Genomic DNA, 70,698 nt, shown 5'->3' on the forward strand with positions numbered 1-70,698 from the left:
AAGTTCGATACAGACAGGCAGACGAAAAGAGAAATAAAAAACAGTCAAAAAAAAACTGAGCTGAAGCAGAAGGTGAGATTTGGGGAGAGTGATGGACACTCAAACATTCACGTAATTAATAAACTGTTTAGGCAGATTCAGAAATTTAAATAAAAAGTTAGGTAATATTTAGTGGGCTCAAATCAAGCTTTATTAACAACCTGTGAATACCGAAATGTTCAAATTAAAAATAAAACACAACCTTTTTTTCTCTCCAGAGGTGAGCCATGTCCCTCTCAAGCTGCCAGATGACTCGTCGGCGGCTGCTTCCTGTTGGTGTGTTTCCTGGTCGTTTTTTTTACATACTACAAGCCAGAAATCCAGTTCCCGGATTTTCGTGATTATCTGAAGTAAGGCAATCTTTCTTGTGAGTGCCCTGTGGAAGCACAGATCCAGGGCTCAAACCCAAACTCTTCCTCGGAGCAGCACGTGGAAGCACCTACTGATGGTCCCAAGCAGATCCAGGACGTGGAGGTGGACGCTGAACCTGATACTCTTCTCTTGATTTGGACGTGGCCATTTGGCTACAAATTCGATCTCACCTGCGATATGTTCAAATATAAAGGATGCCGCTTGACCGATGACAAGTCTCTTTACCACCAAGCCCACGGGGTTTTCATCCACCACAGGGACATTCATGGAAATCTGGGAAACTTGCCGAGTGAGCCACGTCCCTGGTTTCAGAAATGGGTTTGGATGGACATGGAGTCACCTTCAAACTGTGGAAAATTACCCGGACTTGATAACTTGTTCAACTTGACATCCTGTTATCGCTCAGATTCACATATCCCAGTGCCTTATGGGCATTTGGTGCCACAAACATCTGAGGTGGAGAGTTTCCAGCTGCCAACCAAGGACAAGTTGGTCTGTTGGATCGTGAGGAACTGGCGTTGGGGGCTCAAAAGAGTTCAGTTCTACAACGAGCTGAAAAAATACATCTGGATAGACACCTATGGGGTGCTTTTGGCAAAAATGTAGATGCTCAAAACTATGAAAATGTTCTATCTAGTTGTAAATTCTACCTCTCCTTTGAAAACTCTCAGCACAAAGATTATATCACAGAGAAGTTATTCAATCCCATGAGACTGGGAACTGTACCCGTAGTTCTGGGAACTTCAAGAGAAAACTACGAAGACCATATCCCACGAGACTTTTTCATTCATGTCAATGACTTTTCCACTCCAAAGGAGCTGGCAGAGAGGCTCCGTCACCTAGGCCAGAATATGACTGAATACATGAGATTCTTTGACTGGAAAAAAAGGTATAAAGTTGTAGACTCACAGTTTGGCTTGGACCATGCCTGCAAAGCTTGTTGTTACTTACAAGAAAACAGAGGATACCAGGCTAGTCATTCTCTTACCAAGTGGTTCTGGGATCAATATAACTAAATATAAGAGCATTGATTAAATTATCATTTAGTTTGGTTCAAGGACACTTTTTTGGTTAAGGAATCATAATATGAACTGGATTTCAACCATGACCCAGTATTTTTAGGAGGGTTTTGAATGTTTGTGTGTAAGTTTGATTTAAAAAATAACTGCTGGATGGATTTACACTTAAATAAAATGAGATTAAGTTTTTCGTTGCCTTTGCATGGTTATGCAAGAACTACTGTACAATGTGCTTTGTGTTGGACGTGTCTGTATTTTTTTGATCACAGGGAGATAAAATTGAAACTTCCTTCATGACAGTTAGATTTATGTTGTACCTAGTATTGGGCGGCTATTTATGTGTGTTTTCTTTTCAGTGAGGTTGCACCTTAACTTCCTTCATGACAAATAGTTCTGTGTTGGACCTGTTTAACTGTTTGATCATAGAAAACACTGCCCCTCCCTCATGACAATTCCACCCAGCAGTTCCTAAAATCTATTGGGGTTGCAGGCTCCAGGCTTAGGGCGGCCTGGGCCCTGTACTACGAAGCCAGATTGCCAAATGCGCACAATCAAGATTTGTGTGCCTCTGGTCAAGGACCATATGGAGGGGGGGTGGGGGGAGTTGAACTGCCAGGAGGCTGCTCGCACGAGAATTGCACATCATTAATGTTTATTTTTGTCAACATGAATAGATAGAAGATTTCAGTATATATTTATATATTTTATTATTATATGTTTTTGTATAACCTACATTTTTGTCTGCCTGTGACTGCATCTGTACAGAGTCCAATTTGACCGGCTATTGGAGAGAATGTGAAATAAATAATGTAAGGCAATTTCTTCACGTCTTACACCTTGTTCATGTTGCATTGAAAAGCCGACACCCAATGAATTTTGAGGTGCATTTTCTACACATGCAGTATTTCATTTTTAAAATATTTGTTTGGGTAACTTGTTTTTATTAACTAATGAATGTAACCTCTGGCGTGAAAGAAGGAATTTGCATTTGTGTTTTTCAGTGTGTGTGCGTGTGCGAGTGTGTGTGTATGAGTGTGTGTGTGTTTGTGTGTACAATGTTTCCTCAGTGTCTGTGCAAACAGTGTGTGTGTCAAACTAAAGCTCATTAAAAAGGCCACGTCATGTGATTAAATGAAATCTTCCATCTCTCATCCAAGAGGCTCGTTCACTTCAGTTCCACACGTGTTGTTAGTAAACACACACACACACACACACACACACACACACGCACACACACAAACACACACTCAAACATACACGTAATGATGTCACATCCGTAAACAAACTCGTCCCACATGAAGCAGAGCCGGGTCGTACCATGTAAATTGAGCGTGGTTCCGTTTGCTGTAAACAGGCCAATGTCGCCTTAAATAAACGGAAACTGCACGTACAGATTCAGATGTGTCGTTTTAGAATATTCGGTCTAAATGAAACGGCATCCGTCCGTGTGCTTTTGCAGAGGAACACCCCCCTCCCCCCATTAGCGTGGAATGGTCTCGCCTGTTTGTCCACCGACCCAGCTGGGACTCGACGGATCTTTAAAGCGCAGAACGGAAAAGCTCGAATCCTACCGTCGGACCTCAGTCAATTCTAGCCTCGGTCTTCTTTTTTCGGACATTTCGAATGAGGTAAAGACGCGTTTCCTTCCTTCCGCACGCTTGATTCCTCTTACGACCACGAGCCAATCGGCCGTGGCTAGGTCGACAACTTTTTCCACGTTAAGGGGCTCATTCGTCGAATAACGTCAAAGAGCAGCGCGAGCACGGAGCCTAACGTCAAAAGTTAGCACGAAAGTAGCCGAACTCGTGATTCGTGTTCCAGTGGGGACGTTTCAGACGCCTCCTCTGTCCAAACAGCAGGGTTGAGTTTGACATTCAGCCACAACCAAAAGCTGCAAAACACGTATTCACTGCGCTGTCAGCCCCGTTTTATATCGTCAGCACTGCGATACAACGCTCTATTTTAAAATGTATGCGGAGTTGTTGTTGTTGTTGTTGTTGTTGTTGTTGTGGTCTGCATCAGGGGGATCACGTGTACCCACCTCACGCGTGTGTGGATATTTTTCTTTTATACGTGTGGCTTGTAAACCAAAGATTGTCCATGTAGGGGTGAGTGACTGGGAGCCGCGGCCAATGAGGAGAGTGCCCTCCGTCGTTAGCCCCTCCCCCGCTGCTTTGTTGACATTGTGCTGTAGCAGAGTCTGGATCGCAGGAGATGGCTGTCTTTGTCTCTGCGGGAGTTGATGTAACAGCCCGTCACCTGTAGCAGGGCAATAGAAACCTCCAATAAAGTCACGTGCTAATACTAGCGCGTGTGTCATTCAGTTGTATTTGGCCACGGTACGATAAGGTTAATCCTGCGGATTTTGATGATGTTGTCGAGACCATCCCAACACAATGATGTATCTTGCAGTCAACAGTTCATTGTGTTTTTAAGATAACTGAGTCAATATGACAACTAGAAAGGCATATCTCCGCCAAGGGCCAGTAATCTCCTTTTGAAACCCAATTTAAATTCACTAGATACATATTTTATATGGGATCTGCACCAAATGGCACACACACGCACACACACACACTTATATATCAGTGCCCTAAATATGCTTGGTTTTTGTCCTGGGACATTGGAGAAAAGGACAGAACATTTTTTTTTGCCTCAGGTGAGAGCAACACACTGCTGTTGTAGAACAAACCACAATAGAGAAATGTGCCTGAACCATGAATTTTGAAATGTTAAAGAAAGAGAGATTCCTGGATCTGCCTCTTAATCCGTATCAAGATTTAATGGTGACCTGTCTAGTATATTTTTTTGCGTAATTCCGCTAACTATCAAACAAACCTGACCAAAAATAAGGGAACAAATATTTATAAATACGACCATTAAGTATTATCCCATCCTTCAAACATTAAGATTTTACCTCGGTGTGCTTGTCTGTGTTGTACTACTTACTTTAAGTGGATGAAGACAGAGTCCAAATAATCTGTAATAACTTTTCTGGACTGCCCTGCTCCCTTCACTCTGGATAATCTCTGAAAATTGGCCAGCTGCGTTGCTGTGACCTAGCTGTCAAGTCTAGCAGATGATGTAATGAATGGGCTTTCGGCCACGGCAGGGGGTACACGGAAGTTGCACATGACCCGCACCCGCCCCCCTACCCCCCTCGAGCTATCTTTAAACCAAAGAAGCAGCAAGGGAGTGGGCCTTCAATTTTGGCTGCAGATGACTGAGGCCAGAGACAGGAGCAGGATTACCCAAGGGTCATTAGAAAGGCAGACGCCTGCTTAATTGTAGACGTTATAGTAATCAACAAACAAGTGGGCTGATTAGCTTATGTGTTTTTTAATGATGAAGACATGGACAAAACTTCCATGGTAATTTATAGTTGGTCTGAATTGATCTCAGCTTGTTTACAAACGGTGCACTAAGGTGATTGGTTCTTTGTGTGGACGACAGACAGCACCGGTGTAACGGGAGCCGTTGAGAAGCCCATTGTTGTCTCATGTTGTCCCGGAGACACAAGAGACAGAGGGCTTTGCTAACCTGAAGGAAAACAGGCTTTTGTGGAAATAAGGTGCGTTGCTACCCTGACTTTGCAGATTGTCATCCCCTGTTGCAGAAAAACAAACGGTCAGAACACGTCGAGGTGTTTTTCTAATAAACTACTTGCGTTAAATAATGTGTTGAATCTCAGAAGGTTGCTATCTCTGTTTCCATAGGACGGGCTTGCCAGCTCTTTTATTGTGTGGTGTTTTAGCTTTTCTGTTTATAGCCTTGGCAACAGCATCTATTTAGAAAGTCAAAAATGAATGTGACCCTATTCACCAACAGTTACACTGTTAAATACTTGAAAAACCACAGGTTGAACTGAGGTAGAATGGAATTTTCTTTGTCTCTCAATACGTCCTAATCTCCCTACTTTGTCCGTGCATTCTATCAGCCTTTAGCAACACAGAAAATACTTCTTTGTTGAATAAAGTCATGGTTGTTTTTAATCCTTTAATTGGATTTTCTTGGTTACAAAAAAAAGATATATATAGACTGTCACTAGTTGTGAAAGAAAGAAACACCTACCGACATGGGACATTTTGAACTGGCAGAGTTAGCAAACGTGTTGGGAAATCCAGTGGCTCTTCGTTCACAAACTTGTCATGTTGCAGCTATAACCCAAGATGCCTCTAAATGATGAGCGACCCACCTCCACATCCAGCGGTGAGGACCAAGGCAGTGATGTGGAGTCATCGTCAGAACGCTGCGACAGCATGACGTCTACCGGCTACCTGGACTGCTCCCGTGAAAGCTTCACCAGCGACAGCTCCAGCAAGCATAGCACGCCGTCCTGTGAGTTTGTCTCCGGCGCCTCTTTCTCTGGGCTCTTGTCCGTACTGCCCACACCGCCGCCTTCATGCAACTCCACCGGTTGCAAACTAATTTCTTTGTTTTCCGCAGCGAGTCCACCCAAAACCTTAACCATGGATGAAGTCATGGAGTCTGTCAGTGACCTCTCCAAACTCAGCCTCGCCCATGAGATCACCGTGAACCGGGACTTCCATCTAGAGCCAGTCAGCCTACCTCAGGACAGGTAAACCAACTGACTAAGATCTGATGTCTCTATTTCCTCTATATTTGATGATGTTGAGTATATTTCTTATATTGAATATACATATCAGATTGTCCTGTGGCTGAAATTTTTCTCTCAATGCCTTATTAGATATAATGTTTATTCTGATTGTTCTAAATGTATTTCTCACAGGTCTTTGGGTATTTCTGTAACTCAAAGTAATAATACTATTTGTTTGTACTATCTGCTTGTATATTTCTGAATGAATAAAAACTTAAATTACAAAAGCAAAGACAAGCTGGTAAAGGGGTCTGGCACATGACACGTTTTTTTAGCAAAGATTAGGTAGCGGAAACACAGAGGCTCCATTATTTGGGACCAAAGTGCAAGATAAACAGTCGAAACAATGCTGCAACAACACAGTAAAATAAGAAGTTTACCACTGTACACACTGTTTGTATATTATAAAGGTGTTTATCTTTTGAATTCAGTTAATTCTTTTAAGAAAAGCTTAAAAAAAATTTTAACCCTGAAACAGCCTAAATTGGGTAAGAAGGTAAGGGCCTCTGTCCCGAATTGTCGTCACTCTGTAAGTTCTAGGCACAAAATTGACCTCACAATGTCTTTACATGTACACACACACACACACACACACACACACACACACACATGTCCTTTTCTCCTGTATTCTGTGATTTGTTTGCAGGGATTTTTTTTTCTTGTGGAATCAAAGAATACACGTCACAGTTCTTAGTGCACCCTCCTTGCCAGTGATAACATCAACGACTCACGGTCATGGCAGCTTCTGACCGATGATATACGACGCTCAACCCTTCACTTCTTTTTGTGTTTTTCAGTTTATGGAAAATGGTTTCAGACAATGTCCACAAAGCTTTCTGGGACATCCTGGCGGCAGAGCTGAACGATGATCCGCCTGAGTATGGCCAAGCTATCAAACTGTTGGAGGAGATCCGAGAGGTCAGCATACACACCAGTTGTTCCAGACATTTTCCGGGGTTTTTTCAGCGTTTGCCAGCTCTCTAGTAAATTGTCAGGAGAATGTCCAAGTGAGCCCACGAGGATACAGCAGGAAAAAAATCCAGAGACTTTACAGTACAGACGACTGTGCGTGTTGATGGCATTACAAACACGGGACGGAAAGCTCGGGTGTCCCAGACAATCTTGTATCTGAAAGACAAAAACTCTGGAGAATTTCAAGACTAAATTTTCTGGAGTTCGTGTCTGCAAATGTCTACAGTCTGTTCTTTCCAGCTACACGCAGTTGAAATGAATTTTGCTCTGATTGAAATGTTCCTAATGTTTAGTAATAACCATCCTGTTATGTTTTTTTTGTTAAATTTCCTCCATCACCTCTTTTGTGACTAAAACACAAAGACACAAACCAAGCAAAGACCCAGATGAGTGAACAGATAAATCATTTTCCTCTCTTGACAGATCTTACTGTCTTTCCTCAACCCGGGTGCCAATCGAATGAAGACTCAGATCATGGAGGTGCTGGACATAGACATGATTCGTAAGCAGGCTGACAACAATGCTGTGGACATCCAGGGACTTGCCTCTTACATTATGACCACCATGGGCAAGATGTGTGCACCGGTCAGGGATGAGGAGATTAAGAATCTGCGTGAAAGCACAGATAACGTTGTAACATTGTTCAGGTAGACACAAAGTTTGTTTTAAAAGCATTTAAAAACTTTCAAGTGCTAAAATCATACATTGACTGGACTGTTTATTTTCTTCAGGCAAATTTTCCGTGTACTGGACTTGATGAAGGCGGATATGGTCAACTTTAGAATTGATAATCTGCGACCTGTGCTGCAGAGACAGAGCGTTGAATATGAGAGGGCGATGTTCCAGAGCATCCTAGAAAAAACACCCAGTAAGTGAACAAGATTTTTTTTTTCACTTTCATACTTTGTTATAATGTTTGTTAAATAGTTTTATAGTATTATAAGCTGCTTTAAGACTTGCACTAAACTCTGGGGAACCTCCGGAAACTTTCTGAAGGGACTGTATGCGAGCACGCAAATGTCCAAGTGAGAGCCTCCAAACTTTCTTCAGCCAGGCCCCCTAGTAACATTTTAGCAGAATGTCAGAAGAAGCTAATGTGAGAACACAGCAGGATAATCTCGCTTGATAACAGCTTTACTGAGTTAGTATGATAACTTTATTCAGATGCTCTGGACCACACCACCTCCTGGATTAAGTCCGTAGTGGAGGAGCTGCAGTCTGCCACAGAGCAGAGTCGGGGGAAAGAGCGAGCTGTGCCGGGGCCTTTCCATATCCTCAATGCTGCCTTCCTCCATATCCTCATATGGGACTACAGTAAGAGTCCACTGCCTGAGGTAAGATTGTGTTGAATTAAAGACAGAAAGTTTTAGTTTGGTCTTTTGTTGGCTTTTATTCATGTAGCTAAATATTATTATTCGTGAAATGTATAGGTTGAAATGCTTTCGTGTAATGAAACATAAAACTGTTATCTTAAGGCCTTAATTAATGTCTCCTACGATTCAAAATCATCATCGAAAGAACAACGGAAATGTCTGTTTTCAGAGTGTAACATGTTCTTAATACGTCTCTGTGGAAATAGACTTGTTGCTGGGAGGTTGGGAAACAATCAAAAACATTGAGCTTTAAAGGAGCTTGAAGTTAGATTTTTGAACTTTGGACAGGCAGAAGCAGGCTTCGGAATCTGGGGGCTCGTTAAAAGAGCTTATGTTTAACTTTTACTGTCAGAATCTGTTTCTAAAGACAGTGAACGACGGAAAGAGACAATAACAGAGGTGAGAACCCACTGTAGTTCAGGCATCAGTTGAGACAGAGATCCCAATGGGCCCCACAGCTTCAGCGTTGAGTGAGGGAGAACAGAGCCTGGTGTGTCCCCAACTGCTCCATACTATTTATTTCAGTCTCTTTTCTTGTTTCCCCTTCAGACGTGGATTACAGATGAGGTACGTTTGCGAGAGATTCAATGGAAGCTCCAGCAGTGTCAGGCGGTGAACGAGGTGCTGCTCATTGTGTACAGCACAATCGGGGGACCTATCCAGAGTTTACCCTCCCTCTCCGACCGCCTGAAGAGGATGACCAGCGTGCTGCTGGATGGCATGCACAGGCCGTCAGTTCACGTTTTTTTCATCTCTTAACTTACCTGCTGACTACCTCACATCAAACTGGAACAGAAACCTTACCTCCTTTCTTTCTCATCTTTAGGGGCTTTAACCTAAAAGAGGCACTAGAGAGCGTCAGTGCTCAGATCTGCTGTGAGCTCAACAAGTCTCTTTCCGAGAGGAACTACCCTGCGCTGACCCCGGCGTTGCAGGCCACTCTCGCCGGCCAGATCTGCAGCATCACGCAGAAGGACAATCCCATCCGAACTCTAGTTGGTGAGGCGGAGAGAACGTTGTATTGTTTTTAAAACTCAAAATGAAGATGATAACCAGCCAGAAATAGTAACTGGGATTTTCTAAACTTGTGTCATTCTTTTACGTTCTGTGCAGAGGATCGTGTGCAGCAGTACTTCATGATGCTCATCTGCAATCCTAAACCACAAGCAAAACTTGAACAGGTGCCAGCTGGCTTGACTTCCATAAAGCCTGAACTCGCATTGATGGGAGCGAAGTTCATCACCCTGGTCAACTATAACAAGAGTGTTTATGGACCTTTCTACGCGGATATCATCAGGAAGGTGATGTTCAGGAGCAGCCCACCAGCAGCCGACTCTCCTCAGAGCACGGCTCAGGCCGCCATCGCCTCCGATTAAAACAAACATTGGCTCAAGGAGTTTTGTAGCTACTTGATATAGCTGAAGCTAAGGAGGTGCCACAGCTGCACAATACTACTGCTTTGCTCAGCCGGTGTTCTCCAATAGTTGGAGTTACCTTCAGTGTATTACAAATGTAGTATTTATCGCTACATTGAGCAGTGAAGGCACTGCAGTGTAGGCTCCATTAGGTCAACATTTAATGTGGACCTACACCCTTTGTGATCAATGTTCTAAAATAGGCTTTCCTATGAGCATCCACAGCTTATACCAGACAATGATTCATATCTGAGCCAGAGAGACTCTGCATTGTTAGTTTGTCAGTAGACCATAAACTGTATATAAAGATGGACGAAATGGCAGCCCCAGACAAAGTAACTACAGTATAAGTCATGAACCCTCCCTCCTCCATGTTAGCAGATGTGACATTGACCAAATTAAAAAGTCTACATACACGACAAGTTTCTTAGGATACATTTTTCTCTATTTGGTTCTGGGAAAACAGGCTGAAATTTAAGGATTTGCGGCTATGACTGAAGCAGGATTTTTCGAGCACGTGCAGCAGCGGACTCAAAATAATGTCATTGGTGCAAACTGGCAGCGTTCGTATCTGCAGTATTTTGGTTTCATATCTGGTTGGTGGAAGGATTTGGAGACGTGTCTTCCATCTTTATTTACAGTCTATGCCATCGTCGATTTCCTGATTTGTCAGAGGGAGATAAGGGCAAAACCTTTGTATGTCTGAGACATACAATAAGCTTTATGCAGCAAAGATGAATAAAATTCAAGCATATATATGTATATGTATATATCTTAAAAATTAGCAGAGTAGCGTTTACCTATAGTAAACTATGACCGCCATTGAACATACCAATGCAAATCCTGAGTTTGCCCTTTTTCCATTGAATTAGATTTTGATCGTTCTCCCTTTTTCTTTTTTAGCCAGCCACAGAACTAAATATTTCTCTGTTTGTAATCCGCTGATATTATGCTACACAAATAATTTAGATCTAGAAATGGATATTTGACTTCTCAAATAAGCAGTTATCTGCATGAGTAACTTTATTTGGATTTTGTCATTTGAGTTTTTGCTTGCGAGTGTTTGTCATATGCTTTATTGCTCTTTTACTTGCATTCGGATGGTGGAATACATGTTATATTGATGTAGTTGCAATTATTGTTATATTCTGAGGTACCGTCGTCTTTACAGTATTGTTCTGTTGGCTGTTGAGGCTGATTTTATTTTTTGAAAGGTGCTGAGCTCAAAGTGATTTTGTGTCCAAAATTTCCTGCAGACCCAAATATGCACAAAGAAAACAGCAATTATGTGCTTGGTAAGTTGTTGTATTTTACCTCTGTATTACAGTTAATATAATAAAAAAGAGACATTTGAAGTTAGTTGTTACGTATTTTACTTGTGTGTGTATGCCTGTGCACATGTCTTAGGGGCGTGTGTGTGTGTGTGTTAGGGTTAAGATATGAATTGTAGTTGGGTGTAGTTGTTTAGAAATGTAACATTAAATAATAATGTATTATATTGACACTCTTTACAGTGAATGTCTTAGATATTCAAAATGATAGAAATCCTGGTTTTTGTTAAGAAATTAAATAGGGAAAAACCCAATTCTATTATTTTCTCTCAATGTAAATACATTTTAAATTTAATTAATAATAATAATCTCCCCGTCATTAAAAGTTATATTATTCAGTGATGACTTTTGAAACAAGCTTTATGAAGTTCATCTGTTCACGGCCCCTGTTGAGTAAACGTGCTGTCACCATGCAGCACAGGACCCTTCACGGTCCTTCACGAAATCTTACAAAACTGCGGAGATTTGATAAGAAATCAACGCGTTTGGCACGAATAAATCTGTCTAATCTCAGGTCATATGCGTACGACACGAAAGAATCTTTCTGCGAGCTCGTTCTCTGTTTCTTCGCGACGACCGACTCGTCTAAATTAGTTGAAACAGATTTTAACAAGCAAAATCTCCGACCCGTGAAGGCAGCATCAGTTTTGCCCCAGTTACAGAATCTCGAAATGAGCTCATTCGGTCACGTGGTTTAAGTCCTGCCGCGACATTGGCTGCCACGAACCTACGGCAGTTGTTGTTGTTGTGAATCCGGAAGCAAACCCTTCTCCCGGCACTGGGCGTGTATTCTAACGTAAAAACCGATGGTAAACACACAGAAGTAACGAGCCTGTATCCGCGTTGGATCCTTTGACAGCTCCTGTCACCTCCCGGATATCTTCACTGTCTACACACACTTTGCTCGTTCCAGAGAAGCAGTGCCAGTAAGTCTCCTCAAGTGGTTTCCCTCTTTGTTTGATTGCAGTGAACTTGTCCAGACAAATATGGAGGAGGAAGCAGGATGCAGGTGTGCTCTGTTCAAACATGTAGCCTGACTCGTAGTTATCCTGCGTTCCGCTTCCCCGTTGTGGAGACGTGACCTGTCAAAGTCCGAGTCCCTCGTTAAAGTTCAAACTTTTCTCAGAAAATCTTGAATGTATAGATTTATCCCCCCAAAAAGATTGAAAGGTATATTTTCTTTTGCAGCAATGCCTGGCAGACCTTTGTGGCCTTTAGGGGAAATGGAACACTTGCTTGTGAACCAGGACTTATCACCCAGTGTCCCCACTAATGTGTCTGTGACTCAATGAGAGCAAACCACAATCAGGGTGTGTGAAAAGCATTCATAGAAAAGTGGAGCAGCAGCACGTTATTATCTGTGGTTTTGCAAGGCATCATCAACACACAGGTATAATTAACCTTTAACCACATAGTGTATTTAACTTTCATTACAACCACTTCATCGTTTTCCCTTGTGTTGATTCTTAATATCCAGTTCAACGGCATCCTGAATGGTCGGTGAGTTACGCAGAGATGCTGCTGGAGGAAGCGGCGCGGAGCTGTCTGCTGCGCTTTCGCCACAGACTGGAAGAAGACATCAAGCCCTCATACCTGATGGACCACATGATCAGTGATGGTGTGATCAATGGAGATGAGGAGGAGAGGATCAGGACTCAGGTGAGCTCTGGAGTCAAGTCTCAACAAGTGACTGTTTGAGAAGTGAACTGTCAACTTCACTGATATCTGCGTTTCAGATGCTTTACTTTTTAGATTGCTGTATCTTAGTCATGGCAAATCATGATACTGAAATAAATATATAGTATATCGTCCACATCTCATCTCTATTGTCTCTCTCCATCTAGCCCACCAGAAAGGATCAGGCTGCGGCTCTGCTGGAGCTGCTGCTGAGGAAGGACAACTGGGCCTACATCTCCTTCTACAATGCCCTGGTTAAAGAGGCATATGATGATTTGGCGAACATGCTTCACGATGACCTTCCGCAGATCTCACAAAAGGCACACAAGAGCTCCTCTGATGGTTGCCCATCTAATGGTGAGGAAGGTTGGACATTGTGGTTGGAGAGACAGGAGGTTTGTTTTGTGGGTGTGTAGGTGTCCTCGAGTGTTTGTTATTAAACCCACAGGTGTTATTTGACACATGTTGGAAAGTTACACCTTTTAATAGCGATCCCCTTCCTGTTTGTATAGCAGTCCAGGCGGTGCTGAGTGAAGGTGGTGTGCCACAGAGGCCTGTGGTGTTTGTCAGCCGACCGGAGCTTTTGAACCGGGTCAGAGAGAAACTCTACCGGCTGAAGAATGAGCCTGGCTGGGTCACCATCTTCGGGATGGCTGGGTCAGGCAAATCTGTACTGGCCGCAGAGGCTGTGAGACACCAAGGTGTCATTGAAGGTGATCCATCTTTAACTGATTCACTGAAAGCCCAACACTAAAAGCTAATCTAAAAAAATCTCAAGTAATCTTGGAGCGATTCTCATTGTCACTGATGCTACAGTTTCAACATGGTTGTCATCATCTTCAAGTAGCTTCTCACCTCTTTCCCTGTTTGACCTCTGTCTTTTCACTCCCTTCCCTCGTCCTCCCTCTGCAGAGTGCTTCCCTGGAGGCGTCCACTGGTTGTCTGTTGGCCAGCTGGACAAACCGGACCTGCTGGTGAAGATCCAGTCGCTGTGTTTCCGCCTGGAGCAGCACATGGACACCCAGACTCTTCAGCGCACCCTCAACTCGCTGGATGAAGCCAAGGAGCGCCTGCGCTTCCTCATGCTGCGCCGATACCCCAGGTTGTCATGCTCAGATCATCGTGATGTACCTTTTCAGTTAAGCTAAATATCGCTGTTTAACTTTAGCTGCTGTGCAAATTTTCCATGAAAAAGAATCCCACAGTAATGATTTAATAACACGACAGAAAGGAAAACAACATATAAAGTAGGCATGTATATCTATGTGACAAATACCTATTATGTTTTCAATTATTGTTCTTTTTTCTGCAGAATTAGGCGTAAGTAACAAGACAAAATGAAAAAGGGCAGACATAATCAGAAATATATAAATATATATATATATTTTTTTATATATTAAGATAAAAAATTAAGCAAAACCCAAAATTATAAAGAAAATACGATACATTTACAGCCAGAATAGATAAGAATAAGATATTAGTTTTTTCATTAATTTACTGAGACATGTGATTTTCCAGGTTGTCAGTAAATAGATTACTTGATAGCTGCAAGAAGGTAAAATGATATATGTCATTATTTACTTTTAAGTACTTTCATTTCTGTTTCCAGTTTATTCCATCTGATCACTTGAAGGTGTCTATTCTGGATTTCTTTTAGATCTCTGTTGATTCTCGATGATATCTGGGACAGCTCGGTGCTGAAGGTGTTTGATATCCACTGTCGGATTCTTCTGACCACCAGAAACAGAAGCCTCACTAATTCAGTTAGCGGTATGCACCCTATTGTTTACTCTGGTCACTACACATTTACAAACTCTAATAAATGAAACTGTAGAAATTGTGTACAACGTAATTGTGCTTTTATTTCTTAGGTGCCAAATATGAGGTGGAAGTGGAGAGCGGACTGGATGAAAACAAAGGACTGGAGATACTCGCTCTCTACACTCAAACCAACGCCCTACGACTGCCCGAGGAGGCTCGCAGCATCGTCCGAGAATGTAAAGGTCTGTGAACTGAAACACAGGGAACATGCAATCTTTGAAAATTGCTGATATTCTTACATATCTAATTTTACCTTGCAGATCAAATATACACATTTCTTAAGGGGTTATAGAAGGGAACAAAATCCTCTTAATTATGCACCTACAAAAATCTGACGTAAATGATCCTTTAACGACACCAAAAAAAAAAAAAGCAGTTCAAATGTAGTCCTCCTCAGCTTCTGCCGACAGATTTTGCCATAACACCCAGTGGTTGTCCTCTGTTCCACCGCCATAGGCTCCCCACTGGTGGTGTCCTTGATCGGGGCCCTGCTCAAGGAGAAACCCGACCGCTGGCGTTACTACCTCTGCCAGCTGCAGCAGAAGCAGTTCAAGCGTATACGGAAGTCCTCATCTTATGACTACGACGCCCTGGACCAGGCCATGGCTGCGAGCATCGAGGTCCTGCCTGATGAACATCGAGAGCTCTACAAGGACCTCGCTGTGATCGAGAAGGACGTGAAGATCCCAGCGAAGGTGTGGCTTAAACTTAAGATGTCTTCTGTGGTTCTAGCATTAAAAAAATGAAACTTGGTTCATTCTGCTACTTGTTGTTCCTTCTCCAAGGTGTTGTCTGTTCTGTGGAACCTGGAGCCCGAGGAGGTGGAGGACATTCTCGAGGAGTTTGTCAACAAGTCCCTGCTTTTTGTGGACGCTAACAATAAACCCTGCCTGTATTACCTCCACGATCTTCAGCTGGACTTCCTGGTGGAGCAGAACCGTACCCAGCTCGAGGTGACATCTCAAACTCTTTGATTCTTTCTGTTAAGTGTCAAGTGGTGTCAATTCAACAACTTAAACTTAAGAGCTGATTTACAGACGTGTTTTTACAGTAGAGGTGTTGGTAAGCATAATGCCATTTAACAGTCAACAAGACATCAATTCATATTTGTAACATTTGATTTCAGAGTCTTCACGCTAAAATGGTGCGTCAGTATCAGCAGCACTACAGAGACGGTCCTCCCATCTTCAGAGACGAGGAGTGTCTTTATTGGATCAGATTTCTGACCTACCACATGGCTAAAGCCAACCTTATCCAGGTAACACACACACACACACACAAACACACACACACACACACGTTAACAGTTATATACAAAACAAAGGAACATAGATGTGTCTCGTATACTAAAACAGTTTTTCTCTTTGTCTCACCATGACTGTCCCCATGTCTTTTTTCATGGTGTCTTTCTGTCCAGGAGCTCTACTCCCTCATGTTTTCTCTGGACTGGGTCAGCATCAAGGCCCAGATAATGGGTCCAGCTCATCTCATCAATGACTATGTGGAGTATGGACCAATTCTGGACAAAGAGGTCAGCAGATTATCCAACTTTACTTTGCGTGAAGCAACGTGTGTGTGTGTGTAATTGTGTGTGTGTGACTGAGTGTGTGTGTGTGTGTGTGTGTGAGGTTTTTACTGTTACAAGACAAGATTTCAAGGGTCAGAAGGTAATGGTGTCGATCACAGCCCTTCATTAAAATGTGAGCTGTATAATATATAAATAAATATACACGAGTCCCTACCCCTCAGGGAAAACACAAGTTTAGAAGTCCATCTGTCCCTCTTGCCCTCTCCATGAAACTTTGTGAATTAAATAAAAAGTGTGACCATCTGTTATTCCCCCCCCCCCCAAAGTTGTTCGTGATTATCTCCTTTACAAAGATAAGTGTTTTTGCCCTTCTACATTTTGGCTGTCCCCTGGTCCCTTTCCAATTTCCATCACTACAGGAGAGAGGGCAGATTTGATAAAGGTTTATTCGACACAAGTGAGGACGCGTGGGGCTACGCAACTGGTTAACCAGGACATGAATCGTAAAAGGACGTGGTTCTTCTTTGAGACAAGTCATTTAATCTCACTGTGAGTGCATAATGTTTTCATGAGTCATTTTCAACCTCCTCCACACCTCTAGAGATAAGTGGGTTTATGGTTTTTCCTAAAAGCACAATTAAAGAGTAACAAAGTGCTTCATTACGAACTACAAAGTGCTAAATTTGGATTCTCTTGAGGTGTTAAACATTATTTAAAGACAACAAACAAATAGGAAACAGAAAATTCTCTTTTTAATATAGAAGCAGTCCTGAAACAGCATCACAACACCAATAACTTACATTCAGAATTTGAATTTATATCATGTTCAACAATGACAAAGTTTACAATTGGCTAAGCAAACAACTTAGATAAGAAACAACGTGAGTGATAGGTCTTAAATGAAGAACAGTCGTCCAAAGATATTTGTCGTTTCCATTTAACGGATGCCAGTGGACCTTTTCTTTTCTGTCCTTCCAGAACAGCGAGGTGCGCAGTCAGTTCCAGGAGTTCCTGTCTCTGAACGGCCACCACCTGGAGCAGCGTCCTTTCCCCGACGTGGTGCAGCTCGCTCTGTCTCAGCCTCACAACTCCGAGGTCTACAAACAGGCCCTGCTGCAGGCACAGGAGCGGACCAGCACAGGGAAACTCTACTTCGACTGGCTGTATGCAAACAGTTTAACACAGTGTTTGATGTGTGCTCAAATTATACCTGCAGATCAGATGTATTATAATTTCCTTCTTAGGTGATAACGGTTACACAGAAGAGTTCTGCAGATGTACATAGTAAAAAAAACCGCTAATTGTCACATCACTCATTTAAAGTGACATGGTGAGATAAATGTAATCGAGTCAGTCTTATACTTCAATAAAATGTATTTAATAAGTTTATTGCAATTTACATTTGGAACCGGAACATGCAGAACATTTTATTCTAACTCGCATCTCTGTCTGCCTTCAAATTGTTACTGGTGATCATGGGTTGTCTATCCTAGTTTTGACCATTCTTTGTATATTTATGTTTGTGTTTTTGTGTGTGTGTGTGTTTGTGTGTTCATCCAGGAATAAGAGCAGTGTGGAGAGTCTCTCCCGTCTGGTGATCCACCCCCACCAGGGCTCCATCTACTCTGCCTGCTTCTCCCATGACGGAGCCAAGATCGCCACCTGTGGAGCCAGCAAGACACTGAAGGTATCAAAGCAGACTTGTTTCTTTATGAATATATAAACATATATATATATATATATATATATATATATATATATATAAAATTGTGTGTGTTTGAGTGAGTGTGTGAGATTGCAGGAGAGCGATAGAAAGAAAGAAATTGTGAAGGGCAAACTGTTTCCATGGAGATGAATTACTGGAAAATATGAAGAGTGATCCACTCTTAAGGGCAGAAGTCTGTTTAATAATAATTAATAAAACATTTTTAGTAGAATGGGATTTGTAAAGATACAGGGATTTGAGGTGTTGATCTTGTCCTTGGCAACAAATAAGATTAGGGTCTGATTGTTAAATCTTAAGATGGTAATGAAGGGTCTTTCACCTCGGACCTTTGAAACCAGAAGTGAATCTGTTGTAAAGTTGTGCTAATGACTTCAGTCAGTACTTTTACTGCGAATATATGTGTTGTAATTGAACTGCTGTGATCGTACCCGCCCGCTCAGGTGTTTAAAAGCACCACAGGCGAGAAGCTCACAGAGATCCTGGCCCACGATGATGAGGTGCTCTGCTGCGCCTTCTCCCCGGACGACCGTCTTCTAGCAACCTGCTCTAGTGACAGGAAGGTTAAGGTGAGGAGGATTGTCCATCATCACCAGCAGCAATCAGGCGAATAAAATAAAAAACCTGTTTATCCTTTGAAACAAGGTTTGGAATGTGGAGCGAGCCATGCTGCTGCGGGTCTTTGAGGAGGAGCACCAGGAGCAGGTCAACCACTGTCAGTTCACTAACACCAAGCGACAGGTCCTACTGGCCACCTGCTCCGACGACAAGTTCTTGAATGTCAAGGTGAGTGAGTGTGTGAGTTATTTTTAGACACACGTAACCTCTCCTCCTTTGTGTTGGCCGTCCCCTTCTTTCAATATTAGTTTTGGTATAAATTGCACTAAAATCGTAAAATTTGAATATATATGCGAAAATAAGTTATTGTTATAACTTATTATTGTGGTTCGTGATGGTGGAGGCAGCTGATCATGGACTGTGATAACAACGAGACTGTTTTACTTTGTGAATAAAAGGTGTATATTCTGTCTCTGCTCTTATCTCTTTTTGTTCTTTATTCAAATTTCTCCCCTTTTCCTGTGTTTGTCCTGTTACTGTAGGTGTGGAACCTCAACAGACCGTCCTCTCAGAACACCATGTTTGGTCACTTGGACTCCGTCAACCACTGTTGCTTCTCTCCTAATGACACCTATCTGTCCACGTCTTCTAACGACGGCACTGTGAAGGTGAGTGCTGTGAAACTGGATCCATGTGAGGCTCTCAGGCAAAACTGTACTTTTCTCAACTGCAGGATTTCTGAGTTGAAGAGTATGCCGTATTATTTATAACATCGGCTCAAAACAATGTTCAGTTAATTCATTGATTTGACTCCTGGTGGGATATGTATCAGATACTAAAAAACAGAAAGCATATGTTCCTATGTGATAAGTTTATAAGTTCTGTTCGACTGACACTTTGTAGAGCTCAATACCTCTGTCAAGGCCCAAGAGTCCCTTGAAGAAATCTATCAATCAAATTTTATTTGTGCAGTCCATATTCACAAATCATAATTTGTCCCAAAATCTCGTAATGTTAAAGAAAGAGAAAGATGGTTACTGGATCTGCGCCTTTGTCCGGATCTTGGACAATATCTTGTGGAGTCTTTCTCAGCCCATGTCTGGTCTGTCTGCTGAATTTTTGCATAATCCTTCTGACAAATAAACAAACAAATGGGCCTCCTTGGCAGAGGTAATAAAAGATGCATGGTCATTATCTTTATCCTACATCTGACCAATGAAATAAGAGTTTGTAACTTGTTTAACTTGCACAGCATTGTAAAAGCATCTATTTTTACATTTAAAAAAAATATAGGATCACTTCCAAATCTTAGCTTTCTCTAAACGCAGTTGGAAAATATACATGTTCTATATGATGGATCATTTCGAAGTGTATAATGCATGTGCAGGTCTTATTTAGGTGCTGACACGCGCCAACGCCTGTGTGTTCTGTGTGTGAATGCAGCTGTTTCAGATGTCCTCCGCCAACGAGTGGAAGACGATCGACGTGAGCAGCATGTTCACAGAGAGCGACGAAGCCGTCCTGGTGAAGTGCAGCACCTGGACTGCAGACGGCAAGCGTATCATATGTGCTGCCAGGAACGGCGTTTTGGTGAGCGATTTGAAACGGGAGTATTATTCCGAAAAGTGAATTTATGCTTTCTCAGTGCAGAGATGCATGACATTGTTTGCTGTGTTGTGTTGTGGGCGTGGTGCTTGTCTCAGCCGTACAGATAAATATCAATCACCTCGAGGTTCGTCGTCATTTCGGTGAATGAGACAGGAATGAGAGGCTGTTTGTCAGGTTGTCTTTTAGAGAGTCTGAAGAGCGCGCGTGTGTCCTGGTTGTGAATGTGTGCGGCCCCTCCTCTCCAGCGCTCTCTCTCCGAAATCAGTCAGTCTTGTCCTGTCATCGGTCTGTCTGCATCCCCCATGTCTTCATTCATTAGTATTCTGGGAAACAACGCAAACACTGCGGCGCCTGTGTCTCCGAGGAAGAGGAGACTCGTGATGAAGTTTGCCTTAGGTCTAAATGTTCAGGCTCAAGATGATACTTCTGCTTTTTATAATCAAATCTTTAGTTTTTGCAGTGAGTTTTCTTATTGCAAACAACTTTGATTTGCAATTAAATTCAGGGCAGCTTTTAAAAAATGGATTCATCAAGTGCAAGGAAGTGATCTGTGTGTGTGTGTGTGTGCGTGTGTTTGTCAGGTGTTCGATGTGGAGACGTCAGGCATGTTGTTGGAGATCAAAACGAATCGTATGAGCACCGTGCAGTACTGTCACGCCTGTCCGACCAGCAACCTGCTCGCCATTGCGTTCTCAAACTACGCTGTGGAGGTAAAACACGCAAACTCTCTCATATACACAATTACACATTTACATTTAGTGTCTGTTTTTTGTTTTTTATATGTTAAAAACTTGGAACATTACACACTAGGTCATAATTGATTGCAGATTCTCGAATTTTATCGTATTCTATTATTTTAAGAAATACATGCAGTTTTTCAAAAAGTGGCAAACTATATGTTTCTGCAAATGATCTGATATAAATCCTAAACACAACATTTGTGAAAATATGGTTTCAAAAAACCTCAAATGCCACGGAGCCATTGGTGATATTTCTTAATCCTCCAATTGTTTGTGTAAATGCATATGTTTTTGTGTGTGTGTGTGTGTGTGACTTTCAGCTGTGGGATCTGGAGTCCAATAAAAAGATGGCTGACTGCAGTGGGCACCTGAGTTGGGTCCAGCGTGTCCAGTTCTCTCACGACGGATCTCAGCTGCTCTCGTGCTCCGATGACCAGACTGTCCGGGTGAGACTCAGCTCCATTCGAGTGTGAACGTCCCCCGATACTGTCACTCATGTTATAACTTTCTCCTGTGTTTTCAATCCCTAAGGAGGAAATTCTCAGGAATAAAAACACAATAAAATTAGCTTTATGTTATTGTTCTTGCACTCAGGTACCTCTACAGAGTTTGATACCATATGAGTAGTGTAAATATATAGTTTTGCCCCATTAGGCCTGAATATGCTATAAATAAGGCGTTTAGAGCTGCTGTATGATTAAAGAAACTGGATATTAAAGAAACTTGCTTCAGGCTCTTTCCATTATAAAATGAGGTCATAAAATAAACCACCTGAAAACAGTTTAATTCACAAAAGCAAGTGCATGAGTCTGTGGATCTGAGCCTGTTGTTTATTTGGAAGGTAACAACACTGACCTGAATAATGCAAAAGAAGAGCGGCAACAGAATTTGTTTTGGAGCTGTTAGAAATTTAACAATAACTGAAATTTAGCTTTTTTTGAGGCACATTCACAAACAAACTGCTACTCAAGCTCCACGTGTGTTTGTTGTGTTGAAGCTATGGGAGACGAAGAAGGTGCACACCACCTCCGCCGTCTGCCTGAAGAGAGACTCCGACGTTCTCTTCTGTGAGGAGGAAATCACCGTGTCGGCTGCCGACAACTGCAACAGGCTGCAGGTGAGAAAACAAAGGAGAGGGTTTGAGTCATTTCTAAATAGAGCAGTTTACTTGTTGAAGCAGGGTTTGTTTCTCTGAGTATGCGATCAAGTGCAGACATGTATGATTGGTAATAAAATCAAAAATATTGGGTTGTCTTGAGCTGAGAATCTGCAGACATTCTCTGGAGTTCAGTACAGGTCTGAAAGCAGCTCATGTCGATATGCTGTAAGTAAGAACATGACCTCTGTAGCAGAATGGATACGTCATGTCCTGCCTCTGCCTGCAGCACCACCCCAGACCTGAACGCTTGTGTTGTTGTGAACGTATCTGAGAAGAGAACCTCCTTCTGCGTTGTCCGGACCCAATGTCATGTCTGAAAACAACATCATAAAATCAATGTGTGTCACAGGTACGAGACGGCAAGACGGGATCAGTGCTGTTCCAGTCCGAGGAGCAGTCGTCCAGGATCAGGTGCACCTGTATGTGCAAGCAGCCCTCTGCTGTGGCTCTGGGACAAGAGGATGGAACCGTACAGGTAGAAAACAAGTCTGCTGCCAAACTTAATTTACTGTCAAACCAGTGCTGAAAGGATGGTACAAGTAATCCATTAGACTTAATCCAATAGAAAAGACATTGCCAAACATTTGCTCTTTAAATGTCACTGTCATTATCCTGTCATTGTTGAACAAGTGGGAGCATTTTTCATGACCAGGCGTGTCTGTTTGCATGTGTGTGTTACAGTATGTTTGTGTGAATAGCTGAGTAAAGCTCGCGTCCATTTTGCTTTTGGACATGTTTCCTTTTTTTTTTCTCAGGGCACATTGAGTCATGAGATCTTTTTTTTTAATCTGTCCTGTCAGCTGCTCACCAGGTCAGCCTCTTTCTTTCACCTCTCTTTCTCTACACTCCTCCTTTTCACCTGTGATTTGTGTTCTCCCACTTCAACCTGCTCTCAAGTCTCTGTCACACACTGCTCCTTCTTTTCATCCCCTTCTTTTGTTTCCTTTATCTTTCCTGCCCCCTGCTCTCCGTGCTCCTCCGCTCCTTGTGTTTGTGGTAAATTGTTGTTTGCAGGCGGAGGAAGGAGTCTTAGTCTGCTTGGTGGTAAAGGTTTATTGCACGCTACAGCTCATAGAAGCACAGGAGAATGGGGATTTGGGTTTCTAAAACTAGAAGAAAAAAGAGAAGTTATAGTTTTTGTGCAATGAAGTGATGCTCACAAAATACGCAACAAAACCTTTATTTCGTTGGTTAGAAATCCATTTCCCTGTGAAGCAAAGTTCCTCCTTTTCTTTTCCTTTGAGTGTATCAGTTTGTTTTTCTCTCACTGTTGCACCAGTGGTGTTAGAGAGTAAGAGAAGATGACGCGTCGCTTTTATTAAATGTATCTGTCTGAAAGCGGCTGCACCGACATGCTGCAGCCTTGTTGTATATCTAGATTACTTAAGAAATCCTATAGGTCAAATTACAAATTGAATATAACATTAATAATTTATACTTAATAACATGCCTCCAACAACAGTTATAGATTAATTCTTAGTGTTCTAAATCCTGAGGGAGTCTGTACTGCGTTTGCGGTTGTAGTTCCCTGAGTCAACACCAGAGGGGGCTGTGGTGCTACATGGAAGTGGTACTGACTGCTGCAGTGGGAGGTTTCCAGTTCCTCTTCCCTCTTCTGGTATTATTCACCATCAGTTTACTGGATAGACAAATGGCTTGATAATAATTCATGAACTTTATTCCCAGCTGCTGGTGTCTGGCATACCAGCTTTGTTCTCTTAATAGAAACGTTGAAGTCTTCATGACACACAGGAGGAGACAGAAAGTCATTGTTTGTTTCTGTTTGAAAGTATGCAATCGTGACTGTGAGTGTGTGTCTGTGTGTGTCTGTGTGTGTTCTGTACCAGGCAGCTGGGCTGACAGCTAGTCAGGCACTGTGGACGGTTGGCAGTTATGTGTTCAAATATCACTAATCCTCGTTTGTGTGTTTGTTAATCTGTTAAATTACTTTTCAAAAGGGTAACAGCAGAATAGGCAGATTGTTGTTGTTATTGTATGTGTCATCAATCAGCGAAGCCTCAACACTGACCACCAGACGTGTTTACTCCCTTGGCAGTGGTACTTAAAGCCGGTCTTTCCTCCGCTTTTATTCAAATATATATTTACATATTTTTTTCCGAACACCCTTTGGAATATTTGCTCACTTCACCATCCTGGAAAATCTTTGAGCTGCATGTGTGAAACCTGCCCAAGCGTTTCCTCTCGGGGTCTTTGAATCTCACGTCTCAGTGCTGAGAGCTTTACCCCCGGGCTTGTTCTGCTCAGACAGTTTAACCTTGTCCACTGAGATGTAAATATTTCACACATCACGGATCTGTACTTTTTACTGTCAGGAATACAGTTGCTCTGCTGCAGTGAAGAAAATGTTGTGCTGTACTTAATAAGTTTTAATTCCATTTGCAGGCGACTCCTCTGGTCATTTTCTAAAGAAGTCTATGAGAATGGATAAAAACTACAAAGAGGCTCTAGAGGATGTTTTCCTCTGCTTCCATGTTGCTAGTGTTGCGCGTGTGTGTGTGTGTGTGTGTGTGTGTGTGTGTGTGTTTCTGAACTGACAGAAAAATGAAAAATATTTATTTAACTTTTTAGTGTGATTCAGGTCCCATCTGCTAACATGGAGAAGGCAGGGTTTATGACCTCTACCGCAGCCAGCCACTAGGTGGTGACTACAACTCTTTGGCTTCACCTTTGGGTAGCAGTCTTCCTGGACCTTCCCTGGGTCATAGTGTTTGCATCCCATCTTTCTGAGGAAGTCGCAAAATCTTCCTTCTATCTCCAAACCAGCATCAAATTGCCTGGGACAGAATCTCGAGTGCTTATTATCATAAGAGGGTTTATTGCAGAAGTTTTGTTCTCTAACGGCTGCAGGGCTGTCAGACCCTCAGCAGCTGCTCCCTGCTGTCCCGACTGGACTGGACACACTTGAAGGTCCCACCCCCCCCCCCCCCCCCCCCTTTCTCCACTTTAGTTTTTTGATGTGCTTATCACCATCAAGCCAGCAGCCGCACCTCACCCCTCCCCTCGAACTACCAGGAGTTCTTAAAAGGAAACTCCGGGACAGTTTTCCTCCCCGAGTATAAATCAGCCATCACTCAAGGCTTGTGCAGAAGTTCTGGACGCCGGGGTCGAAACCTTACGTTACCTAAGAGTGGAGCAGCTGACACACAGTTTTTTGCTGTTTACTTATATTGTGGTCCTTTCTTGCAGGTGTTGGCGGTGCCCTCCGGGAAGCTTCTGGCCACTCTGCTGGGACATACGAAGACGGTGCTGCACTGCCAGTTCACCCAGAACGGCCGAACCCTGATCACATCCTCCGAGGACACCACCATCAGGGTGTGCGGCTCTTCCTGTCCTCCTTTTATGCTGTTTTTTGTTTCTCTCTGTCCTCGCCTCTTTTGTGATTCTTCCATTCATCACTCTCTCCCTCGCCCCACCGTCCTTTTCTTGCCTTATTCAAGCCGTGTTCTTTTACCTCCCTCCCCCAACCTGCCTCCCAGTTCTCCTCCCTGCTATTGATGATTCTTCTCTCTCATCCCCATTCCTCACCTTGAGTAAAACCGTCTGCTCTGCTGATCGCTCATCCTCACAGTGCTTCACTTCTCTGTGGTTTTCTCACCTTCCCCTACCAGTTACCCCCTGCCACCTCTTTTTTCCCGGGCCTCTTCACCTCTCCCTTCTTCATCCCCGTCTTTCTTTTCCTTTGCCTTCGGCTGCGTCGCTCTCGATAACTCTTTATCTTCCTCCCGCTCTCGTTTTGACCGGAACTGTCCATGTTTGTGTGCGTGGGTATGTGTGTGTATTTCGGCCCATTACCTGCTCTCACCCCCCACCCTTCATGCTCTGTTGCTCGTTTCCCCTTTCCTCTTCCCCCCCTCTCATCTCCTCCTCTTCATCTTTTCTTTTCTGCCGACAGACCTGTCCACTGCAGCACTTCCTCCTCTCTCTCTCCGACAGCGCAGGGCCTCGTTCCGTATTCATGCTGCAGCTTCCTGCAACATTCCTTTTCTCGGGCCGTCCGCTGCTCATTCATAAGCTTCTCAAATTTATGCTGTTTGACGTGCGCTCGCTCGGAAATGGAAGTGTGTATTTAGATGTTAATGCGGACGCAGAGTGAATGTAGAGCGATCTAATGACACTGATGTTAGCTGGTGATGGATTATAACCTTACGACACATGACAGAAACTATTCAGAGGAAGAAAAGGGGCGACATAGCATACGGGCATGATACAATTATCTGGATGATGCTGTTTGCCCTGGCCTCGTTGAGCTCAGCTGAACTCTGATCTCGACTCATTCACCTGCCTGCACGCTGGCATAAAACCAGCACCATCTAGACCAGGGTGAGGTTGCATTGGCATTAATTCTGCACCTGAGACTCAAAGAGCGAAACTTTTATAGGACAAAGTGAAATACTGTGATCTGCTGTACCACAAGCAGAATTGTACAGTTTCTCCTGCACTTGAAGCACACTGATATATTACCTCCCTGTGTATGTGAGGCCGCACTGCAGCATCTGTAGCTCCCTGTCGTATGATTGGTGGATGCTACATGGCTACGACCCTCTTTGTCTGTGCTTCTTTCTTTGCCATTACTTTTATGTCCTTTTCTATCCACGTCGTTATTCTGTCCTTTCGTCTGCCAAGGCTCAATAGTCTTTTTTAAATGCAACCAAGTTGCACCAAATAACACACACTCAAAGATCAGCTCCCTAAATGTGGCTGATCATTGAATTATTCCCTTTGAAAATGGTGAAAAACACCCGATCTATACTTTGACTTTTTTAGGTTAGCCCATGACCCATCCACTAACACGGAGGAAGCAGTGTTTACGACTTATACTGCAGCCTGCCACCAGGCAATGATCGAGATGCTTTCACTTCATTTTTTCGGGATAAGATAAGATAAGATACATTTATTGTCCCACACACATGCACACACACACGACATGCAAGGGGGGAAATTAGTTTTCTGCCTGGTGTACACAGGAGGACACACAGAGCAGTGGGCAGCCATGCACGGCGCCCCGGGGAGCAGGTGTTAGGGGAGTAAGGTGGGAGCTGTCTATGTGCTGAAGTGAAGTGGCTAAAATGTCTCTGCTGCCCCCTGTAGGTGTGGAGGTGGCAGTCTGGCGAGGGCAGAGTACTCCAGGGTCACAAAGAGCAGGTCAGGTGCTTCTCTCGGCTCAGCAGCTCAGCGGCCGACACAAGGCTCCTCTCCTGGTCCTACGACGGTACTGTCAAGGTGACGCTCACACACACACACTCACAAAGTCAAACTCAAAACAAACAGCAAGTTCAAATATTGAATCATCTCTGTCTTCCTCGAGGTGTGGGACATAGAGAGTGGAGAGAAGCTGCAGGACATCGACACTCAACAGGGAGCCATTCTGTCCTGCCATGTCTCACCAGACGGTTGCTTGTTCGCCACCACCTCTGCTGACAAGACGGCAAAGGTTCATCACACTCTCACACACACTCATAGTCATTTTTATAGGATGAGCCATATCTGTTTATGCTGCGAGTAACGAGACGACCTATTACACATCAACATCTTCCCTCTAGTATACTTCCAAACTTGTTACTTACAGCACATTGCACATAGACGCGTAGCTGCGGGTGATGTCTGAGGCAAAAGGCTTCACCAGCAGGGAGGCGAGGGACCTTAGAGACTAAAGCGTGCAGCGGCGAGAGCGCTAGGTCTGGTGAGTTAGCTGCTGCTCAGCCGGTCCTTCAACTGGTCCTTCAACGCCCACGTTCTGTGATTATTTAGTCCGACTAAATGGCAGAGCCCTTGGACCTGCTGAACCACCAGCCTGGCAGATGGGCTGACGTGCAAACTGACCCACTTCGCTGTCTGGATGGAGTTATTGCCAGGATTCTGTTCACTAACACTGCTGTGCTCGACTTTGGTCTGACTTTGACCAACTCTGTAGGCTGGATATTGCCTTCTTCCCTGAAACTGCTCTTAAATCCTGTCTTTTCTGACTCAACGCTGAACTCCACTGCGACAGTACGCTATTTGAAACTGGCTTCTTCTCAGTGTCGCGGGTTCAGTGTTAGATTTGCGTCTATCCGTCTAATATTCAGAACACGGGTGACAACTTCTGTTTCTGAGTGTCCAGCATAAAAGATCCAATAAAAAAGCTGAAAGCAGTTCATCTCGAGCCATCGCCACCGAGTTTCACACGGGAATTTGGGTTCGGTTCGGGAGAGAGAATGTGTGTTTTATGGATTTGGCAAAGATGATAACTGAGCTTCGTGTGTGTTTGTGTGTGTGTGGCTGGTTAGCAGCCAGCTACATAGTCCATGCTTTACAGACCGAGGGGCTTTGGTAGCTCAAAACAAACACGCCCCCGGTCTCAGTCTATCTCGAGGTCAAACCAGAGCGCTTAGCCTTGAGTGTCTTTGTTGAGCACCACAAAAAGAGAGACAGTATGCTCTTCCGATTATCCCTCTTCCTCCGTCTCTTTCTCTCCGTCCCTCCTTTTATCTGTCTTTCTTTTTCTGCTGACCTTCAGATGAATGGGACTCTGTGTGCAGACATAGTTAGCCGGCTGCCAAATGAAGGGTCTAATTATGAGCTGTGTTGTTTTCTGTGCAGAACAGGATGCAACCGGGTCAGGATGAAAAACGGTGAAAGCAGACTAGGATGGAGAGAGAAAAGAAGGCAGGGGTAGAAGAAACAGAAAGTCAAAAAGGAATGGGAGAGTGCTCATTAACAGTTGCATCGCTCTTATGCAGTGCTCTAACAACATTAACTCTGCATTTGGCACAATTATATGTTCTGTTATTTCCCGGTAAACACTTCTGTGTTGTTTTTTTCTAATTATACTTCATCTACAGTGCAGTATCGCACTCCATCCAAGACAAATTCAGCTTATTCTAAATGGGTTACGATAGGATCAGTCGCTCCCTTAAGTTCTAGTGTCGTGTAAAAATGAACTAAGTCCATATTTCTGTTAATCTGTTTTTTTTCTTCATTATTTTTTGCTCTTAGTTGTGGCGCTGTGAGTCCTGGCAGTGCCTCCACACGCTGAGCGGTCACCAGGAATGTGTCCGAAGCTGCAGATTCTCCTGGGACAGCCGATGCCTCGCGACTGGGGACGACAACGGAGAGATTCGGGTGTGTGTTCAAATCAACTCCGCCATTCACTTCACCTCATTGAGCCCTTAAATGCAAAAAAAAGGGTTAGGAAACTGAGGGAGCAAAGAGAAAAGTGGAGGGACTGATGGAGGGGATATGAAAGACATGATAGCGGGTGCAGGAAAGAACTCCCACCTCAAGAGACGAGGGAAAGGACTCAGGCTGCCAAATTGGATCCCGAAGGTTTGGACATTGGCACCGTTCGTCTACTAACAGAAAATAAATGAGAAGTTAAACTGTGTTCCAAGATGAAGACGAGGAGAAGTCGTCGAGCTCCGGTTGGCCTTCGTAGCCTGCGTCAGTCAACGAGGGGTTAATGCCCTTGAGTGGCCTCCGGGCTGAACCATTATCCATAGATGGCCCGATCCCTCAGATCCAATTACATAAACCACACCGAAATCTCACCTCTGTTTCTATGGCAGCAAATCTGAGTCATTCGGCACAAAAAGCAAGCCAAGAGTTAAATATAGCCGTAGATGTGATGTGTCATTGTCAAAGGCGCCTGGCATCTGAACACTTGCATAACAGCTGCAATATACATGATTTTATGCACCAGGGATCACCGACCATCCTTTCATTATGTATACATGTGGTGCTTTATGGGTAATTTCTCATTTGGGTTAACACACGGTTCACTCTCGACTCATTCGGTGTCTTTCTGGAGCTCTCAGCCACATCGGGTGAAGTTCATGAACATGCTCAGTGGCCATGTAGATGGTTTGGTAATCATCACTTGACCTTAGGATGACACGTTGGTCATATCTGATTCAGTTGCGGTCTACGTGGCCCCGGAAAGGAGGACATTTTCATGGATGAGAATGCTTACCAGCGCCTTTACATGTCCCTCTTTGAAAAAGTGTTGGTCACCAAAGCGCAGTGAATCCTGGGATAGGTTGGGCCGGGAGGGATCCACCAGTTGGAGCCCTCGTTTCTCAGAGAGGAAAGGACGCGTGAGAAGCAGCCTCTCAAGGATGCTGCCCCTGAACGTGCCTACACTGTCCTCTCATATCATGACCACCTGTAGCACGTGAGCAAAACGGTTGAGTCAAATGAAAACAACTGAACCATCTCACTGGCAACTGAGCAAAATGCGTCCACCTCAACATGTGGCTGAAGGAAGGAACACATTTTTATAAAACCTTTCTTTTTCTGACCAATCTTTAAATTCCATCACAGCTGAGAGCTTTGTCATTTGTTTTTTCTCTATTTTAATTTTCTCTATGGATGGTTTTATAATGTTTGGATTTTCACAGCTGTGGAGCGTCAAAGACGGCTCCTTGCTGAAGATTTGTTCGCGGGACGGTAAAGACGGCATGGACTCTCTCCATGGCGGCTGGGTGACCTGCCTGCACTTCTCCCCAGACAACTCGCTCCTGGTCTCGACTGGCGGCTACATAAAGGTAAGATAACGCATCAATCCTATTGTTAAGATCCACGATGTTTTCACTGTGAGGAGTTGAAGAGAACTAGAGTCAAGTCACGATGGGGAAACAGGCCAATTATAATCTTGGGAAATGGGAGGAACCTGAGCGTCATAGCAAAAGATTTGAATACTTAAGACATCATAAAAATATTCTGCATTAACTGTCAAATGTTTAATATTATAAAAAATTCAAAGATCAGGGTATTAAGTGATGAGGAAGTAAATGCTTTTATTTGCGTATAAAGCTGCAACATAACAACATGTGAATACAGGGAAGGTATCTGAATTCAGGCAGTAGATACATGTAAGTGTGTGAGAGGGAGAATCAAGGTTGAGTGACTGAGTTGATTTCGAGGTGTTCAATGTGTCACAGTATCAACAACACAACTACTGTATGTCCCAACATGCACCTGTGATATATTACCTCGAGGACTGAACTGCATCGGCTCAGGTTTATATAAAAACGCTCGATACCTTGGAGAATGATATCAATGCCTCTTTGTGACGAGACCAGAATTGTGTGTGTGTGTGTGTGTGTGTGTGTGTGTGTGTGTGTGTGTGTGTGTGTGTGTGTGTGTGTGTGTTTGTGTGTTTGTGTGTGTGTGTGTGTGTGTGTGTGTGTGTGTGTGTGTGTGTGTGTGTGTGTGTGTGTGTGTGTGTGTGTGTGTGTGTGTGTGTGTGCGTGCACGCCTCTTATTGCTTTTACTTTTACAGGAGATGGGGTCACAGAGCGGACAGTCTCAGCTGGGCTCTGATTGGCTATTTGCTGGGCAATGATGTAATCCTCAACAGAGAGCAGCTCTGATCGATGAGGCTTTATATCTCAGATTACTGTGTGGGGGGTTGTGTGTGTGTGTGTGTGCGTGTGTGCATGCATGTGCATCTTTGTTTATACCTGTGTGTGTGGGTCGACAGAGATGTTACTGTGAAAGTCAGTGATGCTGTTCTTCAGGCTCTATGTGGACAGACACACACATTAAATCAGGGTTAGGGTTACTACAACGTTTTTATTGGTTCCTTTTTGGAAACTGTAAACATTTGTATTGACTCAATAGAATCAATAGAAACTTGAGACACTGGCCCGCTCTGATTCAAGCACTCGTCCGTCACTCATCGGCTTTGACCTCCGTTACATTACCACGACAGCCATGACTATTCTGTTAATCAGCTTCTAGATCACTCCATTCCTCCATTGCGCGGACATTGCGTGGATGTGGGAAGCAGTGAGGGATTATTACGCCTGTCTTAAAGGATGAACCCCTGAGTCGGGAGCTTTGATTGATTAATTGGGCTGCGTGTCGGCTGGACAGCTACGAGGGGCCACGCTGTCCGTCACAGTAATTACCGTGACAGGGTGTGTACCTCGCGTACCGCCCGCTGGGTGAAGCAGCACGATGATAATCTAACTGTCTCTCTGTTTTAATAAACGTTGCCGGGCGTGTCTCCGCGCTCGCCTATTTTACAATTAGCAAATGTCCCGGAAAGACAACTTATTAGTTCTCCCATGTTTCTGAGCTGCAGATATATGGATAAAAAAAAGGGAGGAAGAATACCAGCGTTGTCAAAAAGAAAATCATGGACGTCAGTCTTGGAAACAGGCTTGGCAGTCGTCTGAACATCCCCATAAGGGTCTTTGGTTTGTGTTTATCCTCAGCTGGAGAAAGGGAGATATTTGGTTACTGAGGATCAGTGGGATTGTGTTAAATTTGCCTTTGAATCATAGTTGTCGACTGATTGATATTGAAGTTTGGCTGTGATACAATACAGCCCAAGAAAGCTCTGGAAAAATGACTTTACTGAGAGTTGAAAACTTCTTAGGTTTTTAATCCTTTGAAACTAGAGGCTAGAAATCATTTTTTACCACATATCTTGATATTAAGGAAAATGGGAAATATTGCTGTTTTTACAACGTGTGGTGTTTCTTTGTGTACTATAGTCCCAGAGTTACTGTGCTCAATATTGTTTTTGGAGATGAGAAATAAAGAGATTCAAGCTCAACTTTATCAGACGCTACAAATAAACAGTAATCCACAGCTCTAAGCTCCAGCAAATTATTATGCACCCACACAAAGGAATTCCAAGGCAGTCACAAATCCGTTTTATGGCTTTCTCGTAAATACTGTTGAGATAAGAATATTATGGATTACGTGTTACCATAAACACAGCCTCTCAAAGCATTGTTTGTTTAATTGCTATGATGATAATTATATTTATCATAATATAGATCAATTAAAAATGTGTTCTGCAGCAGATCCATACACAAATAAAAAACAAGCAATGATGGTTTATATTAACTGTCCTCGCAGTGACAGCGTTCCTGGAAGAGAATAACAACAGGAACCAGCAGAGAAGACATGTTTTTCTTATCATGATACGACTCAGTGGAGGGTTTTCAGCTCTGAACATCAGAAGCCCTTGCTCACAATGACTCAGTGTGTTGCTGTTGCCGTTTAAATGGGATGATGTTGTCATTGGTCGGATAAGAGCAGGAGAAGTGACAGCAGGCGCTGTCTCCCCTGGTCCTCGCTGAGTCAATCAGTTGAAATGATGTAACACGAGGCTCGTAGCAACTCATCTTGCCTCTTTCTACTTTTGTCTTTGGCTCCACACATCGAACAACGCTTCTCTTGTTTGTTCAAGTCTTTTTTCTATCAGTACTTCTGCCTTAATCAGCTCTCAAGCTACTTTTTTCAGCCTCTCCTCTTCTCCCTGTGTTTCACTCCCTCTGCCTGCATGGTCGGCTGAATGGTGTGAATGTAATTAAAAGCAGCAGGCTGTTGTGCGGGGTTGTGTGCTTGCCCAGTCCCCTGTTGTGCGTAGTTACCTGTGCAGAGTGTTTAATTAAACATTTCTCGTGCTCCTCATCACCAGCGTTTCACTTTACATAATAAAAACACAACGTCCGTGCTTGTGTCGGTGCATTAGGTAAGCATGCATGCTTGTGAACAGATAATTGTGTGTTTTTTTTGTGCGTGTGCGTCAGGAGGTGATGAAGCGGTGCTTACTGATAGAGGCCGTTATGTCCGACACCGATTCCCATCAGTCCTCTGTCCTTTCTGCTCCACATCCCGCTAGGAAATACCTGTCTCACACCTGGCCTTGATGTAGACGCACACTACAAAGGACACACAAACTGTAAATGCTGATGAGTCGATCTGTCACAGAGGGATCCAAGAGGGAGGCAGCAGGTGTGAAAGGGCTCATCCTAACTGCGAGAACACACAGGCCCAGCAGCCCAGAATAATTCACACCAAACTGTAACAAAGACACAAAAGCACAGAAAAAAAAGTATCACTTTCCACTAAAACTGATCATAGACTGCTTTAAGACATGCACTGATACCCCCCCCCGTCTTCCCCCGTAAAGTCCCAGAGTAAAAAGTCATTAGAATATCTATGAAAGTCTATGATAATGACACGTATTTCTAATCGTACCTGTTTTTATGCTGTGAACAGTTTCTCAGATTCTAACGGGTCTTTAATTAATCTTAATGGATATCTCTTGGGTGTATACTTCATTAAGCCAGCTGTCTGAAGTGCTGTCTCGTCAGCCCCGGGATGTCGGACCCGGTCTGACGTGTTAATCCCCCTGTTTCATTTGGTTCTGACTCACCGATACGTCCATCATTCTCCTGTTCACCTCGTGGGGAAATCTGCACGAGGGAAAAAAATAGTAAGAGTCTGCTCAATTCAGACCGCTGATTTGTTTGGTTCACTTTGAGCAAGGCACTGCTGCTTCAGTCGCCAACAGGCTCGTGAAGGGCAGCATCCATCTTGTAGTTTTATTAAACACGTGGATACTTCGGCAAAAGTGGAGTGCACTACGTACTGGGAATTTGCTGTGCTGTTTGCTGTGCTGTTTACTTGAGCGCTGTAGTGAAACCTCCCAAGTGTCATATGCTAGTAATAAAATATATATTCACTGTTGTGGAAATTTGTGCCAACTGATTTCCACATCAGTACTTTGTGATCACATGACATCCGGAGGGAGCCTCACTGTGTCAGATGTGTCGGCGGCTCTTCTTTATTCATGCCAGTCAGTCGGGACCGGTGCGACCCGACAGCGGAAGAGCTTGTCAGCAACAGAGTGCACAGAGAGTCCCCCCCCCCGTTCATAAAGCATATATCACCTGGACGTACCTGCAGATCTCTGAGGATGTAGAGGAGGTTGTGCTGTGAAGTAAATGTAAAATAGAGGGTGAACAGCACACATCATTTTTTAATTTTTACTTTTTATCTAGTTTTTAATCTTGCTTTATATCAGAACATCTCCTGCAATGCTATGTTTCTAGAACTGTTATTGCCAGCGACTGTTGATCAGTGTAAAAGCTTGATCACAACAGTATTTCCCACATATTTAAATATTTGTGTTTTCATGTTGGATGTCATGGGCGTAGAAAACATTTGCATCAGTGTCGTCTGCAGTCATGACGGCTGCATGTTTGTGCACGTGCACATGCGCTTCCTCAAGACACAGAAAAACAACCTGCCCCTCAAAATATTGCTCCACAGAAAGACTAAAGGCCAAAAAAAATAGATACAATTTCTCTTCTTTTGTCTCCAAGTCTCTCGTGCACACTCTCATGCACACCCACACACACTAACTTTAACCCCCCCCCACGTTTGCATACTGACATCTGTAATACACACTCGCACTTCCGAACAGTGTATCCCCAGATGGATGGGAGTGTTTGAGATGACAGTTCTCCCCTGCCACCACTGTTGTCAGACATCACTTATCAGCCGAGCCTGTGATAGAAGAGAAAGAAACAATTTCACCTTATCTCACCTTCCTACCCCCCCCCCCCCCCCCCTCGCTTTCACTCCCTATTCCTCTGCCTCTGTGTTCCCACCAGACCTCCACCTTCCGCCGTCTCCTTCATTGCCATCTCTCGGTTTTCGCGCCGTACTTTTGTTTTTCTCTCTCTCTCTGCTGTCGTTTTCTTCATCCGTCCATTTTGGTGACCTCACATTTGAAGTCTTCCTCCCTCGCTAGAAGTTGGGACATTTTCTGATATCACACTCAAATCCCTTTTCCCCGCGATGCTGTTATTATGCCTCCTGGCCTTGAGGGAATTTCTTCAAATTAGGTATGAACATTCACGTGGACTTATAAGATGAGATGTTGGAGGTCAAAGGTCAAGGTCAATGATATATTTGAAGCACCCATCAGGCACAAGTACTCAGTGGAGGATGTCAAAGTTCAACGACCACACAAAACCATATCTGTCCTTGTGAATGCATTATCTTGAGAAGGCCTCGAGAGAATCCTATCAAAATTTGGCCCAAATGTTCACTCACAAATGAACTGATCAGATTTTAGTGGTCAAAGGTCATCAGGATATCTCAAATCTCCACTTTCCTCAAATCTTGAGCATCTGTCACCTCGGACTCAAAGATCCACTAATTTGATTTCAGTGGTTAAAGGTCGAGATAACCAAAAAAAAGAGAAGCTTGTACTTGCTGGTGGAGGCAGCAGGGCAGTAATTCTATTTCCTAGCGTATCTGACTAAAGCTCCTTCAGATCAGTTGAGATTGCTTTCACCCAATAGGTGTTAAGTCAGCCTCCCTCCTGCCTTCTCAGCCTGAGCCGTCATCGCTTAGCGCGTCCTAATGAGGCCTCGGCGGGGCAATGAACTATTACCGTCAGTCATCACACCAAGCCAGATTCCAAACGAAGCGGGGGGGGGGGGGGGGGGAGGAGGAGGCTGGGGATGAACGTGATGAAATGAGGGAGAGAAGGTTGATCTGACCTTCCCTCAGGAGATGTTTGATGGACGGCCGATCTGTCTAAGATCGAGAAGCGCTCGGATAGCGAGGAGCAGCTGAAGGGAAAGGATGGAGCGGAGAGAAAGAGCAGTCACCTCTCTGAGGGATTGATCGGGCTATCAAGCTGTCAAGATTTTTGTATAATGACATTGGCTCAGCCGTGAGTAAATGTGTCTCCATTTCCTTTAATGGCAGAGCAGATGTTAGGGTTTTGATCAAGGCTGAACATCAGTCAGTCCAAGTAGCGACTCTTATTGCTCAGGCTGAAGTGATGTTGCCTGCAGGTGCCGCTGCCTGAGCTCTGTTTTCATTTACGAAGCCATAAATATACATTTTTTGCAAATGCAGTCTCTAATGGTGGAAAATAACACAGCAGGTTATTTGTTGTTTATTTAAAAATAAAAATGGTATTTTTGATACCAGGGGGTTTGTTTACCAGTGTCTGAGCAGAGAGTGTAGAAGAATCCGGAAAATAAGTTTACATAATTGATGGATTTCTATACAAAAGTCACAGCAATGTTTTAAGACGCTTGAAAATAAATAAAACACAAATGGAACTGATCTTTGAGAAAATGCCATGTGATCAATTTAAAGGAGACTTATGATTCCAGTTTTATTTCAGTTTGTAATTCCTCTAGTGTATTTTATGTTACTTGTGTATGTCTGTGGTGAAGGGAGCTCCTCTCCCTGACAGAAAACACTGAAACTCCTGAAACACCTCGTCAGTAGTTAAGAAGTTAGAGTGGTTGATCAATTACAACTGAGTGGAAAGAGAAGCTGCATCAATGGCCAGTAGAGGACAGGGATGTGTCTCCCTTACATTAGAGCAGTTCAGCCTTTACACCTGATGACACAAACTCAAACTATGAACCTGAATATGAGCTTTATATGTCTCTTTTAAAATACTCATTTTGTTATTATTATTATGTAGGACTCCATTCCTCTCCTGGCTACAAATCAGTAGCCAAGTCAGGTACATTTTATTTATATATATTTATAAGTTTCCCTTAAAGAGTGGTGTATTGCATGTGACAGCCTCTGTGATTAGTTTTAATTTGACAATGGGGGAAAAAATTTAATTGGGAATAAATGAGAAAACTCTGGAAGAACAAATGAGGAAGGAAAAGGAATTCTGTTTCAGGACAAAAACTGTGAATGCAATACAACAAAATTCAACTTTGGTTTGATCTCCTGCAGCACTTCTCAGAATATTGACCCCTTTGCATTTCTCTATGAAAATGATTGGAACCGCACAGACTAACCTCAGCCCCTCGGCTTCTACTTTCATCCCTGCACCGCCCTCCCACTTCCTTCAAAGTTGTAAATACCATCCTGACAACTGCTGTCTGCTGGGAGGACACGTATGTCTACGACCCAGTGGAACGAGGCCACCGTGTTGGTTCGAGCAGCACAGCACCCGAATGATTCCATTCAGCACGTGTTTATGTCTTCCTGCCGTTTCAGAAGCAAGCACCCCGCAGTGCTGTGGCGGCGTAGCAGCAGACCTACCTCTAAAAATAACTACACACACTCGCAAGATGCAAAACAGCCCCTGAAAGTGCATTCATCTTTTTATTCCCATAGTCCATTGTTCTATTTTTTCCACCATCTCTTTTTCCAGAGGCATCAGAGGTTATTAAAACAAATGTAAACCTCGTGATTCACACCTTAATTCCTCATGTGGTCAAACTGGATTCAGAGTAGATGTAGTTTACATACGTCCTTGACATCCTGCTTCGGCATCTGCGTTTCTCTCCCCCGCGCACGAGACAAAGCAGGAGCGGAGAACTTTGAGCGAGTTGAGCTCAGAACGAACTTGGCCTGAATTCTGTGCTCTTCTTCTCGGGCTCGGGGTACAAACACAGGCTGGTGAAATATTTATCTGTCTCTGGGAGGCAGTTGTTTCCCCCGCGCTGCTCATTAAGCCGGGTTTAATTGTGTCTCTCACTGAAGAAGAGGGGCCTGTGTGTTTGTGTTTGTGTACGTGTGTGTGTGTGTGTGTGTATTTGTGTTGTGCACCATTTAGACAGAGATGAGCTGAGGCAGAGTGGAGATGTTAGAACAGTGATGGAGGAGAGGATGGAAGGAGATGTTGATGGTGTATTCTTTGTAAAATGTATGGCCTGACACACGGACATAAAAACAAATTTACAAATCTGGTCAATTTCATTGCCATTATTAAATCATTATAGTATTACTGACAGCATATTACAATGCAGCTAATGAACGTCCTTGTCATTCAAACTTTATTATCAGAGGTGAAGAATGCAAACAAATGAGATCAGTCCGGTTTGAGGAAACTCATTTTCTTCAAATGAGTATTTAACCTAATTAATTATAAACTGAAGGAAGGAAAAGTAAGTCAGTAAAATATTATCAAATAACTTCCCACATTTTTATGAAGACAACATTTTCATACCACCTACAAAGTTCTAGCACATCTTTGCCGTTCTGTGGTTTTAAGGACTGAGTTCTGAGAGCGAATGAAAGGACTTGACTGAAAACACCAGAGCTTTGTTCATCTTCAGATCTCCATCTATCCAATCCATCAATCCAGATTTCATATTAATCTCCTTCTCTGTACTTCAACCTCCTCTCTCTCTTCATTATTTCCCTCTGTTTCTCGCTCACATCATCGATTTATTCCCTCTTTTATGTTCCTTCGTCGCTTTTTCTTACTCCCCAGCTCCTCTTCCCCCCCCCCCCCCCCACCCCACCAGCTAATATTTTCTCTCTGACTTTCTTCTTTGTTCTCTCTCTCTCTCCGTTTTCTAATTCTCTCTGACAAATCTCGGATCTGCCACTTTCGTGCAAGCTGAAGGATTGACATAAAAGAGAGAGGTGTGTGGGAGAGAAAGAAAAATGAACGGAAAGAGGAAAGAATGAAGGAAAGAAAGAAGGTGTGGGGGGAGAAAAGTGTGGTGGATTGTCTGAGCATCAATATTTCAGTGGACGGAACCTTGGATTAATAATTCAAACCCGATGTCACACTGTTTCCCTCCCAGCAGGACTTTTGGCGCGGTCTCAGACGCACAAACACACACACACACACACACACACACACACACACACACACACACACACACACAATAATTTTCTGAAACGAAAGGTGGCCTTACAGAATCGCCTGAATCTCCTCCAGCTGGTCCCCCCCCCCCTCCCTTCTCTTTAATCCCCCTCCCCTCCTGCCTGCTGGGCGTCGCTCGAGTCTTTATGATTTTTTATAGAGCGTCGAAACTCTACCTATTCCCCCTGGACCCTGTCGGTGAGCTATTTATGTTAGAGGGAAGATTAATTACTTCCCTCCATCCCGTCTGAAAGATGCCACCATACGCTCCCTCACACACACACACACAAACACACACGGGCAGGTATTTCCGTTATGTAAGCGCTGCAGACTTTCCATCAGGTGGTCTCAATAAGCAAACCCATTTAGCCTCACCTGAGCTAACGCTGAGGGACAGTCGGAGTAGATTCGGTGCCCCTCTGCTGGGAGCTGGATTGAATCGGGGTCACACACACACACACACACACACAGACACACACACACACACACACACACACACACACACACACACACACACACACACACACACACACACACACACACGTAGCCCTTGCGGCTTCCCCAGATGTGATTGTGACCCCTGTGTTTGTGAGCTTGATGCTGAGAGGGAGCTTATCTGAGCAGGCAGAGTGTTGTGGCTTTACAGATAAGGGGTCGGTCGGCCTTGTTGTTCTGTGCCATTAGGTTTGTGGTCTCTTTTATCCTGTGACATCATTCTTACAACACAACGAACAAGGGTCCGAATATTCTTGCTTTAACGTTAACTATGCTCAGCAAGACGGCTGCTTTGCTTATCCTGACAGAGACGAGATGCAGAACCACTAGCGCATCCATGACAGGATCAGGTGCATGTTAATGGACCCTTTATATTTAAATACTTTATATTAACATCGGGAGCCGGTTCCCCTCTACGGAGGGCCGCCATGTTTTTTTATAGTAGTCCAAACTGGCCAAACTAAATATTTTGAGTTGTTTATGCAACTGCAGGCTAACAAGGTGAGGTGAGGGGTATTCAGCTGCAGCATGCAACTTCACCACTAGATGTCACTATATTCTACACGCTGAACCTTTAAATAGCAACTTTGTGTTAATCTGAAAGACACTAAACAGGAACATGATACGAACTCTTACCCTTTCGTGTCTAACTGGGATTAATTAATAAGGGAAAACTATTAGCTGTTGTACGGAATAATTTTCATAATATTTTTGACCTTCGTTTGCCGTATGAATTCTAGATTGTGATCTACACACTAAATATAAGTGTGTGTCATTTAAATGCTAATTCATTCATGTCCCCTCTATGTACATATTTCCTCTTGGCCCCACTGTGTCTGTGCCTTACATTAGTATTCATGTAATGTGCAGCTAACGTTGTAGCAGCCTCATTTCCCTGCCATTCTTCAAGTTAATTTCAGCAGCCTCAGCACAGACTGAAGCCAGGATGCTGCGCTGGATGTTTGGCAACACAAAAAAAAAACGAGATGGTCACACATAGACACGGTAAACACACCCGGGGGTATTGTCCTCTCGCCAGCAGCGTGCACTGTACAGTCATTTAGCGTCTACGTGCTCCACTGGCTCTCCCATAAATCAATGGTCCCGTAGTGATGCTGTTGATATCAGCACATCAGCCATCTGCTCCGAGGACATGTGCTCCGTGTCACATACATAACACTGCCGCGTGTTCCCCTATGAGACACAGGCCCTTATGGAACCTGTCTCGCTGTTGTTATGATGACTGTGTTTCCTTTTTTTACCATTTACAGCATCTCTAGTCTTCATTTGTGTCTTTGCTTGGTGCTCATGTGCCCTCGCTCTTTTCATTCTCTCTCCTATCCCTCGCCTTAAATCAAAGAATTCTGACTTCTTCCTCACTTCCCCTGTCCTCCCCCTCTCGAGCAGGTCCATTAATATGCATTCCACCCAGTCTGGTCTCGTCACCGTCCTCTGGTGTAAATGATTCAACACACAGTGGATTTCTGGACGTTTTTTTTCTTCTTCTGCTTCTTCTTCATCGTAAATCCAGTCTCACTTGGAAGCTAACACGTTTGTCCTCACGTTTCTCTCCGTTCCGCCATCAGTTGACTCTTTCAAACATTTGCTCTGCACCAGCTCTTGTCTCCATACATCACATCTCCCTGTTAATCCTTTTGTCTGTCAGCAGCTTCAGTCTTGTTGTTCCTCGACTTTCTCTCATCTGTGCCTTTTTTAAATTCTGTATTTTCTGTATTTATTCACTAATGTGTGTGTGTGTGTACGTGGAGGCATCTGAGTGTTATTTCTTTGTTTGAGCTGTCAGAGCTTTGGCAGCCAGCAGCCAGTTTCCCTTCCATTCAAATGCAATTACAATTTGGAGTCTCATTCCCTCGTCTCATTTCTGCACATCCTGGTTTCATCCCTCCACCTGTCTATTGATCCCTCCCTCATCACGTCTGCGTTTCTTCATCCAGCCACGTGTCGTACTCTCTCCATCCCTGGATATTTAATACAGATTTCATTTATAATGAAAGATCCGTACAAAAAGAATATATGTTGCTCTTGATTAGTTTTTCTGTCAGCAGGATTATGCAAAAAACTACCGAACGGATTTCCATGAAACTTGGTGGAGACATGAGTCAAGAGAGAACTCATTAAATATTAAGCGGATCCAGACAAAGGGGTGGATTCAGGATTGATTTTTTTTTATCACTTGCTATTTATTCTAGGAATAAGTCACAGATCTTGACAGCTGGGCCTTTAACTAGGAGCAAGTCTAGTTCGGTCATTAAACTGGGGCTGATATCTTGCCCTAGGTATCATAGTGTGACCTTTAAAAATCCTTTTCAGGTATGAAAAAAAAAACAATTTTTCCTCTTTTAAAATCATCCATCTTAATTTGGCCACTCTTTACTTTACAAGGCCCCACATTTTCCAGCTTATTCCCTTGAAGCTTTCCACACAATTTGCTAAAAGTGAATTTATATTCGGCTGAATTACAAGGATCTTTTCAAAATAGGCAATTTGATGAAAGTGAGAGATCTCTGACGCCTCATCCCCTGGAAGCTGGAGACTAATACAGATCGATCCTGTGCTATCCTGTTTGTTTTGCAATAATTATTCAGAGCAAAAGGAGGAAACAATGATATGGTAAATACATTCATATGCATGTATTCATGTATATATTTGTGTGTGTGTGTGTGTGGTGAAAGAATACGAGCTGGGTGAACGGTTGCTGCAGCCCTTGTGAATATTAATCTCACAATGCAGATGTTTTGCAGCTGCTTCTCATCGTGTGTGAATCAGAGTCCAGTAATCTTCAGGACCACCAAACACTGATTTGTGTTTATTTTACGTTCAGTCTCTTTATGTGGATATTCACAGACGACAAAATACACAAAAATAATTTGTGTTGAAATGTCAGGTCCGCTGTCTGGACACATTTGGCCTCGAGGGCAGCAGAGATTTAAATAGCATCTCAGATTCATCACGGTGCTGTGCCACCAACAGAACTAAACTAACAGACATTATGTAAAGAAGCTTTTTACATTAGTAGCAGTCAATTGAATGTTTCCTGGTAGTGGGTCCAGTATTTCTAGCAGCGCCTGGTGTAAAGTATTTTTCCTCTGTGATTCCTGGGTGATTCCAGGTGAGGAAGCCACATGATGAGAGAATTGATTTCTCTTTACCACAGTGAATTATTAATAATGGGTTAGCCGGCCTCCGACTCTGACAGTTACTTACGAGCTAGGTTTTTAAACGGAAGATTAAAAAAAGGTTTATTGTCGGATCTGAGATGTGTCAAAGTTGAAAGTGACGACCCCCCCCCCCCTCCCTCCCCCCACCCAGGTTATAAATGATTGACTTGATGTGTCTCTGATGATTCATCCCAGTGAATTGCAGCTTCAATGGAAAGACTTTAAACTGAGATTAAACAGAATCACTCAGGAAAACTGCTCTGGGGGTGGTGAGTGTGTGTGTGTGTGTGGGGGGGGGGGGGGGGGGGGGGGGGGGCGGTATACGTCTGTGTGAGAGTGAGCCTGTGGATGGGTGAGAGTTCGAGTCTGATATTATATTATAATGTTAAATCCATCATGGTCTTCTTAGCAACCAATTTGTCTCAGGATCTGACTCAGATCAAACACTACTTGACTTCTGCCATTATCCTCTCATTTCCCAAAATGTCCCCATGAATTGGAGAGTGTTTCATTATCTCATGTTGTCACTGTGTTTGCCTGTGCCCAACTTGGACATTATAAACATTGTTGGCTTCAGTCAGGTGTTGTTTACGCTGCCCAGACACTGTGTAATGTCCGTGCCGAGCTTTAAAACCCTCTCGTTCTTCTCTCCAGTGGTGGGATGTGGAGCGAGGCGAGGCCCTGCAGACCTTCTATCCAGCCGGAAGTGCTTTGAAGAGGATCCACGTGTCGTCCGACTTCTCCACCTTCGTCACCATCGACAGCATCGGCATCCTCTACATCCTCCAGAGGGTTGTGTGACGACGACAACGCTGACGACAAAAGACCAACAAACCAAAAAAAGAGACACAAACCAACCAAACAGAACACGTTGAACAACAGTAGTTCTTATCACACAGACGTGAAGTGTTCATTCTTCTGGTTTCATTCAGGAAGTGGAGAGGCGTTGTGCACCTTTACTTTATAAACAGTCTGTGTCGTGTAGACGCACAATGAAAGGTTCGACGATTCCTGCTCCAGCCTTTCTGTTTTTACACATTCAGACAAGAGATGCACAGTTAAAGCTTTGGTGCCTAAAAAAAAAAGACAAATCTCTTCTACAGCGAAGAGAAGGTGCTTAAAAAAAAGGGCGACATGTTTATATCAACCAAAACCAGCAAACCTGTAAATCACGTCTTAGATCTTTGAATTATTCATAGCGAATGAAGAGATAAATATCAACCGAGTCAAGATCAACTCAAATGTGAATTAATGTTAATCCATATCAGCAGCAGGGCTGAACGTCGCTGCATGTGATGAGTGTTGTCCTGCTCCACTGTTGTAATTGAAACGAGCTATTGTCTGCCGAGTCGTGCCGACCCCACAAGTGGTGAAGTGCATTTGACTCGTCTCTGCTGTTATGTTCTATTGACTCTTAATTTATATATCTGTGTGTGTTTCTGCATCGTTAGTGGAAAAAAATATCTACTGAGCCTTCTATTTCCACTACAGCCTCGGCCTGCAGCAGAATTCTGCAGCTACAACAGGATGTGTATGTTTTTTATTTCCACGTCCACCAGCAGGGATTGAACGTCTGCTGTTCTTTGATGAGCATTAAAGTTTGATGAGCGCGGTTAAGTTTTAATGAGCTCTCATTTAAAAATTTAGTCCCCAATCTTTTGAAAGGACTGTGAGTATTTGTACATCCTGAATTTATACTTTAATTAAAGGTAAATGTTTTCTATAGAAGAATCGCACAGGGTGATTTATAATTTATCATCAAGTTTCTACTCGCTAAAGTTAAAAGGCAGTTTTTGTGCTTTGCTACTATTGTTTGAACCAGTTCTTTTTTTTTGTGTCTAAAAACCACTTTTTACACATTTTTATCTGCACGTTTTCTGAGCCTCTTCATGTTCCGAGCACTTTGACGCAGGAGCAACAATCTTTCTCTTGAGTATTTGTAAATTATGGCTTTGTTCAGACAATTGAAAATAAGGGTCCTGTTCCCTTTGCTGCAATCTGTGAATCTCAGAGGACAAGAACAAGGTACAAAGTAAGGATGTGTTTCTACTTGTGTAAACGATGCTGTCGTTCTTTTCACATCGTGCTCTTCCTCGTTGGTGCTTTTAAAGCCGTTGTAAATTCAATCAGCAGATTTCCTCCCCACGTGGAGGTCTCTGTCAAACCTAGATGTTGAGATATCGACGTGTGCTCAGGATGTATCGATGCTGTGATACTTTGTGCTGCAATGTGAGTGTAATTTACAACAAATTAAATTACATACACCAATGATGCTGTTGTCGTGTGTCTGTGTTGATCTGGTTACCTCCCCGACTGTGAGTGATTTCCTTTCACGATGCTGTCTGTGTGGAATGAGTCCTGCACTCGCTGAATTCCTCTTCCTCCTCCTATCTCTCCTCATCTTCCTCCTTTATGTCCTCTTCTTCCCCTCTCTTCCTCCTCTTCCAGTGTTTCAGGTGCTACTCGACAATGTTTTTTTTCAATCTCCAGACTAAGGTAATGTCGCTGTCGTCCATCTAGTTCTGCTTCACCTCCAGTTTTCACTCCAGATGTCAGCCGGTGACTTGGAACATTCATTCACACCTGGAATCAGGTTCAGCAGCCGGTTGAACAGAATAAAGAATCGATTTTCACTGCTGTTTGCACATGGGGATCAACTATTATCCAGGAAGGTTTATAGCTTATGCAATTAAACAATAGATAAAACGTGTAATTGTGCTAATCTGTACTTTACAGTAGTTTAAAAAGAGAACATTGTATAAAATATCAACACAGTTCAATGACTTCATAATAAAACTCGCTATCTTTCATTTTCATAATTTGTTCCACTGTTTGAACCACTGAGCTATTTTCAGACGAGGAACTTGTCCAGGAAAAAAGAAAAATCTCCCTCTTTGTTTTAGTTTAGTTCTGTCGTCTGGATCGAACCCTTCAGAGACGAGCCGACGCTATGAATTCTGGGAAGCAGACAGAAATAATTCAAAACATCTGTATCGATCAAGCTCGTAGGTTTGAACAGCTGCCATTCTGCTGTCGTACTCCGGGTTTGACAGATTCCTAACATGATAATTGTTGTGAAGCTTGTCTCCTGAAAGTCGACACAGGAGGTTGTTTGTCTTAAAGCGCACGTAGTACTCCACATGGTTATGTTTATTGTATAGGCTGGTTCCAATATTCATCATTATTTATCCTTTTTGTAATTTTTGATAAGAATTTAATTAAATTGAAGTGATAATATACCAATCAATTAAAAGTTATATCCCATGAAAAACACCTGTATCTCAAAAAACATTTATTTTCTTAGCTTTTCTTTGTGTGTTTGTCATTGTTGGTTTTTACTTGCTGTGTGTTTGTGTCATATGTTGTGTTGTTACTGATTGTTCTGCGTCGTCCCTGTCAAATAAATGTAAAACGAAGTTAAACAAAGCACAAAAAAAGGTTACAACAATTGAGCATTATTTATATTAATAATAAATCATTTAAAATTGTTAAATACCCCAAAAAATTGATTCAGGGACTTAGTTTAGGCAGATAAGATTAATAACAAAGTTGCGCTACCTCTCCCAGCCACAGGGGGACACTGTTGCACAAATTCGGTGAGGATGACCTCCGGTTGACCTGGAGAACCCAAGAAGTGGTGGAAGCACGGTTAGCAACACACAGACTGTTAAACATGCTAGCTGACTAAGCTAACCCTCCAACGGCTAACAAGCACCTCACCTGCTAGCACACCTGAAACAAGGAAAGGAAGGACAGGATGAAGGCCGGGGTTCAAAGGTCAGACTTCTTATGTTGGCTCATGTTAGTGGAGTGAATGCTAAGCTAATGTTGCTGTGGCTCATGTTTGTGGAGTGAATGCTAAGCTAATGTTGCTGTGGCTCATGTTTGTGGAGTGAATGCTAAGCTAATGTTGCTGTGGCTCATGTTTGTGGAGTCAATGCTAAGCTAATGTTGCTGTGGCTCATGTTTGTGGAGAGAATGCTAAGCTAATGTTGCTGTGGCTCTTTCAGGTCTAATGGGAAATGGCTGATTTCTTGATGGTTTTCTCTTCTGAATGGTTCAGTGGCTGTTGTTCCCGTTCAGCTCGTTATGATAAACTAATTAAATCCTGTATTTGATGGATGTTTGTGAAAACAGTCACAGTTGGAAGGTCATCAGATGTGTTGGATTTCTGTGGCCAGACATGAAACATGGATGAGCCGAGCCTCTGGGGTTTACACAGAAGTAAACACATAAACAAACAAAATAGAAATTAATTGTTATTTAGGTCAGAAGTTTGTAAGGAACATTTTGACTTTTCAGCTGAATGTTCAATTTTATGCATTTTTATATTTACACTTTAGCTGATGAATAGATGTTATTATCGGGGTCTCATTCGACTTCTCCAGAAGCTGAACCTCCGGCAGCCAGACGACCCCGGAGCTGTGATGATATAACGCTTCCCTCTGGATGTGAGACACAGCAGCTGCAGATCAGAGATCACAGGACTGTATCATATTGCATGTGTGTGTGTGTGTGCCTGCTTGTATATGTATATCATTGATTTACACACGACCGGTCTGCGGTCCATGGTGACGTGAGGTTTTCACCTTTACTGAGGATCTGATATACGTCTTCAACACATGTCCCATTCCTCAGTTAACTCGGAGTGAACTGGTGTCGCTGGGTGGAGGCGGGGATCCAGTTCCCGGCCGTGTTCAGTGTTCTGGCAGTGATTTATAAAGATGTGCTGTGATTCGTCAGCACTTAATGAATTAGATTTCTCGGTGATGACAGGCAGGTGTTGAGGGCTGATGGGTGATTGGTCAGCTGTCAGTAGTCACCAAGTCCGACTGAAGCAGATCCAGAATCAGATGAGAGCCGGTTGCTGAGGATCGAACCTGAACAACATTTCGGAGTCTTTCCCCCTCACCCATTTAACTTTTGACTGTATCTCCTTTCTTCTTCTTCTCTTAGAGTTCGAAGTCAGACTCATGTGCTTGGCTGTCATAACATTTTTATAAACTTTATATAAAGTCTCTTTGGGATTAGCTAGTGACCCTTGTTCTAGTGTTGTGCAAATCCACAGCTCTTGATCATCAAGTCTTCTGAGGTCTTTTTTGCAAGGCATGGTTCACATCAGTAGATTTTTATTCAGCTGGGATTTGGACACAAGCTTCTCAGAGAAAAACTTTACACAGATCTTAACTGATCTTATGATTAATTCCACACGGTTACTGTAAGAAAGCTATCTTAGCTCAAAATGACATCCGACCAATCAGATGCCACTGGTGCAGCATTTATCGGACTCCCAGCAGAAGGCAACGCACTGTCAGAAAACCAGCAGGTCAGTCAGAGTATCAGGCCACTCAGGAAGAAAAAATACCCTCCAGCTATTCCAAAGATCCTCGCTGAGTAAAAATACGTCTTTCATGATCTCCCCACCTGTTTTTCATCTCGAGGACCAGCTCTGATTTCCTGCGGGCAAATCTGTCCTTCATATAAATTTAGAATAATGGCGAGCTCCGGTACACACAACAAGAGGCCCTGTTATCAGGCCAGCACAGCACGACCCTGCCCACTTATCCTCTGACAGTGAACTTGAAAGCATTTGTTTCAGGGTCTTTAGACATTCTGGGCGCTGCAGAGCTTCGTGGCTGCCAGTCACATTTGGGAACCGGTCCAATCGTGGTGCAAGACTTCCAACAGCCATATGACATATGACTGTAATGCAATGTTGCCAGCTGTCCGCCAGACTTCAGTACTTTCTATTTATACGTTGTCGCAGAGCGGGAGATGCAGACGCGGCCTGTTTCTCTGCCTGTACAGAGTTATTTATGAGCTTGTGTATTCTCCGTTCCGTGTAATTCCCAGGACTTGAAACAAGAGGAAAGAAAAGATAGTGTCAAATTTAGGGGTGTTGTCTTTCAGAGGTGGTGCATCGAATGTCTGCTGCATGAAACACAAGTGACTTAGAGGAGGATTTAGTCGTGTCACAGCCAGGATTACACACATTTGCATAAACGCAAAGAAAGCTTAGCTGTCTGATTTAAATATGCATTTAGCCGCGGGCCTATATGAGGAAAGAGTGTGAGCATCTTAATTTGTTGCTGAGCTCATCTTTTCCACGTTTCCCACCTGCGCACGTGGCTTTGCCAAGTTCTGATAATGAGCTGCGATCCTTTTGCCTTCAAGTGAAAATTAAATGTATCTGATACTTTGAGCGCTCGGAGGTGGGATTAGCTTCCAGTATCTGGTTTGGTCTAAAACAGGCGATTCGTCTGGATTTGTTTACTTTAAAAAACAAACTCTTTATTCGTCTGAGTGCATAAATGTGTAAGATCTCATTAGGATTTTTCTAAAGGAAGACTCCTACGACTTGTTTCCGCCTCTCCAGTGCATCTCATCCTCCCAGCAGTCTCCACGGGGTTGGTGTGAAGTTTTTAAAGTCTGGTCGAGGTGATGCACTAACCTCATTAATTCAGCGCTCTCCGACTTAATTAATCTTTGTCTGCTGCAGAAGTAATTACAGCTATCTGGCTGTCTGAGTGTCTACACACTGCTGACACCACCTTCCCCTCTTGGCTGCAGGATTTCCTTTCCTGCAGTCTGTGATGTCTGTCATACTGAGAGCGCTAATTCACGGCGGCATGACCCCCGAGCAAAAACAGAGCAGAGGCTTTGTCCTGAATCCTCCTGGATATTGTCTGTGGCACCAACATGTTATGTTCACTTTGTTTTCAGGTTTATGGTATATGGATTTATTTTGAGCCTCAGTGTTGACTCTAAACAAAGTTATAGTAAGAGATAGAATCATGAATGGAAGTGTGAGGTTCAGAGGCCCCACAGTGTCAGCTCATGTGAGAGTGATGTTTAAACCTTCTTGTCTCCCAGTCAGAGACGTGCACTTGCATGTGGACACGCAGGAGACTTAAAAAAGGTTCTGCTTCAATAGAACTAGGCTCCCCTCCGGCTTTTCTCTCACCGTCTAAGACTTTCCATTTGTTTTTTTGTTCTCTCTCTCTCTCTCTTTCTGCTCTTTTCTCTTTTCTTTCTTTCCTCTCATTAAATTTTCACTTTGCTTTTTTGCAAGCTGGTGGCTATGCGATGTGCAAGTGTGCAACTATGCATGCAGATGTTTATGCAGCCACCTAAATTCATGCACGTTTTTCAAAAAGTGAAATGTTCTCGGAGAGGCACGAGGCACATCTGAGTGCATGTGTGATTCTGTTTGCACGGGAGAGACAAAAATATTTGTATATGGCTACAAATAAATAAGTTAGTTTGGATTCACTCAATATTAAATCCCATGGAGAGAAATGCACTGGTTATTTTCTTTTTTTTATCCTTGACCCATTTCGGACTCCCTGACCCACATAACTCTGTAAAATCTGGTCACAGTTATATAGTTTCAAACAGAAGTTAGTGCTCAATTTGTTGGACGATTTAACCGGTCGATTAGTTGTTGTCTAACAAGAATACTCCTGCCCTCACTGGAACGCTCACATCTACAGGACGATTAAAAACTTTATGGATGTTTTGATGGCCCACCGATCTCTCCTGGTGCCTGAGTGAGGAAAAATTAAGTTCATTTTGCCGCCACAGTCCATGTATATAAAGTTGTTCTACAACTAATCTCTCTGTCCTAATTCTGATAATTGGCCCACATAAAGGCTGAGGCGCACTTTAAGAAGCAGCTGGCAAGAGAAGAAACTGAATAAAACCAGGCAACCTGAAAAAGGCCTTATCTGCCCTTCATGTAGTGTGTGTGTGTGTGTGTCTGTGTGTGTCTGTGTGTGAGTGATCTCTACCTGCCATCAGGCCTGGTGACAGCTGCCAACAATGGCAGCTATACAATGATAACAGGGCTCTGAGCTCCCAGCCCTCATACCCAGCTCAACACACACTGATATATACACACACACACTTGCTCCTCTGCTCTTTGCCCATTAGGTCAGTGACACCCCTCGAGTAGCAGCTCACCACATTATCATTCCCCTGTGTCCTTTGACCATGTTTTAGTGTTACATCCTCACTCCATGTGGCGGAGGGACTGTGTGTGTGAGTGTGTGTGTGTGTGTATGTATATTAGTGTGTGTACGCTGTTTCTCCTGACCTTGGCCAAACATTGGTTTCTGTTCCTGTCAGCTGTTGGCTCAGCTGCGCGCCACCTTTATTGCTTTCCCTCGTCGTGCCAGAAGGCCGAAAGCCAGAACTCATTCCACGTTGGGTAATTTCCCATTTCTCCTTTGCTGCTTCACCTTGCCACAACCATGCGCCCAGTTGGTTTGGACTCGATGCAGGTAGCACAGAGTGGGCCACGTCACACAGAGTGCGCCTGAGAAATGTTAAAAATCTCTAGCTCGCAAGGGGCGAGATTGAGGAGTGTAGTGGAAATTGGAAAGTGGAGGAAGGCCCAGGAAGAGCAGATGCTGTGGTCGCCCGTGCCTCACCTTGTCCTGTAGCCCAGCAGCAACCACACTGACGCGCCACAGGAAAGAGGGGGAAGAGGAAGAGGGGGGAAATGGCTTATCTCTTCTTCATCTGTCCAATGGACGGCATAAGATAGATTGAACAGATAATGTAAATCACATTGCATATATCATTTCTATATGTTGTAGCGTATTGACTCATGTAGCAGCCCTTATTTTATGTTTATGAATTGTTAACGCTTTCTTTATACATTTAAATTGTGTGAACTTGCTGTTTTTTTTCTGATTAAAAGCAAACAAAAAATGTTGAGGTTTTATTTTTTATGATTTATTATTCAAATTAACAGATTTATTGAAAAGTTATTTGACAGATTAACTGATATGATAACTTCAGTGTACTTGTGCAAAGGCCATGAATATTATGTTTTCTCATAATTTATGTTTTAGTAATAAACCTCCAGTAGTTTTTTCAAATGGTTTTTTCAGGTTTGTGTGTGTGTTGGATTACGTCTTATTAAAGTAGCAAGAAAAAGACCTATGTCTCACTTATTGAGATTAACAGAAAGGTTCCCTGCATGTCAGCTCATAATGTGTTGGTCATGAGTCTGAAATCAGAAACCCTCCATCTTTTATGATGAAGCAAGGTGCTGCTCCCTACAGTTAAACCCCTGAATGCACATAAACGCACTGCAAACAGAGGTTTACGTTTAGATCTGGTTTTGTACCCGGGAACAATAATCGTGGCAGCAGGGAAAGTGGAGGCCACTGGAAGTTCAGCTGCAGTTTTAAAAGCCTCTTAGAGCTCAGTGGAGTGTAGTCAGTTCTGATGTAGCAGCCTTATGGAGCGGACATGCAAATTATGTACTGATCAGATTATAAAGTCCCAAGATGCATTTCCTAATGTTTTAATGCACATGTGTCGTCTTAGGGAGAGCTTAACAAAACTACACTGTAATTTTTTTAATCCAAGCTTTTTTTTAAATTTTCATCAGAGTTATATAAAGAGCTCTCAGCGGGAGGGATAAAAAAACATCTTATATTTGAAATCAGATGATCTATAAGTCGTCATTAGGAGAAACTAAAGGATGAGCACATGGCAGATTTGAATTTGGAATCCAAGGAAAACACGACAAATTCCAAAACAATTTTAATGCATCAAAAGTCCAAATAAAACGTAACCTTGACATTTGCTCTCCCTCTGGAAATTGTCAGTGCATGTCTGAAAGCAGATCTATAGAGATTCATTTGTGTTGCAACAAATCCAGGTTATTTTCCAGGCTAGGAACTACATCTAAAAATCAAACCTGCTCACAATCCAACTTTTCACCTTCATCCTTACATCAGGATGGATTTGCAATTGCTGCCTTTGTTTCGTGTTTCAAGAATCTTAAACCCTCATATCTCTCAGAAGCCTGAAATGCATTCAAGGGTTAAAGTCGTTTATTTTCTGTGCAATCATTCTGGTCGACGGAGCCTGTACAGATTGCACTTCAGTCTGGAATAAATCTAATATGGTCTTTTGTCTCGGGACATTTACTTCTAATTATTAAGAAGGCTAGAAACACCAGAGCCAAGCTTGTGTTCACTGGTGCCATGTGAGACTGGGACTGGAAGCACTCCACTGGCTGTGGGCACACTGGCAGCTCACAGGACGTTTTTATCATGCAGCAGCACATTAAAGTTGCACTTGACTTCCTGAAGGTGAAACTCTTGAATCTATCCAAGTAAAGTTGGTGAAGTTTCAGTGGCGCTGGTTGTGTGGTGTGGTTTGTGTTGCTCTGGGCGAGCAGCTGTCTGAGGTTGTTTTGCTTTGGGGCAGATTTGCTCTCTAGTCTTCATTTTTATGACATTGTGGACCTGAAGATTCTCTCTGCAGCTCACAACACTTCATATACAAGCTGGTTTGATGGTCCTCAGTGTAGGTGCTGCTTTAGTTTGCGTTCATTTGTCTACAATATTTATTTATGAATTATTTTACTCTATTATATTATATCCTGTATGCGAGTGAAGTCCGACTGATTTATCATTTGGCCGAAAGATTCTTGTTTCCATTATACATTGGAAAAATCTTAATTCATCTTATATATTTTTGGTTGTATTTCCTTTTTATTCATAACTTATGGTTAAACTTTACAAAAGAAAGACTCAGTTACATGTCTTCTTCATAATGGTTTTATTAATAACATTAGTCAACAAGTTCTCAAATCCATCCAGATATAAAAATCACTGTACATAACATTACAAAAGCTCCTGGTCCTCGCCTCTGTGTCTCTGTAAAAGTGAGAGTCCTTCCTAACTTTGTTTTGTAAGGACGCCATTGCTCTATTAACTCGTGCCAGCGCTCTTGCGCCATTTAACGTAGAACATTGGTTGTCCCGAACAATTAGCAGTGCTGCAGCTGAGCTCAAATGAGGGCCGACAGAACTGGAGCAGAGTGACTGCAGCAGCCTGACGAGCTGTGGAGCCTCAGGAAGCGTCTGTGTCTGTGCGCTCATGCAGTTTATCTGCTTATCTGCCTTGTTCCTTTTTCTTAAAAAGGAGAGAAAGCGGAAATATTTGTTCTTGCAGTTGTAGCAGACACTAGACTGGGGATGGTTCATCTCTCATGTCTCGAGATTTAACCATTCATGACAACGGATGGCTTAATTTGGCCTAATGGCTCTGCTCTAAGAAACCACTCTGTCTATTCAATGAAGGCTGCTCTTTGAACAGAGCGCCTCGATGTGCTGTCGAGGTGGAATGAATATGCTTTGGTCAGCTGACCTGTCTGAGATACAGATAGAGACAGAGCTGGGAACCATTCTGCATTAATGATAACGTATCTTGTTTGTTCAATCTGAGGTGGACACTTTGTGGTGTTAGATGGTTATAGATCACATTTATTTGGGGAGTGGAGAGGCTTTGAACGGAGGTTGTTAGAAAGATCACATGTCCCCAAAATATGTGCAAAGTAACAGTTGTTAAAAATGAAATGCATAACAATAAATGTTCAGTGGATAAAGGATCGAATGGCCTGTGCCAATGGTTTGTAACGCATGACATAAGGACAAGGTGATGCAGAGAAACTGTTCCTAGATGTTTTGATTTGTAATTGTCACTGCAACATTTCATTTTGTTGCATGCACATCTCACTGGGCTCTTTAGAGAGAAGCTTGTGTATACGTTTGTTTTATAAGTGCAGTTAAATGTTATAAAGTCGAAGCTGTTAAGTTGAAAGCTGTTTCGCAGTCTCCACATCTGTTTTAGGCTTTTTAATTTAACCACTTAAACAAATGAATAAGTAAACAACTGGTTAGCACTTCAAGTACAAAACCCTTCTCTGTCCAATTAGGATTAAAAAGATGAATGTTTTGTATATAAACATCTTTCCCTAATGCAACTTAAGCTTCCGCTCTTCTCCTCTCGGTGTTAATATTTGATCTCTGCTTTTTTTCTTAATTCGCCGTTGCGTAAAACACATTTGTGATCGCTGCCTCGCTGATTCTTGTGTACAGGAGAGGTGGCATAAGCAGCTTTGCGTGACGGCTCAGCTTCTCCGCTGTCACTTTGGCTGACTGCTGGGAGACGACTCGCCATGAGCCTCGCAGCGGCGTCTCAGTTCTCGGTGTTTTGGGAGCGGCCGTCTAACTCGGCTCGGATACGCCGGCCAAGGCGGCTCGAGCGAGGCCGTCAGCTCCTATCGCAGTCATGCCAGTTGTAGTTGTCATGTTGTGCAGAGGGAAGATCAACACGCAGCTTCTCCCACATGTTTTAACACCACCCACCTTGTGTTTCCACTCTGCATTCAGCTGCACCAAATGTTACATAAACTGCTTCCTTTGAGCCTTTTGCAGCGCCGTCAAATCTCATTTTGCTTCAGCACTTAACCTGAACGCTCATCCTCGGCTCATGTGGCACTCGGAGCAGATCCCAGCAAACTGATTTGAAGTCTGTTTCATGCAGGATTTCATACACAAATCTCCACATTCAGTGAAAACAAACTCGATGCACTTCTGAGGTGATTTTCTGTTTCCACCGTCACCAACCTCAGGCCTTGTTCCAACTCTATTTTGACAAATTCTGCGTACAGGAGTCTCACTCTATTAAATAATCACCCAGTGATATGTTCAGAAACTGGAGAGATTAGTGTAGATATGTTTTAAACTCGATTAAATTATACAAATGTATCTGCATTAAGCTTATAAGTTGGAAATGTGTTTACAGCCTTTTTACCCTTGAAAATTTCAACGCAACTGTGAGTTTTTATTTTTGACAACAGCACAAGACCATTCTGTACCGAGATAAAATCTGTGAGTGTGTTTTGTGTCCTTAACAGAGAGAGGGAGCTTTTCAGCTTTTGCACATTACGAGCCAAGCCCAGCAGGGTGTGTGTGTGTCTGTGTGTGCTTACCTTTTTGCAGAGGCAGTGTGTTTCTCGATCACCCACTTTCCAGCCGGTCAGTTTCCACGTTGGACTCTTTCAGTGCATAATGTGAGAGCTGTTGCACCACATCTGCCAGGTGCAAACAAAGTGTTGTTTTGTTGGTCTTTTATCGAATGCAGCAAATCATCTTTATGTAAAAGAGTTTTTTGGTGCAGACCCTCCTCCCACCTCTGGGCCTTGTATGTGCGTCAAAATCATATCATGTAGTTGTATCACAGAACGGCTGTTTGAGTTTAGCAGTTACCAGCTCTCTGGTCGAAGCTCTCTATTGAATGAATGCCAATTCTTCTTATTATGATCATCAATTTTGTTGTTGCATGAGCACTTTTCTACACGGCCGTCTCATTTAGCCGGTAGCCGTGGGCAGAACACACCATCTGGAACTCTGGCTGTCGGACACAGTAGGAGAAACAAAGCATGTCCTCTTCCCGTCTTGCACTTCACTGCAGACGGTACAAATGTAGGAATCTGTGAGCAAAGCACCAATCGTTCCATCCCCACTTGTTTTCTGCATCTCCTCTGCCATGATGTTCCCGTCTTCCTTCGTTATTCTCTCCTCATTGTCTCTTTCTGTGCTTTGTTAAGTCCTTCGCCTCCACCTCTGCCAGCGCTAGGAGTAAAATCGAGCTGCTGGAGCTTTTGGGGGGGGGGGGGGGGAGGGAGTCTAAATACAGCAGCCACTGGACCGCTCCGCACTCTTGGTCTAATCTCCCACAAATACTGTCTTGAATTACCTCCCACTCTCCTCCCGCAGTGGTCTGCTCTTTCCAAACAATAAAATGTTTTGTCACCCTCTCAACACAATGCACCAAAATGTAGCCGCCGTCCTTTCTCCTCCAATCACAGAGAGCGGCCCCGGCGGTGCCTTCTATTGGCTGCAGATTGTAGCTGTCCAGGCTGCAGATAGATTGCGGGGCCTTTTCACTCGCTGGTTTATGGTTCATGACAAACGCTTGTTCAGCCCTTTCGGATGCTCACTGTAAATGTCAGCTCGCTGTAGTTCAGTAGACCACAGGCACTCATGCTCAGCACCACACATCGGATTATTATTCTTTAGTCAGTGTTATAAGGCGGTCATGGTGCGTTAAAGATCCACCAGTGTTGTAAATCCAGGGTTATTCTACACACTAACGCTTTTAAACAGAAACATTTGTATGAGACTGTGTGAAGGGTTGCATTTGATCAACTACTATCACATCTACATTTGTTAAATTGAGAATTAGGTTTAGCTTTTAACATGACACATAAGTCTGAAGTGAGTGAAAAATCTAAGTTTTACAATTTAGTTTATCACCCTAAAAATATATATCTCTGGCTTTTAAATGTTAGTCAGACAAACCTAGACTTCTGATGACATCCCACAGCTTTGAGGAAACGTCTTCAAAACTTTATAATAAATTATCACAATGGTTTTCATCGATTAATCTACAAACTCTTTTCCCTGTTAATCGACATGATTTTTCTCTTTAAAGTCAGAAAATGGTAAAAACACACATTTGTCACGTTGACCCTAGATGCCCGTAACTTTTTCCACTTAGCGTTGGGTCATATTTTTAAACTGTGAGCATGGTTTGGTTATTGTTTGGCTGAAAGCTCCGTCAGTCAGATCCAGGGTGGACCATGTGCTGAGAAGAGCCAGAGGGGCTGCAGCTCTCTAACCCTGCCAGCCTCTTCATGTTAGTTTTATTGATCCCTGCATGGCTAAGCTTTGTTTGATAGATTTTGTTTTATTTCATTAACAGATGTATTCAGTTGGCTCATGTTTGTGAATGAAGTTTAAACTCATTTAATAGGTTTGTTTACATGTAGTATTGTGCTGTAGCTTTTATTTGCAAAGAATTAGGAAAGATGTGGTGGAAGTTTGGTTTTATTGTGTTTCCGTTGTGGTTCTATTGTTAGGGAGGTTTTGTTTTCATAGCTGTTTATCTGACTATTGAAACTTGGTGGAACGATGGGTTATGGAAAGAACTAATTCCCTTAAGCCAAAATGAGTGTCCCTCCATCTCCTCCGGCTTTGAAATGATGTTTACCAAGCATCTCATGTGGGCGTTTTGTTTCTCATTCAGATTTCATAATGTGCTAACGTGTACAGTAGCACAGCAAAGTCCCCTCCGGTCAGTAACTGGCCGCTGTGATGGAGTGCTGTCTATTTATGATGGCACTGTCGATATATATACGTTTGTGCTTATGGGTCAAACTGTGCAGGGATTTGGTCCCCATGGAGCCCAGTCTCATTACACTGAGTATCTAAGTATCAGTCGGGCCGTTTGAAGGCCCCTGGAGGAAGTTGATTGACGGAACGAGAAGCCAGCAGAAGACTGATCCGGTGGAGACCTGCTGTCAGAGCTGAGTTACTGTAGAAGAGAACAAAGTCACACTCATCTTATTTGTGACATTTGTCTGACTTCTGAGAAATTAGATTTGTGGTCGAAGAATCCTTTAATATTAGATTATGATTATTTAAGGCGTTGCAGAAGAAAACGATAAACAACCTTCCTGTCTCTGCCTCCTGGTTGATGTTCTCCACGGAGCTGGATCAGAGAAGGGGGGGGGGCTGTGGAGTCACTCATCATACTTTAAAAAGCTTGTACACATCGCAATCGTTACTTTTTAGACCTGACATTTCAATACATTGTCTAATTAAAAATGATATTTTATTATTTTCTGACATTTTAAAGGTGAGAAGAGAAAATAACTGGTGACAAGAATTATGGTTGTACAAGTTGTATTTTATTTCATGTGCTTTACAAGGATATAAATAATGGCCCAAATTACAAAAATCAGTGTGCTGGAAGCCCAAGCCTATTTACATTAGTTGGTCAGCAGTGATGTCACCAGATTACCCATTTCAGTTTTCACTCAAAATACAATCTCTACAGTCCAACACGTTCTTTTTTTAAACTTCCAACCTTTATTCTGGTACCTTGTTTCCAGTGCCGTGTACTGCAAGTCCTTTATTCTTTTCTCTTTTACATTACACGTATGAACAATGAGTTGGCAAAATATCTATGTACATTTTATAATTGGACAATGTCTCATCCAAATGATACAGTAATACTGCGTTTAAAATAGTACATCTGCTAGATAAGAGTAGAGCCCCATGAGAAATGATGGAGGGTTGACCTGACCAGAGCTAGCGAGCCACCTGCAACATTCACTCTCTGTGTACAAGTACATTGTTTTTTAAAGGATGGCCATCATTCTCAAAGCTCAACGTTTTCATCTCAGCATATCATAGAAAAATAATGTAACATTAAGACAACAGTAGACAAGAATTGCACAAGAATAATCATAATCATCATGGTAATATAATACTCTCATATTAAACATTAAAATGTCGGGCAATACGAATAGAATACTTTTTTTAAACATCAGATGCAGTTTTTGTTCACATAGTTTCATCCTCCGCTGCGATGACACACCAGTTGCGGTTGAAGCGTGCGGCAGCTAGTCCAATCACATTGACACGCTTGTGCATATATCTCTATTATTTTTCTGACTTTAAAATAAAAAGACCAAAAAAAGCCAGCCCGACGTCCTCGAACACATCTCCCATTCCAACATTGACACATGCCCAGTGGTGCCTTTAGCCAGGCCAGTGTCTGTGTCCGACAGATGACCTCTAATCCCCCCCCTCACCCCCAAAGTTCAAAGGTCATGCCTCCCAGCTGGCTGCATAAAACAGATCCTGCTGTAGTTGCAGAAAGTTGAGGCTGCTTCAGATAAGTGTACATTCAGAGCAGACCGTGGTCTGTGGAGATGCAGTTGGTGTGTGTGTGTGTATTGGTCCAAAGTTTACTGTGTCAAGCATTGTGTGAAAGAATGATGTGAAATATTTTGTAGTCAACCTTAAACACTGGGGTGGCGTCCATGTTTGTAGTCCTTTGTAGTCCTTTTTGCATTGTAAGTGTGACAAGGTCCGTGTTTAGGGCTGGCTACATTCTTTGTATTCCACAGTAATAGACATGAGCTTCCGGCATTGCCCTGCAAATGAGATGACATCACTTATCGAGAGAGCCCTCACACCCCGCCTCTCCACCGGCCCCCCTGCTCAGCAAATCCAAAATGGCCACCATGCGTCCTACAAGCCACATGCTAAACCTTTTATAGACAAGATTTTGTTCCCCAAATTAAAATTAGGTTAATGGCCAGGGAGAAAAACAAAACGCATGGTTAAAATGATTCTGAACATATTTACACACGTTCTGAAAAAAGATGCTAAAAAAAGGTAAAATCACCGACATCTTCCTGTGGCACAGGTCAAGTTTAAAGCTGTTTGAATCAACATGTTTGTTTATATTTAAAAAAAAAGAATCAAAAAGTTGAAATACATTCTGGTAGCCTGCTGGATGAACCAGTTTAAGCCAAAGTTAGACTGTGCTACATCACCTCTCCTTTTTGATTTTAAAAAAAAGAGTTTAAAAAGCCAGAAGCTTCCTCCAGTTGTCGTGTTCAGACAACATCCCTCAACACTGTCAGCGCCCTCACTCGGCTCAACACAGCTAAAACACTGTTATGGCTCTTAGCAGTTTTCTGGTTTATCTCTTTCAGGTTTGTCGAAGGGGCTGAAAAGTAAATAAAAGCGAGGGATGGAGGAAGGAGGAGGAGAGAGACGAGTCCAAACGGTTACACCCATCGAGAGGAGGCAAAACAAAAAGCAGAACAACCAACTGGTTGACCGCTGACTGACCGGCATACAGGAAGTGGAAAAATGGAGCTGACCATTCCCTCCCTACAGGTGGAGACAGAAGTGCACCACACTCTGGGTTCAAAGGTCATGCACCAGCCCTGCAGGCGGGAGGATTGGGCCAAAAAGGGGGGAGAGCAAAAGGAAAGAGACAAGGAAAAGAGAGAGAGACAGTGCAGCGGCAAACGTCATCATGCAGTGGACAGGCTCGGGGCGGGATGTTTTGTTTTTTATTTTTCAGCTGGTGAGGTGACACGGCGGCGTGTTTCGCTCGAGCCCGACTCCGGGGCGGGGCCCCGGTACAGGGCAACCTCTGAAAGGCACACACACACAGGAGTGGACAAGGCGGGTGTATGTTAGAAAATAGTGGTCTCGTACTTGGTGTTGACTCCTCTCTTGGCCTCCTGACCCGGCTCCACAATCCACGGCACGTTGGCGTGGCCCTTTTGGTCCATGGACGGCTGCTCCATCTGACAGAGGAATAGAGGGAACGTTACAGAGAAGGAAAAGAAGAAGCAAAGAAGTAGGACAAGAGAAAATAGACGTTTCGCACAATTTCAGTGACATCAGTGAGATGGAGAGGAATGAAAGAGAGGAGGATGTGATGGGAAATAACTGCAGAAGACACGATGACACATTTTCTACAAAAAGCACATTAAAGATGCATCAAAGATGTCGGTGTCATTCTGCAATAAACGAACAGAGTCATGTTTCTTATCTTCTCTCAACACACTGCAACAGCAACAAAACGACCCAGAGTAATAATCCAGTTCAGTTTTCTCTCCTCACACACACACAACCACAACAAGGCCTTATAATCTTGTTATGATGTTACAGGATTAAGGACAGATGCACACTTTTGATCCCACAGCTTCATCCTCACATGAAGCCAGTGAGAGAAGATTTTCTGCCTCCAGAATAAATTCAATATCAGCAGCCTCTGAATGATGTCATGAGGAGGGCCTGAGCATTGATGGAAGTAATGCTGCAGAGATTAAATCCAGCGTGATGTACTTCTGCAAACAGCAACCTCAGTGACCCAAGCTGATGCAAAACACACTGTATGCGATGGAATCCTTGTGCACGTTTTCAGTCGTCCTTTTGATGACCCTTTAAAAACTGAAAGAAGATGAAGATGCTGTGAAGTAGTCGAGTAGAGAATAACCCTCAAGTGCGATGTTATCTCACAAACCACAGACTGAAACAGTTGGTATCCATCTTCTTTCCCAAAGCCAAATGTAGTTAATCAGTTCATCTTGTTTGTAGTTTCATTACACCGTGATAGTTTTCGTGTCGTTACGAAAGAACAAATAAAACCAGTAGCACTAAAGTTCAGGTCTTAATTTGATGATGTATCAACCATAAAGCAAATAAGTGGGTTGGCTTGGTCACATCTGCCTTTTTTTGAAAAATCATGTTACTGTCAACATGGAGATACACAAATACTCACTGCAAACAGGACACACAGCAACTGAACAGAAGTCGACGCACTCACAGATGTTCTTTCTCCTTGTATCAAGAGAAAAGTCATGTGGAGGTAAAGGATAAGAGAAGGAAAGCGTGGAGGACCTGTGACTGAGCTCTGTGAGGAACATGGAAGAGTCGAGGGGGAGGAAGAGAAGGGTGGACAGGAGGCCGGTGAGGGGTGTAAATATGGCCCAGTGACCAGCGGCTGGAGGGGGACATGACCTACAGGGGCAGAGGTCACACAGAGGTCAAACTGGGCCTGTGTGGTAACAACAAGAACAGCACGGCAAACCCACAACGATGACAAGGCAACTGCATCACTGAAACACAGCACAAATCTCGAGCTAGACTATTCACCGCAACTCCTGCACGGCAACAGCAAACTGACAAAACATCACTCTGCACGATCACCTTCACACGCCAGACGCCATCGTTGTGCCATGACAAATTCTGCCGGTGAGTCGAAATAGCTTTTGGTTGCATTTCAGTTGTGTTAACGAGGCAACAAGCTGTTTTCACAACACTGGCAAGATTTTATTTCACTTTAAGAAGCAGAGAATAGTCAAAATAAATCTCACACTGTTAGGGTCATGTGTTTCAACGCCATCTCGAAGCTTCACTCAGGTTGCACCAACATGCCGACGCTGATCAGAGACAACAGTGTCACATCAGACACGCTCACACTCATAAAGGGGAAAGTTAAGTGGATGTTGAGGGAGATTTACACACAGAGCATAAAAATAATAACGAGCGGCTGTGGAGAAACCGAAACTTCTGGGCAGAAAAACAAAGCGACGGCTATTTTACAGCACAAGGGCCGTGGAGGTGCTGCAGGATGGAGATTAGGGCTGGCAGCAGGTGGCAGGAATATTAAGTGAATTCTGCAGAAAGCCCCGCTGCACATCACAAGCCATCGACTGCACACACGCCGAGTAAACGGTAATTAATGGTTAATGTGACTGTAGCCGAGTCAGCAGATTGTGTGTACGCATGCCATCGTCCATCATCTCCGTAGGCACAGGACCACACGCGAGCTTTGCAAAGACACACACAAAGCACAGGAGTAGAGTGAACACACACACACTGCGTGTCTCCTCACTTACTCCAACTATAGAGAGTGAGACCGTTGCTCCCCTATCACCATCTCATTCTTCCATGAATCACAGATTGTAAAGGGTCCAGACAACGCTGATAATAGCAGTGAGCGTAACTCTACACCGGGTCCGTTTGGACACACATGTGTCAGGGGAGGAGGGAAGTGTGCGCCGACAGAGTGACTATTTTAAAGTTGTGTCTGGGTTAATGGAAGGTTGAAAGATTTGCAGATAGACTCTGTGACGCTGTGGCTGGACGAGGCATGACGACCAATTACTGCCGCACATATAGACACAAACTCATGATAGAATGTAGGAGTGATATCTGGTATCACAAAGCAGTAATATTTTATTGGTGTCGACCATAAACACCTCCTTTTCCTCCTGTTGTACAATAATGAAGCTAAAATATCTCCGATACAGGTTCCGCCATCTTACAATGTTGACATAGTTTGGAGCATGGTAGTGATCATGGTCCTGATGACACACGTGCTCGCAAACAAGTCTGTGGCGTCTTCCAAAGGACGATTCTTTATGTTCTTACATAAAAACTCACTAACAAGCAAACCGGCCTCATCTGTCAGCCCCGTGTGTAAAAGACTGCAGGGACAACAGATCAAATATCCACCTATATTACTACACTGCCTCAGTCTCCTGGGCCGAGACTCTCACTCACATCAAACATAAGCATCTCAGGATAATCCCAGCAAACCAACCAGAGTTAAGAAGGATGTAAAATGATGTAAAAGAGCAGGGATGAGAGACTGTGATGAAGGGGGATGACATTTATGGACAGATTCCAGTGGACATGGGATGCTGGTTAGGATTAGTTCCAAGCAGTTATAGAAAAGCTACATTTGAATCCAAGAGTTTAGAGTTGAGCAGTGAAATGAAGGTGAAAATCCATCGCAAAATATATTCTTCTATTCTTTATAACAATGATGAAAAAGAGATCCAGTTCAAAACCGGCTGTGTTTGCTGACTTGAATTTGACTTTTGGATGGATTGTGATGGATTTTCCCTTCAGCTGAGTGAGTGGCTGTGCGGCTGGGATGCTTACAGATTTGCGGATGTTGACGCGGGGCTTGGGGACAGGTTTGTTGGGCTTGCTGTCGAAGCTCTCGGGCAGCGTGGACGACCCGTGGCCGCTCTTCCTGGCCTGCAGAGCCAGCTGGTAGGCCACCTCGAAGGCCTGGCCGAGCGTCAGGATGATCTCATACGCCAGGTTCTGACAAGAGGAAGCAAACAGCGATTAGAACGTGACAAACTTAATGAGTTTGATATTCGACAAAGGCACAGTGTCGGTACTGACCACATCAAAAGCAGTGAAGACGTGGCAGTAGTGGTGACTGGACTTGAGGTCTTTGGTAATGTAGGCGAACGTGGACAGATCCTCTGGATCCTGAGCTGCACACGAGATGTTACGAATCTCGTGCTCTGCGATGATATTCTACAAGAGGAAGAAATATTAAGATCGATGACCAGTAGTTGATTGTTATTGATCTTTACATTCATTTATTTATCATATTATGGCCTGATTGTGTTTTGGTTTTCGCTCACACATTTAGTAAGCGTCGCACAAAGTGAGTGATACCTTATTCGTGGCGTCGATGAACTTCACTCCTTTGTAGGACACGGAGAGGACGATGGTCGGCACTTTCTTCATCTGTTCTGTCGACTTCTTGGAGTGCATACATAACGAAAGAGAGACAGAGAGACAGAAGGAGGAGAGAGGCACAAATTACTTTTGATGGATTTCACACGAAAAAAACAGGAATCAGTCACAGGATTGAACTTTTTTACAATCCAATTAAAACTAGTCCCAACTTAATGGATTTCTGTCGGTGAAATCTGCACTGAATTAAAGAACCTTTTAGTTTCATTTAATCCACGTGTTATAGAAGCTGCCTCAGGTCTACGAGCATGTGAAGAAAACAGGACGTTGAATGAATAAAAGAACCTTGAGGTAAATGAGCAAATTCATCATTCAGTCAATTACCAGTTAATTCAAATCATCCCTAAAGGTCGAGGTTTGTTTTCAGCCTCATTAAAAAATATCTACTGCTCCTGGATTACATTTCTAAAAATCCAATCGGCTGCAGCTCTACAAATCCAATAAGGCTGTGAGCCGTTAAACCATATCAGATATCTCATATCTCTACTAGTTCCTTTTAATTACATACTGGTACTTTAACGCGTCTCTATTACCTACATCTGAAGTCAGTCATTATTCAGCGAGGAGAAACGTGTGATTTACAGCCTTGTCAGCGTCCCCCTCCTCGCTATCACCTGCCACAAGCTTTAATATATTCAAAGAAATAGATGTGAGATGAGTCCCTTTCCCACAATCTTCCGCCTGTCATCTCCATCTCTGAGTTTCCACTTTTCTATCACACTCTGTCCTCCTCTTCTCCTGCTGTCGAATCGACTCGCTCCTGTGCTTCATATCTGTGTCATGTCTTTGTTCTGTTCTCTCCCTCCTTCTCAGTGTGGTTGCTGCCGCAGTTCGGCCCTGTCAGAAACAGGTAGTGCCGGAAAGCTGACAAAGGCAGCGCTGCCCGGCTTAGCTGTGAAGTTAGGATTTAAACATGCGCATCTACCTCCACAGCGGAGGCAACGAGTGACAGATGAAAGTAGCGAAGCTGGGAACAGGGGCGAGCGAGTGAGAGCTGAAGGAAGGTTCACACGGTAAAACACGCCGGAAATATATGATTTGAATTTCACTTAATTACGGAACCTCGGTGAAAGAACGAAAGATGCCCTCAGATGTGGCAACAGAAACATGGAGACGGATGAGGGAGGAGGGGAGAGAAGGAGAAAGCTTTGCTCAGGAATATTACAGCTTATCTTCACACTGCAGCTCGGGATGAAAACCAGAGATATGAAGTGAGCGTCAGAGGAGAGAAGGAGTCAATGTTTCAGTGAGACAAAAAAATTAAGAAGGAAGCAGGAAGAGGAGACATGGATCTAAAGAGACAGGTGATGGAGGAGGAGGGCAAGTGAAGAGGGAGAAGCTGAACAATACAATTCAAGGAGATTTAAGGTAAAAGGGCTGCGGAGCCTCCCAGGCTAGGATATTAAAAATAAATCCCTCAATAGACTTAATCCACAGTCATGATATTTTTAATTTGTTTAAGTTCTTGCAAGTGTGAAGGCGCTCAGGCTGTGAGACCTTGACCCAGATTTAAAGGTCCGGGAAGGTTTTTTTATCCAGGTGCTTTACTTGAGAGTAGTTATACTGAAAATAAAGATTCATAATTTAATAAAACTTCCTTCTTTCTTTCAGATTGTGTTACCAGATGTCAGCAGTAAACCTGAGGAGTGAAGGTGTAACGGTACCGAAGATACCAGATGGCTTGAATTAAGTTAAATGTGCTTTACCCTCATTTTGGCACAAGCATCTTGTGTTGACTCCGTCCCTCTCAGCTCCTTCACCAGCATGGAACCCAGGTACTGTGGAAAAACACAAACAACCATGTTTATAAATACACAGGGATTGTATTTGTATCTCAGTGTCTGTTTATATCCATAAAACTTATTTCTACTCCTCATTTTTTCAGCTTCAAACTTTATCTCCAGTTCTGGTTTGAGAAGTTTTCTTTCCCCTGTGACTGAATCAGCTGGGGTTTGTTCCCAGACTCCAATCGATGCTGAAATCCGAACTGAAGCTGAGCCTGTGTCCTCTCAGAGACAAATCCCACCAACATTCAGTTCTCCCAATGAGTTTAAATGGAAATGATGGGGCTGCCACAGCTTCTAGCAGTGGTCGATTATGATCAAACGGTGCGAGCGTCACTGGCTAATGATCAGAGAGCAAAGCTGCAGCTGAATGTTTAACTAAGAGAAGGACACTGAAGCACCACGGCTGACTGGTGGCAGCAATGTCTCTCCTGATAACCAGCGGCACCAGTTGTCCTAGATCCACAAACCCCACCTCAGTCCACAGACACTTTTATACAGGTGTCCTACTATTCTGCCTTTAATACGACCCCTCTCTGTTCTGTCTTTGCCCGTCTGCACTGAACCAACAGGAGCCTTCATATTGCCTTATTGTGTGTGTGGTGATATCATATTGTTGGTGTGTGTGTGGTGGTGGCAGATAAGAACTACAGATTCATACAGAGCCCCAGATACGGCCAACCACTTAGAAGAAGAAATTATAATAGTTTTTAAATATAGCTGAATTCTTTATTAAATTAACTTTAACTAAATTCATTCTGTGACAAATCCACTCTATTATTTCTGTACTCTATGAACGCTGTGTTGACGTCTAGCTGATTTAAATGCACACGCGCACACAGCAGTGATTAGATCAACCTTGAGCCTCCCGGAGGAACATTAACACCTTCTGCTCGGACACGACTCTGCGGTCAGGTTCAGCCTCTAACAACGTGGTCTCTGATTTAATAAAGGAGCCACTAATAGTGACAGTGTTTTACAGGGACAGTGTTCATGTCGACATTAGAGCACCTAATGGTTGTGACATGCTCCGCCCCTTCCAGCCCAATCCCCTGAAGTGGGACTCTAACAAGGCTTTTAGTGAATTAGGGGAGAAAAATGTATAGCCTATTTTATCTCATCTGAGTCAACGACGCCAAATTCAAGTATCGGAGGATTGAACGTGGACCTCACCGGATTTATCTCTGCTCTGATTAGCGATACATTTTCCCGGAGCCTTTTGGGCAAATTGCTCTGTGTGGTTAATTACGTCTCATGCAGCACAAACCATGACTTTCAGTGAGGGAGCCACATTATGCACAGCACACCAGCTGCTGTCTCATCGGCCTCTGGGGGCAGTTACTGTCGGTTTTACGCAAACGCACAAACATTTTCAACTAATCCCAATTTAGCAAATGTGTCTCCTGCTTTGTGAGAATGGTGCTTTGAGGTACAAGCTAATATTAGCGTTCTGATGGGGCCACAGTGACTATGCTAAGATGCTGCTGGGAAGATATGTCCTAGCATATGTCCACCATCTTAGTTTAGTTTGACATAATAAAGTTACAGAGTCATGAAAACGAGAGCGGTGCTGATCCACCCTGTATTCTGTCCCTTTTGGATGATTACCACCCTCTTCTCTCTATTAACACAAACACAATCCACTCCTCTCTTTCCTCTCTGGCTCTCATCGCTGTCTCATCCATCTCATTTATCCCCCCCCCCACACTCCCTCTGTCTTGCGTCAGCTTGCCAATATTCACACCTCCCGCTCGGCCTCCCGCTCCGTCCTGGCTCCTGCTCATTTGTCTCACTTTCTGGAGTCCGTCCTGGGACAGCGAGAGTTGGAGGCGTTGTCACGAGTGGCTCTGTCCTTCTTTTCCCTCGGTGGCCCGCTCATTGTGCGTTCCTCTCTTTTCTACCTCAAACACACTGCCTGTATAGTTGTGCTGTAAAAACCCCAGTGGTCCGAGCTGATGCTATCCCTCTTCAGATGTGAGGAAACAAAGACGAGGGGATTGTTGACTATTTCTTCACTGCCTCCATCTTGTCTTTTCCTGTTTTCATTCTTTCTTTTAATACAGCATCACTTTTAAATTCTCCTCTCGCCCTCCTGTTAGTTCAAACTTGAAATTCCATCTTCCTGCAGCCAACTTTCCCCTCTCCCTCAATCATCCCACTCACATCGACCAGAACCAATGAGAATCTGCGTGTCCGAAAACACCCAATAACGTTCAGTCTCAATGTCTCCGAGAGCCAATAGTACGTCAGCTTGCTTTTCTGCAGCTCTGAGTAACTGATCACTGCAGTGCAGCCGCTGAGCGCGTGAACCAATCAAAGGGAACAAGGCTGTAGTCATGGGAACATACATATAGAACATCTTTTATGTAACTGGTAAAGGTCTAAATATACCAAAGAGCAGAGAATGACTAAGTGCAGTGCTGACAGAGAAACTGAGGGTCATCGGTGAACAACATTATTACCTCCAGTGTGTATTAGTGGCATGTGAGTTCAAATGATTGAAAGATGATTGATGTTTAATTATTAAGGTGTGATCATTGATATTTCTAACACACACAGTTACAGATATAATCGAGAAGTGAAGGGGTCGGACTCACGTAGGCTTCGTAGTCGCAGGACTGGAAGATGAGCTTCTCGGGATGATGCTGCCAGTACTGAACCGGCGTGGACGAGGTGGCCTCGTTGGGTGGACGCAACGTGATTGGCTCGCACCACTCGCCTGCCTGAAACAACAACCAACCACACGTTAGGACGCAATTTGATCACACAAGATTAAAAAGCAGGGGACTTCACATGGAGGCTTTGGCTAAGTATGATATTTACACAACTTGTTGGCCTGAGTTGAAGTTGTAAATTTATGGCTTTCCTCGCTGAACATGAACACATCTTCAAAGGGACACGCAGGAAATGAAATGTTGGTGAATTACATTCAGCTTTTAACTGTTTCTTTAGGAGTCTTTGCTGCGGCTCACCGCTCGTTCACCCAGCGAGCTTTCAACTTCCAAACAAAGGAAATACCTAAATCCCATCTGCATACCTCTTAAATATCTGTGGATAACAATTAGGTTTGTTTTATGGCCTTTCATTCTTTGGTAAATGAAAGCAGATGGTTTTGTGTGAGGAGGTATTCACGCATGCTGCGCCAAAGTCTGCGTGTTTGTGCTTCAGCCCACATCTGATCGCTTGTGTTTCTAATCCCCTTCACAAAGTTGCCGAGGGACTTTGAGGCGAGACCTTAAGAGTCAGATTCGAATATGTCAGATAAACAGCTCGGGGATAAGTGTTTAGAAACGGGCACCGGCCAAACCTTTCTGAACTCCACCAGCTTAACAATATTACACAGGAGCTCAAACCAAACGTTTCAGGACATTAGAGCAAGTCCATGTTTTTCAAGCATTAAAAAAATGACCCTGAACATGAGCAGAAAACGTGTTTTTCTCTCTTGGTTTGTGTTTTCTAAAAAAGCAAAAGGAAAAAGAGAGATCAGGTGATTAGGGAAGAGCCGGCGGCAGAAACATTCAAAGTGTTGACAGTCAGAGAAGAAGGGGAATGAAACTAATAGTTATTTCTCTCTTCTGAGTCATCGGAGCCACTTCAGTGTGACATTGTGTCTGGAAACAGGGGAAACACTGTGACACACACACACACACACACTCACACACTCACTTGAGAGATGCAGCAGGATCACCATAAGTGTGTGATAATCTGCGCTGATAAACTCTGTGACTCACACAGAGACACAAAAAGACCCTAATCATATCAAATCAAAACACAGCTGCTGCCTCGGATGTGTGTGTCTGTGTGTGTGTGAGTCGTTGTGCTGCTGTTGATTGGAGGTTGTACAATTGTAATTTTGCACATCGCTGGAGAGTTGAGATGCTCATTTGGAAAAGTTTCTTGTTTGTGCAGAACTATGAAGAATTAGATATTTTGATGAAAACGTTAAAACTACCTTCGGCAGTAGATTGGAGCATAAAATATTTGTACGCACGCCAAAATAATCATTGCGCATCTACCACTGAACTGTGGTAATTTTTCAAAGTTTCAGGCATAAATATCCTGTTTTATTTCATCGTTCTGATGCAGGTATTAAATCTGGCTTCTAATCCAAAACAGGCAGATAAAACTC

At 43.3% G+C, this 70,698-nt stretch overlaps 3 protein-coding genes and 1 pseudogene across 8 annotated transcripts in view; 3 read left to right on the forward strand and 1 right to left on the reverse strand.

Annotated features, from left to right (window-relative positions):
- Positions 1–266: 266 nt before the first annotated feature.
- LOC128429198 (4-galactosyl-N-acetylglucosaminide 3-alpha-L-fucosyltransferase 9-like) lies at positions 267–2,540 on the forward strand (annotated as a pseudogene).
- Positions 2,541–2,735: 195 nt separating this feature from the next.
- tcp11l2 (t-complex 11, testis-specific-like 2) lies at positions 2,736–11,163 on the forward strand. Of its 2 annotated transcripts, none has more exons than XM_053415017.1 (10): positions 2,736–3,058; positions 5,588–5,768; positions 5,877–6,009; positions 6,846–6,966; positions 7,444–7,667; positions 7,752–7,888; positions 8,185–8,354; positions 8,943–9,124; positions 9,220–9,392; positions 9,507–11,163. In XM_053415017.1, exons 2-10 carry the CDS (start codon positions 5,600–5,602, stop codon positions 9,767–9,769), a joined length of 1,572 nt encoding a protein of 523 aa, XP_053270992.1. In that variant the 5' UTR covers positions 2,736–3,058; positions 5,588–5,599; the 3' UTR covers positions 9,770–11,163. The 2 variants fall into 2 exon arrangements, with proteins under 2 accessions (XP_053270992.1, XP_053270993.1); XM_053415018.1 differs by lacking the exon at positions 2,736–3,058 and adding an exon at positions 4,706–5,001.
- A 705-nt stretch (positions 11,164–11,868) lies between these two features.
- Positions 11,869–45,297, forward strand: apaf1 (apoptotic peptidase activating factor 1). Of its 3 annotated transcripts, XM_053414954.1 has the most exons (28): positions 11,869–12,065; positions 12,328–12,529; positions 12,617–12,798; positions 12,984–13,173; positions 13,329–13,529; positions 13,729–13,918; positions 14,474–14,586; positions 14,688–14,819; positions 15,094–15,332; positions 15,423–15,590; positions 15,764–15,895; positions 16,055–16,168; positions 17,144–17,328; positions 17,726–17,852; positions 18,332–18,457; positions 18,534–18,674; positions 18,989–19,114; positions 19,890–20,036; positions 20,636–20,764; positions 21,115–21,240; positions 21,792–21,911; positions 22,303–22,428; positions 25,161–25,286; positions 27,063–27,194; positions 27,280–27,405; positions 28,950–29,075; positions 30,350–30,496; positions 43,683–45,297. In XM_053414954.1, the coding sequence occupies exons 3-28, from the start codon at positions 12,655–12,657 to the stop codon at positions 43,827–43,829; spliced, it is 3,780 nt and encodes a 1,259-aa protein (XP_053270929.1). In that variant the 5' UTR covers positions 11,869–12,065; positions 12,328–12,529; positions 12,617–12,654; the 3' UTR covers positions 43,830–45,297. The 3 variants fall into 3 exon arrangements, with proteins under 3 accessions (XP_053270929.1, XP_053270928.1, XP_053270930.1); XM_053414953.1 differs by lacking the exon at positions 12,328–12,529; XM_053414955.1 differs by lacking the exon at positions 12,328–12,529 and having other exon boundaries at positions 13,332–13,529.
- Positions 45,298–58,570: 13,273 nt separating this feature from the next.
- Positions 58,571–70,698, reverse strand: part of LOC128428428 (ankyrin repeat and sterile alpha motif domain-containing protein 1B) — a 23,678-nt gene continuing 11,550 nt past the window's right edge. The window contains exons 4-10 of one of the 3 annotated variants that reach the window (XM_053414601.1): positions 69,167–69,292; positions 66,492–66,563; positions 64,705–64,791; positions 64,423–64,560; positions 64,171–64,338; positions 60,928–61,019; positions 58,571–59,846 (exon numbers count right to left, since the gene is read on the reverse strand). In XM_053414601.1, the coding sequence (XP_053270576.1) occupies positions 59,798–59,846; positions 60,928–61,019; positions 64,171–64,338; positions 64,423–64,560; positions 64,705–64,791; positions 66,492–66,563; positions 69,167–69,292 (732 nt within the window). In that variant the 3' untranslated portion in view covers positions 58,571–59,797. Of the gene's footprint in view, positions 61,020–64,170; positions 64,339–64,422; positions 64,561–64,704; positions 64,792–66,491; positions 66,564–69,166; positions 69,293–70,698 lie in introns of all 3 variants that reach the window. The other 2 variants (XM_053414599.1, XM_053414600.1) reach the window with 2 other exon arrangements.

This window comes from Pleuronectes platessa, chromosome 22, assembly GCF_947347685.1.
Source record: "Pleuronectes platessa chromosome 22, fPlePla1.1, whole genome shotgun sequence".
NCBI lineage: Eukaryota > Metazoa > Chordata > Actinopteri > Pleuronectiformes > Pleuronectidae > Pleuronectes > Pleuronectes platessa.

What these genes read in the sequence shown, in the direction of transcription:
- tcp11l2 (XM_053415017.1), top strand. Translation starts at nt 5,600, where the DNA reads ATGCCTCTAAATGATGAGCGACCCACCTCCACATCCAGCGGTGAGGAC. An exon ending in GTAAGAGTCCACTGCCTGAG is followed by an intron (nt 8,355 to 8,942) that starts GTAAGATTGTGT and finishes TTTCCCCTTCAG; the next exon opens with ACGTGGATTACAGATGAGGT. An exon ending in TCCCATCCGAACTCTAGTTG is followed by an intron (nt 9,393 to 9,506) that starts GTGAGGCGGAGA and finishes CGTTCTGTGCAG; the next exon opens with AGGATCGTGTGCAGCAGTAC.
- apaf1 (XM_053414954.1), top strand. Translation starts at nt 12,655, where the DNA reads ATGCTGCTGGAGGAAGCGGCGCGGAGCTGTCTGCTGCGCTTTCGCCAC. An exon ending in AGAACCGTACCCAGCTCGAG is followed by an intron (nt 15,591 to 15,763) that starts GTGACATCTCAA and finishes ATTTGATTTCAG; the next exon opens with AGTCTTCACGCTAAAATGGT. An exon ending in ACAACTGCAACAGGCTGCAG is followed by an intron (nt 21,912 to 22,302) that starts GTGAGAAAACAA and finishes TGTGTGTCACAG; the next exon opens with GTACGAGACGGCAAGACGGG.